General features: G+C 41.8%; 3 protein-coding genes across 3 annotated transcripts in view; 1 reads left to right on the forward strand and 2 right to left on the reverse strand.

The window, feature by feature from the left end:
- Nucleotides 1-4,032: 4,032 nt before the first annotated feature.
- LOC310946284 (ADAMTS-like protein 2) lies at nt 4,033-23,713 on the forward strand (the record flags this gene model as incomplete). The annotated part of the gene is made up of 18 exons (XM_083912723.1): nt 4,033-4,137; nt 7,823-7,965; nt 8,481-8,556; nt 8,862-8,964; nt 9,699-9,844; nt 12,416-12,539; nt 12,701-12,781; nt 13,631-13,806; nt 13,956-14,259; nt 17,632-17,989; nt 19,470-19,573; nt 20,314-20,440; nt 20,555-20,768; nt 21,725-21,880; nt 22,163-22,333; nt 22,925-23,101; nt 23,190-23,334; nt 23,586-23,713. The coding sequence occupies 18 exons, from the start codon at nt 4,033-4,035 to the stop codon at nt 23,711-23,713; spliced, it is 2,838 nt and encodes a 945-aa protein (XP_083768849.1).
- A 5,075-nt stretch (nt 23,714-28,788) lies between these two features.
- Nucleotides 28,789-30,914, reverse strand: fam163b (family with sequence similarity 163 member B; the record flags this gene model as incomplete). The annotated part of the gene is made up of 2 exons (XM_083911787.1): nt 28,789-29,232; nt 30,822-30,914. The coding sequence occupies 2 exons, from the start codon at nt 30,912-30,914 to the stop codon at nt 28,789-28,791; spliced, it is 537 nt and encodes a 178-aa protein (XP_083767913.1).
- Nucleotides 30,915-63,909: 32,995 nt separating this feature from the next.
- The window catches only part of LOC310945891 (uncharacterized protein), a 10,461-nt gene continuing 2,281 nt past the window's right edge, over nt 63,910-72,089 (reverse strand). The window contains 4 exon segments of the mRNA XM_083912149.1: nt 63,910-64,969; nt 65,084-65,088; nt 70,205-70,316; nt 71,665-72,089. The exon segment at nt 71,665-72,089 is cut by the window's right edge and continues 122 nt beyond it. Of these exon segments, the coding sequence (XP_083768275.1) occupies nt 64,001-64,969; nt 65,084-65,088; nt 70,205-70,316; nt 71,665-72,089 (1,511 nt within the window). The 3' untranslated portion in view covers nt 63,910-64,000.

The following is a 72,089-nucleotide window of genomic DNA, read 5'->3' on the forward strand; positions in this document are numbered from 1 at the left end:
CCCATGGCAAAGTGGTCTCCGGCGAGGGGCCGGACTAAGAATGGTTCACAAAGACTAGGATTGGACAAACAACGAAGAGGAAGAGAGACCCTGCCCGGAGGAAGCCCGGTGCCCCCGTCTGGAGCCAGGCCCAGACGGAGGGCTCGTCGGCGAGCGCCTGGTGGCCGGGTTTGCCACGGAGCCCGGCCGGGCACAGCCCGAAAAAGTGACGTGGCACCTCCCTCCTCTCCATCCTGTGGGCCCACCACTCGCAGGAGGCACCACTTGGGTCGGGTGCGCTGCTGCTACCAGTTAGATCTGGTGGGGCTTACCTCCACACACAGTCTCGGTTCTGGAACCGTACTCCTGGATAGGGGTTGGACACTATTCTTCTCTGGAGTTGCCCAGGGTGTGAGGCGCCGGGCGGGTGTGGGGATACACACAAACCCCTGACTGAGCGCGTCGGTGTTGGAGTTCAACCCGGTGGACGAGAGGGTCGCCTCCTTACGCCTGAGGGTGGTAGGGGGGAAAACTCTGACTGTTGTTTGTGCATATGCACCGAACAGCAGTTCAGAGTATTCGGCCTTCTTGGAGACCCTGAATGGAGTCCTGCATGGGGCTCCGGTAGGGTAGTTCCGGTAGTTCTGCTGGGAGACTTCAACGCCCACGTGGGCAATGATGGAGACACCTGGAGAGGCGTGATTGGGAGGAATAGCCTCCCTGATCTAAATCCGAGCGGTCTTCAGTTATTAGACTTCTTTGCTAGTCACGGATTATCTATAACTAACACCATGTTCGAACATAAGGATGCTCATAAGTGTACGTGGTACCAGAGCACCCTAGGCCAAAGGTCGATGATCGATTTTGTGATCGTATCACTGATCTGAGGCCGTATGTTTTGGACACTCGGGTGAAGAGAGGGGCAGAGCTGTCAACTGATCACCATCTGGTGATGAGTTGGATCAGAGGATGGGGGAAGATTCTGGACAGACCAGGTAAACCCAAACGAGTAGTGCGGGTGAACTGGGAACGTCTGGAGGAGGCCCCTGTCCGAGAGATCTTCAACTCACACCTCCGGCGGAGCTTTTCTGGCATCCCTGTGGAGGTTGGGGACATTGAACCAGAGTGGGCAATGTTCAAAGCTTCCATTGCTGAAGCTGCAGCGGTGAGCTGTGGCCTCAAGGTCTTAGGTGCCTCAAGGGGTGGTAAATCTGAGGCCATGGCTCTTAGCAGGAAACCGGTGGATTGCTTACTCCAGATAGGGAATGAGTCCTTACCCCAAGTGAAGGAGTTCAAGTACCTCGGGATCATGTTCACGAGTGAGGGGACGATGGAGCATGAGTTTTGCCGGAGAATCGGAGCAGCGGGGGTGGTGTTGCAGTCGCTCTACCGCACGAAAAGAGAGCTGAGCCGGAAGGCAAAGCTCTCGATCTACCGGTCAATCTTCGTTCCTACCCTCACCTATGGTGATGAAAGCTGGGTCATGACCGAAAGAACGAGGTCGCGGGTACAAGCGGCTGAAATGGGTTTTCTCAGGAGGGTGGCTGGAGTCTCCCTTAGAGATAGGGTGAGAAGTTCAGCCATCCGTGAGGAACTCGGAGTAGAGCCGCTGCTCCTTAGCGTTGAAACGAGCCAGTTGAGGTGGTTCGGGCATCTAGTAAGGATGCCCCCTGGGCACCTCCCTAGGGAGGTGTTCCAGGCACGTCCAGCTGGGAGGAGGCCTCGGGGAAGACCCAGGACTAGGTGGAGAGATTATATCTCCACACTGGCCTGGGAACGCCTCGGGATCCCCCAGTTAGAGCTGGTTAATGTGGCCCGGGAAAGGGAAGTTTGGGGTCCCCTGCTAAAGCTGCTGCCCCCACGATCCGACCCCGGATAAGCAGATGAAGATGAGATGAGATTACTTTGGAAACATCATGCATTTATTGAACTTTTTTTTTAAACAACAACTGTAAAACAATCAAAGCAGAGATAAATGTTTAAAAAATGGGGAAAACGGCAGTGCTGTAAAGAAGCAGTGTGCTGCTTCAGAGCATCATTGTGAAATTAATGCCGCAAAATAAACATTTTATTTTGAATATCTTGTTTTTATAATAGTTGGAAGCCACAATTATAACTGAAAACAAAATTTGTTTGTGAAGCACTGAGCATACAACTTGATGGATGAGACTTGGATTATGTTGCCGGAGTTGTGAGTGTGAGAGAGAGACATTTTGATATAGTTTTACTGTTGTTAAATGTATTTATTCAATTCATAATTTTCTCCATTTAGAGATTCTTCATTCACTGTGGAGGCATGCAACAAACACAATTTTTTCCTCATCAATTCAAGACAATTGATATACCGATAACTGTTTTCAGTGCACATTGTTGATGAGTTTTTTTTTCATTTCATATTGCCTTTCATTAAATCATGTAATGTGTTTTTAAAAATAGGATAGTTTGAATATTTTAGTACAGATTTTTTCACCAGGCCACCGAAATGTACAGTTGTATCGTAAAAATCAGTGAGGTTCTGCAACTTTTGAGCTTGCAGCTTTCTGCACTTCATTAAGTGTTGGCTGTGTCCACGTTCTGCTGTTTTGTCTCCTGTTTCTTGGATCAACAGTGACCGTCTGTCTCTGTGAAGGTAAAAGACAGCAGCACTTCAGGTATCCCCCTCCTAAACAACCACAGATGTTCTAGGAGGCGAGCGATTTCACTGGAGAGTCCGAAAGGAAATATTACGACCACAAATGTGTTCTTGTGGCGTAAAAAAAAATCTCCAGGCCCTTCTGTGGTTTTGGAAGCTGAGAAGCTTCAATTTGAAGAAGGAAAAGACATGAAAAAACACCCACACGTCTGGGCAATATACTTTCATCCACAATTCACATAAGTGCCTGGACGTGGGTTTTTAATGCCACGAGAACTCATTAGTGGTCATGATATTTCCCTTCATACCCTTGAGCCATTGTTAAAGACTTATCACTGGGTGCTTCCTTTTAAAAACACAGACAGGTTTCCCTCCATTAATCACAACATTGGCTACTCTGTTTTTGGTCAAAACTGTCACATGAACAATGTTGGTCTGAGTGTTGAGTGCTTGAGAAGTTTATGATTTCTTGGCAGTCTTTTCTCTTTCATCACAAATGGGACACAAGGAATAGAAGACAGACACACATAAGTCAAGCATTTCTCTCACTGTTGAAGTCATATTGATGGTTTCAAAAGTCCTGGTATTTTACTACTATCATTACAAATCACAGTTACAGTATGTTTTCCTAAGACTGTAGACTTGCTTTGCTATCATGCTGTAAAAGTAAGTAAGAACTAATACCCAACAAGATTACATATATCATGTTTTAATGGACACCCTGCAGCCAATCCATAATACGACCGTAATAGAAAGAACTATATACTTTATCCACAAAAGGTCAGCGGTCAGTTACAGAACAGTGCCAGGAGACAATGTAGTTCTCACAATCTGCCTTTTTGGACATCTCTTTACTTGACCCTGTCTCGGTAGGAGACAAACTGGACTGATGATTTTGTTTCAAGAACACAACTGCAGGGAGATGACGAAAAGTGTCTGCGCCTGTCTGATTTATTTGCATATATACATCCACATTTGCTAATGTCAGCTTCAACGAAAATGCTGCACGCCACGTTACTGCTTCCTCACTTGGGTGAGAGACCAATAGATTTGACTGCAGACAGTGGAGACAGAGCTGCTTTACCTGGCCATAAGCACATGACATGGTACTTAAAGAGTGCTTGTTACCTAACCACAACCCTAGGGCTTGTGCATTTTGATTGTCGCTCAATCACTCAATTTTTCCAACACTGGGTGCTGTTATCAATGCACTCTGGTCTTGGTCATGACTTGGGCTCAGTGGTCTTGACTACAAAGTCTCCTGGAGGAGCTGATCAGGGTTCATTTCCTTCCCTAGGTTGCTGCAGCAATGATCTGGGAACTTTCAGTGCATGGACAGGCTCTTCAACCACCAGCACCAACCACATATTAAACTTGTCTGTCTTTCTCTCTCTTTCTTTCTCTCTCTCTGATTCATTAGGATGAGGGTGTGGTCGTGGGATTGGTGTGCGGAGACGGGCGTTGTCCTGCTGGGCTTCCTGACGCTGGCAGTGTCTGTGGGGAACCTGTCCACCAGGGGCCTGCAGGTACACAACACACAGGTACACACAGGAAAACTAACTGATGACTTACTGTGTGTGTCCTCCACAGCCTGTTGCGATTGGGACTGTGATGTCACCAGAAAGACTGAGCTGATCCTGAAATTTTTGGGAAATATGTCTTGATTGTACGTTTGCTGTCTCTGCAGCTGTTTTGGTGATTTGCAGAAGCTGAAAGTCACTGATTTTCAAGTAGACATACAGACTGTTATTTCACCAAGAGCCGGTTGTCTGCACAATGTCCTGCAAGATTTCCACTTTTACAGGTATCTCTTACCTTTACAGAAATCTTATTTATGGCCGTTTACACATAGACCGTCACACATTGACTGAAAACTGTACTACAGTGACACACAGGACATGAACCGTGGGGTGAAAGTACCATCTACTACCTCAACCTATCTCCATACGCAGAGTTTGGTGCTCTTAAAGTGTAATTCCGGCACAAAATCATCCCATGTACTTTTTCGGCACTTACATACATCAAATAAGCCATCGAGACAGCTTTTTTTCGTATAACAACTAATAACGGAGAAATCCGGGAGAGTCGCTAACAGCTGGACGTGGCTAACACTGATTAGCTTGGGGCAGCATGGTGAAGGCATTAAAATGGCTTTTTTGGCCACTAATACTGCAGAAAATAACAGCAAACCTCTGCAGTAGCATGAGAAGAGTCCAAACACAGAAAACAAAGCACCAACAACGTAGTTAGTTAACCCGTGGTTTATTAAAAGACTGTTTTGAGACTGACCAACTGGCCCCGGTACCAGCCCCTCTCGTAGTAAAGTCCATTCAAGTCAATTACCAAATGCAGTCCAAAAGGAAGGAGCCCATTGGTGCTTTGTTTTCTGTGTAGGGACTCTTATCATGCTACTGCAGAGGTTTGTTTTTGTTTTTAAGCAATATTTGTGGTTAAAAAAGCTGTTGTTTTAATGCCTTCACTGTAATGGCGTTAGCTAATCAGTGTTATCCACGTCAGGCTGTTAGCGTCTGTCACAGATTTCTCTGTTAATATGTTGTTGCACAAATAAAACTGTCTCGGTGGCTTATTTAGTTTATCTAAGTGCCGAAAAAGACCACAGAATGTTTTTTTTGCTGTGGAATTACACTTTAATCCTGTAGCATAAACAACGGTATTTGGTGCTCTGTGAATGAGAACTGGCTGTTGCCCAGGAGGTAGAGCAGTCCTCTACCAGTCGGAAAATCTGTGGTTCGATCCCTGGCCCCTGCAGTCTACATGTCAAAGAGTCTTTGGGCAAGAGACCGAAGGCTGAATTGCTCCTGGCCATCAGTGTGTGAATGTTTATCTGGTGAGCAGGTGGCCCTTTGTATGTGTATGAATATGAGTGTGAGGGGGTGTGTGGCGCTTTGAGTAGTCCCCAACACTAGAAAAGTGATCAGCATTTACCTGACAAACAAAATTTGCCTTATTTACAAAAAATAGATCAGAAAGAATAAAAGGTCAAATAAAACATCAGACGGTAAAAATATCTGTCAGTCGAGATGTCTTTCTTTCTACCCTCACTCTTGCCTGTCTCACTTCCTCTGTACCCATCTATCTCTCACTGTCTCTCTCTCACTTACGCTCTCTGTCTGGTATTTCCAGTGTCTATCGCCCTCTTGCACAGCTGCTCTGTCTCACACCTTTACAAGGAGCTCAGTGCACATTCCAGCAGTCACTCCAATGAAGGGACGCAGCCACCGGCCTGAGTTAATGCTGCTCCTGCTCATCAGGAATGTGTGAAATGCTGACCATCTTCACACGTTGGATCCCCAGAACAAAACACTGTGACGCTCATCTACTGTGATTCTATTTGGTTTTGACATACTCTGTTCTGACTGTCCAGGCGCCTGTACCTCAGTTTCAGAGTTCCGGTCTCAGAGTACTGCAAGTAATGCATCTGCTGTACTGTAACCCTACTTTTACTCAGTTGTTTTATGTACACTCTCTTCTTGATGCGCCATACGAGGTCTTTGCATGGTAGACATGATATGCGTTGATCTGATTGAGCAGCGTGGTTCATTTGGCAGAATGAAGACCCATTTCCATCTCCAGTCTCCTCTCTTGGTCACCTTGCCTTGGCCTTGTGGTTCTGTTATCTCCAGATCTGTTCCCCTTTAAGATCTGGGTGGAGACAGATCCCGGACGAGCCCCCACAATATGGGATGCAACTGCTCCACTGAAAAAATTTACACCTGGGTGCTTCTTATGTTTAAATGAAAGTACTATTCAAATCCTTAATTTAGACAAACACAAAAGGGGTTGTTCAATTTTGGGGTGTACCACATAGAATTAAATAAATTCTTGCCTTTCTGACATTTTGACACTTTTTTTTGTAACCTTAAAATGCCCCTTATGAGAGTATGGCACACTAAAATGTAAAAGAAATCCACCAGGTGTTGAAACTCATCAGTATTCAACTCTCATATATTTCTTATAAAAGTCTTACCAATCATTTTATTCGGTCCAAATAAAATTATTTGCCACGCTTCCTGGCTGTCATCGTTGCTCTGTTTCACTTGTGCTTCTCATGCTGCGTTCATGTGTCATGGGAAGTCTGAATTTTCAGGCCTCCAACTAGTGCACTGGAATGCCTATCACAATGTATCGTCCTACTAGATAATTCGGGGTAGGTTGATCTCCCTCGAATTTGATAGTAGTCTTTCCATCGCACTGTGTTGGAGGTCCAAAACGTCAGACTACCCATGACACTTGAAGGCAGCATTTCTCTCCTAACACACGCATTGTTGGAGGAGGGAGCTTCAGAGGTCAGATGGGGGAAGAGGGTGGGACTTATGAGGGAAGTTTTGAGTAACCTGAGTTTCTCAGTATATTCATCTGGGAACCCTCGTTTGAAGATCTTTTGGGAAGGGGCGAAAATACTGGTTGCTGATTGGATAAACTATCTATCACCAACATACGGGCCAAATCAACCAATCAGTTCAACAAAGCGTATTAACAGCTAAAAGCTCAGAAAGTAAACAACATGTGGGTAAAGGATATTTGCTGTTTGTGTAACGTGAAATTACAGATAAAAGGCCCAATTTCAGGAGCCCGATCCATAATCAACAGAAGGATCCAGAGAAAAAAGAGTAAGTGAGTGACTTGCTCCATAGCTGAGCTCATCTCATCTGTGGAAGCCTCCATGTTGTTTACACTGAACAGTCTCTTCTTGTTTCGTCATACTTCACCTCAAACCCAATGCTGACAGGTTTGGTCATTTGGCAAACTTCTCCAAATTTTCTCTGCCGCACGTTACCAGACTGATCTGAGAGTAAAATACAAGGGAGCTTGCGAGATTAGGAGGGTCTCACAAGGCTAAGCGCTGAGTGCTCAAACTGAGAAATGCAAGAGAGGTAAGAATTGCTTGTAAGTAAAAGTATCAATACTGGAGTGTAAAAATACTTGTAACTAACATTGAAAAATCTATGTAAAGTATAAAGTAGCATACTATGGAAATACTCAAGTAAAGTAGGTCTTCAGGTGCCACAAAACTGATTTCTGTGTTTGTCACATCCTGCACTGCCCACATTGACGACGAACATCGCCTGAGCAGGCAATGGTTTCTGTTTGTGTCTTTATGTATGTGTGTCTGTGTGTGTGCGTGCATGCGTGCATGCGTGCATGCGTGCGTGCGTGCGTGCGTGTGTGCGTGCTTGTGTGTATTTTCAGGAGGAAGGCGTAGCATCCAACAGTCTGGAGGAGGAGCTGGAGGTGACCACGTACTGGTGGGGGGAGTGGGCCAAGTGGACGGCCTGCACCCGTGCCTGTGGAGGGGGGGTGATGTCACAAGAGAGACACTGCCTCAAACAGAGGTCAGTCTACACACACACACACACACAGATTTGTACCTACTTACTTACTTACTTGTACTACAAGGTTTAAGTGTTTTATATCTTTTAAGATGCACAGATGAGGTTTATGTTCGTTCAGACTTCGTAACAATGTTCAAGTCAATAATTTGTCCATCATGTAACACAACATCAAACAATATTCTTTTTACTCATGGAATTCTCTTATATTGAAAATCTTTGGAATGTCTCACAGTTAACATCTTCGATGAGATGTCTTTGACAAACAGTAACATCTTGTTGTCATAGCAATAACATGCTTCTCGGGATGAGACCTTTGTGTAGTCTGGGAGCGTGTGTCACATACTAGCCAAATGTTTCACAACCACCCGTGTTGACAGTCAAATTGTGGGTTGTATTAATTTGAGCTCATCTGACGGATCATAACACGACATGCATCTCACCATGCAACATGTATCTTATTCATTATGGTTTTTAATATGTTGTTATTTTTCCAAATGTTTGTTTTCTGTCAAAAGAAAGAAAGTGGCTGCTGGGAAAGACAACATGACCTGCACAGGAACCGCTAAGAAATATCATCTCTGCAACACTGAAGTGAGTCACAGACTTTGCAATTCATTTCTCATCACTTTATTTCACACTTTATTAAAACTAACATGCAGCCCTCCTGACTGGCTGACAGTAAAGGACGGTGGTTGTGGCGGGGGCGGCCTCCAGGCGTGAATGTAAGAAGCTGTTTGAAAGTGAAGCTGGGCGGGGCTCCGAGCGTTCTCAGAAAACCATCCCTGCACAAATAAACGCTTAAAGAGAATTTATTTGTATAACATACTGAAGAAAGTGAGTCTTAACAAGCATGAAACAGACCTGTTTTAATGTCCTGTGCTGTCTCTGCACTTCAGGAATGTCCTGCCACTGGGAGGAGCTTCAGAGAGGAGCAGTGCTGGTCTTTCAACTCCCAGCTTTACAATGGGAGGAACTACCATTGGAAACCTCTGTATCCTGGTATTAACACATAAAAATGACCTCTCTTTACCCCATTAAACAGGAAAGAAATTACTTAGGTCTCTGCTGTCTGAGCTGCTTCACTTCAACTTGCTCTGCAACCAAAACAGTAGCATCCTTTATATGACTTCTTAAGACTCAGCAAAACTGTTTTAGTTAGTCTTTAAACTGTTTAAACAATCACCAACTCTGGTTTGGTCCTTTATTTGCAGTACCCCCCCCCCCAAAAAAAAACCGGGGATGTACTCATTTTCCCTGATATATATATATATATATATATATGTCCAATAGCCTAACCCTTAGTACACTACCTGCCCAGCATTGAACAGCAGACAGACAGAGACCAGCTGGTGAAGAAAGAGGAACAGCTAAAGAGATGAAAACTTCTTATTGGAGTCGGTAGAGACCAAAAACAAAGCAAAAAGAGAGAAAAAATTGGACAAAAACATGACCACAAATAAGTGTTAGTGTTGCTTCATGTCTGCTAGATGTGGCACGTATACAAGGCTATAAGAAGGATGGTTTACTCAAAAGTGGCTGCAGCTTTAAGCTTTAGCTGGTAATCATAGTAGTAGGGTGCAGAAACATCTGATTTAGAGGTAGCAGTGATTTACATAAAGCAGAATAAACACAGTAGTAGCAACAAATGACAGTTGTAGCAGACGAAATTGCTGCGTTAACAGCAGTGATTTGGAGGTCAGAATAAAGTCAGCCTTATCGGTGTTCCTTTGCAGACGACTACGTGCACATCTCCAGTAACCCCTGTGACCTCCACTGCACCACGACTGATGGCCAGAGGCAGCTGATGGTGACGGCGCGAGACGGCACTTCCTGCAAGTACAGCAGTTACCGCGGCGTCTGCGTGGACGGTAAGTGCGAGGTGAGTCCAGATTCCTATTTACTTTAAACCTCAAACTATTTCATTACACTTTGAGTCACCGAGCAGAGTCTGTGTGGCCAGCCGACCCACAGGAAGGAAGCATCTCAGGTCACTGACAACGAAAGTTAATGAGGTGTAAAGTCACTAATTATTCATAGAAACAAGCTGCGCAGCGAGTCCTAAAGTTCACATTGGGGATTGAGATTTCCGAATTAAAAGCTGCTTTTTCTTTTAGAAATAGAAATACTTTATTGCTCCCAAGCTAGGATGACCTTTCATAAATAGTATGTCCTTAAAATGTCTGCTGTTGTCAAGCTCAAGAGGCGGGTCTTCAGCAGTCACGTGAAGGTTTCTGTAAACAAATCTGGCGAGCCATTTGTGTGTTTCGCCATCTAGTGCCGCCAACATTGCTGGGGTGGTGTCTCCTTCCAGTATGCACATGCTTGAATGGGAGCTGTCATTAGAAGTGTACCTTTTCTACTTTTACCTGTACTTTTTATGCAACATTAAGTTTGACAACAATGTCTAGGAAGTCGAGAAGAACCTGTGCAATCTCTGCTGCTCCAACAGCAGTGGGAAACTTCAACTTTGGAGAAACTGAATGTGAACTACACAAACCTTTACCTCATGAAGAGCGCCCCTGTCTGAGGCCGTACGGTCTACATGGATTCAAACCTTTACCTCATGAAGAGCGCCCCTGTCTGAGGCCGTACGGTCTACATGGATTCAAACCTTTACCTCATGAAGAGTGCCCCTGTCTGAGGCCGTACGGTCTACATAGATTCAAACCTTTACCTCATGAAGAGCGCCCCTGTCTGAGGCCGTACGGTCTACATGGATTCAAACCTTTTCCTCATGAAGAGCGCCCCTGTCTGAGGCCGTACGGTCTACATGGATTCAAACCTTTACCTCATGAAGAGCGCCCCTGTCTGAGGCCGTACGGTCTACATGCATTCAAACCGTTACCTCATGAAGAGCGCCCCTGTCTGAGGCCGTACGGTCTACACCGATTCAAACCTTTACCTCATGAAGAGTGCCCCTGTCTGAGGCCGTACGGTCTACATAGATTCAAACCTTTACCTCATGAAGAGCGCCCCTGTCTGAGGCCGCACGGTCTACATGGATTCAAACCTTTACCTCATGAAGAGCGCCCCTGTCTGAGGCCGTACGGTCTTCGTCATCTCTGGGCGTGCAGATATTCTTCAGAAGTGGATCAAGCATATTAATAGAGGGGACTTTGTTCCAAACAGCAACAGACGCTCAGTTTTTGTTCACACTCATCAATCTCACAATGAACAACATGAGGCTGCCTAGCTTAAATCAGTGAAAAAGTATTATCAGCTAAGCTAACTCTGCTTAGCTAGCTCATGTTAGACGCCTCTGACAAGGCTGCCGTGGTCGCAGAGTAAATTAACCCAATACGGTGTTATTGTGAAATATATCATAAGTTGCTCTAACTAGGGCAACCTAAAGACCACAATGTAAACGTCAAGAGTTAGTCAGTAATGGAGGTAAATAATTACAAGCACTCTTCATGAGGTAAAGGTTTGTGTAGTTCACATTCAGTTCACATCCAAAGTTGAAGTTTCCCACTGCTGTTGGAGCATCAGAGAATTGCACAGGTTCTTCCCGACTTCCTAGACATTGTTGTCAAAAGTAATGCTGCATAAAAAGTACAGGTAAAAGTAGAAAAGGTGCACTTATAATGACAGCTCCCATTCAAGCATGCACATACTGGAGGGAGATGCCACCACAGCAATGGGAGTTTGTTCACTTCCGGTGCTTCAGGTCAGCTGACACAAAGCTCAGGGGGCAGGTCACGTCTGATTTTGTGTCTGGTTCTGGGAAAACCCAACCACTGGGTCGACCTCAGTGCTCTAATTGCAGTGCAAGAAGTTGATACAAGAGTTCTGCTAAATTAAAAATGTAACGCTAAAAAAAACAAGTAACAAAATCTTAAAATAAAGCTATAATAATGGGGAAACAAAATCCCTGGCATCACAACACTTGACTATGTGCATAATTCTCCTTTAATGTATTTTCTGTCAGGACCATCGTTTGACTTGTGCCCTAATCTGATCGGGAACTTCTTAGATTTGGACCAGCAGCTTTTTATTGATTTCCTTAATCATTTTCAAAATCCGTAAACAAATACTGTATTATTCGTTCTTTCAATATTTTATTTCTTGTTGAAGTTATTCATAAATTGCATGTTTCTCTTTTTTTGAATGCATTTTAAAACTGATTCTTTTTTTAAAGCGTGTAAGATTTGTGTTAGATTTGCACCTCCTGAATCACTGGTCAGCACCTGTCAAGCTGCAACACTGGATGAAACCCAGATTTAGACATGTGTTAGTGTTTCCCCATTGTTGCAAACATTTTATCCATTTCCATTTTATCCATTTCCATTTTTTTTGTAAATAACTTTCCTTTCCTTTCCTTTAATATGAATTAGAATCAGAAAGGAGTTATTTATTATTAAGGAATGTGCCTTGGCGTAAACAATAAAGCAAAGCACAGCAGTCAACTGAATATGAAAACATGACGGTAAACATGAAAGATATCTTTCAGCCAATCGGATGTGACGGAGTGCTGTTTTCCTCCAACACCTTGGATAAGTGTGGAGTCTGTCAGGGGGATGGCAGCAGCTGTAGCAGAGTCACCGGAAACTTCCGCCGCGGGGCCACGACTCTGGGTGAGGCTCCAGGTTCAGTGGTCCTCCCACGAATGATTTAAAAACACAAAAATAGTTATTTTAATTTTAACATGTAGGAAGAACCAGACATTAAAATAATTAAAGTCATGAGGATTAGTCAGAACAGTGACGCTGACCACTTTCTGTTTACTGTTGTCAAGGTTACTCTTTTATCACTCAAATCCCTGAAGGATCATGGGACATCCAAATTATTGAGAGGAAGAAGTCGGCCGATGTTCTCGGTGGGTACACACATAACTCTTCATATTTGTTCCTTCATTTAAATGTGCAACAATGAACTATCTTTTAAAGTGTAAATGGAAAATTGAACCCATGGTCTTTTTTTGGCATGAAAATCCATCAAATAAGCCATGGAGACAGTTTTTTTGGTTGATCAACCATGTATAGAGAATTCCCTGAGAGATGCTAACAGCCCCAAAGGGCTAACACTGATTAGCTCGGGGCGATGCACTGAACGCATCCAAAATGGCTTTTTTTAACCCCTAATACTGCTCGAAATAACACCAAACCTCTGCAGTAGCATGAGAAGAGTCCCTACACAGAAAACAAAGCCGCAACCGCGTAGTTAATGAACCTGGAGTTTATTCAAAAAGGCTGTTTTACAAGTCTGTGCTTTGGGCCATGTTGACAGGTGCATACAAGTCGATTGATATTTAGTTCCAGCAAAACACGTAATCCTTGTTATTTGTGGCAGTTTGGTGAAATATAAGTAAATAATAAATAAGGTTTGGAATAGTTTGTAAAAACTTTCTCTGCAGCACTGAAATGTCACGCGAGATCTCAGGGTTTGGGGACGTCTGTTGAAGGGGCTCCAGGTAGCGTTAGGTCACCATAGGTCAGTGGGTCGCATTAATGTCCAAGCATTACTAGACGGAAAGAAAGCATTCTCTATACAGTACATGGTTTATCAACTAAAAAAAACTGTCTCCAGATGGATTTTCATTCCAAAAAAGACTATGGGGTCCTTTATCACCAGACTTACACTTTAATGCACAACTTAAACACTTCTGGCCTGTTTCCAGTGGATTTTTTTGTACCTCTCAGAGTTTTCTGTGTATCTTGTCCTGCAGCTGTGACCGACCAGGCGGGCAACTTCTTCTTTAATGGGGCCTACAAGGTGGACACTCCCCAGAACTTCCACGCAGCAGGCGCCGTCTTCAAGTACCGCCGGCCCATGGACGTGTACGAGACCGGGATCGAGTACATTGTCGTCAAAGGCCCCATCGACCAGGCCATCAATATTCTGGTACACCTTAAACTCTTCCTCCACACTCACCTGATGCTTCCTCATCATGGACTGTTTGTCGTTACGTCATCATATCTGTAAGTACTGGTCTGAAACCTGTACACACTAACCCGCCCTTGACTGGATTCGCTCCTTTACTCGTTACTCAGGTGTGGAACCAGAACGGTCGCACGCCGTACATCACGTACGAATACACAGTCCTCCGAGACTCCCTGCCGCCTGTGCCGCCTCCTCCCGTTTACACTGGGTCAGACACCTCGGCCGGAGAGGTTTCTGTGGAGGTGAGGGGTCGGCTGGCCCCGAACAGCAGTGTTTATGACCAGGCGGCCCCTGAGAGCCAGCTGGAGCCGGGAGGTGCTGACGGGCAGAAGGGCCAAGAGACCAACGAGGTGTATGAGGAGACGACGGACATCGACTGCGACCAGGATGGAGCAACTGCCCCCAAATTTACAGGTTAGGATTGTTTATGTGCCTCAGGTGTGTGTGTGTGTGTGTGTGTGTGTGTGTGTGTGTGTGTGTGTGTGTGTGAGAGAGTGTGTGTGTGTGAAATATTTCAGGTACAATATCACCATGGAAACAAATAACGAGTGGTGGAAGAAGTTTAGTAATAGTAGTGAAAAAAATGTGTTTTTTTTCTTTCATATTTGCTGAAACTGTCACAATGAGACGATCTGTGAAACAATAAATAAAAATAAACAAAAGTCATTAAAAATAAATTCATTCATCCATCCATCTTCAACCGCTTGTCCCTGTCGGGGTCGCGGGGGCCTGTAGCTGATCCCAGCTGACATTGGGCGTGAGGCGGGGTCCACCCTGGACAGGACGGCAGTCTATCATTTTATTTATACTGTACATTAGCATTATTAACGAAAAAAGTCAAAATAGTAAGAAATAAAAATTATTAACAATACATTAAAAATAATAAGAGCCTTAAAGTAATTTCAATAAACGTGAAAATAGAAAGAACAAAAATTAGGAAGGATTACATCAAAATAATTTATAAGGTAAAATAATAGAATAGAAATACAAATTATAAATAATTTATTGAAATGATTAAAAATAAATCTAATTAATTATCAATAAATTAGAAAAGATGAATCATAACAATCAGCATACAATCATAATATTACTTATACATTAACAATATTAACATTATTTATATTAAAAGGGAAACATGAAGAATTACTTCAATAAAACATAATATTTTATAACATTTGTGTATAATATTTGTAATAAAGTAACTAAAGGCTGTCAGATAAATGTAGTGAAGTAGAAATGGAAAGAACAAAGTAAGAATCCTTCATATTTGCACTTAAGTTCAGTAAATTTGAGTAAATAACGCTGCTGGGGTTCAAGGCTCTCAGAATAAATAATTGATGCCCAACATGCTCAAAAAATCTCTGCATGGAAATTTAACAGCAATATATCTGTGAGTATATACTGGAGATCAAAATTAGAGAATAAAGTATTCATTCTTGATTTATTCTGATGTATTCTATTCAGGAATGAACAGAAACAGCCGCAGTGTGAGATGTTAAATGGTTACAGTTTTTTTTCACAAAATAAAGGTTTTTGTTGAAGTGACTCAGTTATTTTAAAAAAAACATGCTAGTACAGCAGTGGTATAGCCACAGCTGATATTCTATCAAATTATGAACAGTACAAAATAACATTATTTCAAAAATAAATCAGGAATTAACAATTTGTTCTCTAACCTTGATCTCCAGTGTATCTGTGGTAGGGTAAGGACTCTAAGAAAGGAAGAAAAACTAAGAAATGAATCAGGTCCTTTAGTTGTCTTTTTGCTGTGTGTGTGTGTGTGTGTGTGTGTGTGTGTGTGTGTGTGTGTGTGTGTGTGTGTGTGTGTGTGTGTGTGTGTGTGTGTGTGTGTGTGTGTGTGTGTGTGTGTGTGTGTGTGTGTGTGTGTGGGCCCTTTGGAGCTCTGCAATATTCATGGTGCAGACACATAAAGAGGATCAGCGGCAGATGAAAAATTCAGAGTTCCGTGGTGTGTTTAAAAAAAAAAAAAAAAAAAGACTGCGTCACAAACATGAGCAGTAATGGCCTTCCTGCGGGCTCTCAGCTTGCTCAGCTGACTGTCGAGGCCATTACACCACCGCTCAGGGCGCCGCTGAGACGGGAATGGAAAGGTGGTTGAAAGGCTCGTCATACACCTTCTACACAGGCTTACGTCACGCTGCACACCCCCCGAGCGCCTTCCTTCTTTCTGACATTTTCTATTCTCTCTGTTTCTGAAATTTCCTGCAAATGTGGCAAAATATCATCGCCAAAGTTAACTGAATAGTGCAGACGATCATGTGTACAATGTAATGGTGTTTAAACATTCTAAAAGTGTTTCTTATGTCACAGAAAACCACTGTCAGTGACTCTTGGGTGTCACTTTTTATGCTGTCTTTTGTCCATCGCTATAACACTAACTTATTTTCAGTTTCATAAAATGTACCCAAAACACAAAGAACACAAATATGTTTGAAAATTACGAGACATTTCCTGTTCTACGAAGCCAGCAAGCTTGAGGAGTGGTAATACAGTGAATAGACCTATAAAATCTTCAGAATAAAAGCCCCCTGTTGTTTGGTTTATTTAAAAGCTTTTATAATGAAGCAGCTAAATTACGAAAATTTAGTTTTTTCATCAGCAGTTTTTTCTATCTCGTCTCCTGAACAGACGTGAGTTGAATCTCACAAAACGAGCTTAACTCCACTTTAGTACTGGCAGAACTATCCACTACTTTTACTAATGGAAAACCAAAAAAGCGCTCTCTATATATATATATATATATATAATTTCACTACACCAGAGGGGTTGTTTTGTAACGCCAGGCAACGTCTTTTTTCGAAGTTTACCAAACGTCCAATGTTGACGCCCGTGGGTCCTCCGTGTAAGGGCTGTTTACTGTATAGTCCAAATGTGGTCGTTTGTGGACGTCTTTTCAACATCAAATTTAGACTCATTTTAGACTACTTCTATAATAATAATAACTTGGCACTTTATGGCTGTCATTCAGCGGCTACGGCCCCTCAGACCACACCTCAAACGTACAACATTTAGATGAGGCAGGGTCGGTGAGGTGTTTCGGTTGAGGATCTGTCTTGACTGTCTCTTGATCTTTGATTTGCTTTCACAGACCTTGAAATGCCGGGTGCTTCAGTGCAATGTGCCGTTTCAGGTTTGCTGTTGATGTGACTGAAGTGTGGATTTTTTTTATTTGAAAGCTGGTGGGCAAAGTTTGCACCTAAATATAAGATTGTTCCCGTCCTCACCGGCCTTTTCATAAAACTCATTTAACCAAGAATACGACGCCTCCTTGCTGCTCTGTCCCCTACACGTTGCTGTCGGTGGATAGGCTACCATGAAATTATTTTACACAAATTGCATTTCCAAATAGAAAAAAATAGATAAATGCAAAAATACCTATGTGTTTCAATAAATAACAACAGGAAAATGTAAAATAACAAGAAAAACACATCATGTTAATTTCCTGCACCATAGACGTCCATATCACGTCCAAAAATGTACCCAGTTCAAAGGTCAAATGATGAACGTCAATATGACGCCCAAGTTGGGTCCTGGTTGGCCGTCCAAAAAGTGGAGCTAGTTTGGATGTCGAATAGACATCCAGAGTGGTTCATGGACTGACGGAGCCAATAGAGACATGATCTGAACGTCTATCTGATGTCCAGTGTTTAGTGGGTATATGGAGAGTCTTCCAATCTGAGCTGAATAAATAACTTTGAGCAACACAACCAAAAGCTCCATCACAGTTTGCACTTGAGTAAGATATTTTTTTTTGTGATCCACCAGAAGGGAACAGTACAGGCAGCACTGCCAACCCTGCTCCCGCTGCTGGGCCCCTGGACATGGGGCCAGACTCCCCAAACCTCATCTGGAGGGTCCTGCTGGACGGCCGGATCGGCCCCGACGAGCTGCTGATCAACATCTCGACCAATCAGCTGCTGACGGAGGGAGACAGTTTGTTCTCGTCAGAGGTGGGACCGGCGGAGGCGGACTTGAGCAGCCTTGAGCAGGACGGGCCATTTGGTGTCAACGACACGCTGGAGTTTACGCTGGGTCAGAAACGCAACGACAGTGGGGACGCTTCCTTCCAGAACAAAACCGCACCGAATGGTGGAAGGACCTCCAGCCGCTCCAACAGAACCAGGTATTCAAACAGAACCAGACGGAGAGTCAGACAGACAGGTAGACAGACAGACAGAGAGTAAAGCAGGTACACTGGTAGATATACACAGGAAGGAAAGCAGGGAAACAGATGGATGTACAGATGGTGATGTTGTTAGGTGAGACATGCAGGGCGATGGAAACAATGTAGACAGACAGTTACCATACAGGTACACAGGTAAATATACAGGCTGTAAGACAGACAAGTAAATACACAGGCTGTGAGACAGACAGACAGGCAGACAGGTAAATATACAGACTGTGAGATAGACAGACAGGTAAATAAACAGGTTGTGGGGAAGATAGACCGATGGACAGGTAGACAGAGAGGCAGGTAAATATACAGTAGGGCAGATAGACAGTAAGACAGACAGGTAGACAGTAGGACAGACAGACAGGTAGACACACAGGTAGACAGACAAACAGACTGACAGACAGGTAGACAGTAGAACAGACAGACATGTAGACAGACAGGTAGATAGACATGTAGACAGTAGAACAGACAGGTAGACAGACAAACAGACTGACAGACAGACATGTAGACAGACAGGTAGACAGTAGAACGGACAGACATGTAGACAGACAGGTAGACAGTAGAACAGCCAGACAGGTAGACAGTAGAACAGACAGACAGGTAGACAGTAGAACAGACAGGTAGACTGACAGACAGGTAGCCTGGCAGGTTTTCCATTCCTCACATTTATAATTCATGTTGGCTCTGCTGCTCTGGGTCCAAACACGGCTTCAGCAGTTGTGCTGCCAGCAGCTATAAAACGGGGGACGACACGCCCTTTCCTCTGAGAGACAGAGAGGAGAGGAAACGAGCGGAGCAGAGGAGCACAGGGGGGAGGAGAGGGGAGGAGGAGGGAGTACAGCCACACTCAGAAACTAATGAGTCGAGTTATTCGTAAGAAAAGTGAAACATGTGATGCAAGGAGGGGAAAGTGTTCCTGTCAGACTGGAGTCACCTCTGGGGAGGCAATAATGTGCAGGAATCAGTCTGGCTCTGACATGGAGGAATAACTCACAGTGATTCTCAAATAAACGTCTGGCGGCTGGCTGAGGCAGAGGGAGCGACCGGTGTTATGACAAGAATGTGCACATGACTTTTGTGCGACGTGATGAAAAAAAAACGAAGTGCGTCTGCCGGGATGCAGGCTGTGAATCAGCTGTCAGTCTGTTTGTGAGTGTCTGTACGACTGGGTATCCTTAAACGTCCTGAAGACACTAGTTCACTGTAGCTTATAACGTATTCTAATTATTTTATTATTAAAAAAGCTTCTGTAGAAACTTAAATATGCTGCTACTTACACAGCTCTTATATTTGTTTGTTTGTTTGTTTGTGTTTGTGTTTGTGTTTGTGTTTGTGTTTGTGTTTGTGTTTGTGTGCGTGTGCGTGTGCGTATGTGCTCATGTGTGTGTGCGTGCGTGCGCATGTGTGTGTGCGTGCGTGCGTGGGACAGGGGGAATCAAAGGATCTACCAGAAGAACCTGAAGCTGAGTGCAGCTGACATGTACCGCTGGAAACTTTCCTCTCAGGAGCCCTGCAGCATGACCTGCTCTATAGGTACGCACGCACGCACGCATGTACGCGCACACACACATGCGCACGTACGCACACGCACACACATACACTCACTGGCTGTGGAGAAACACCTCATATAACCATGGATGGATCACTGAACGGGCCTACCGGGCACAGGCCCAGGGGCCCAAAGTGTCAGGGGACCTGAGTCATAAAATGTTGCTGAAAAAAAACAAACATACAAAACAATCACAGAGCTGCTAAAAGACCACAAGGAAATGCAAAATGACTAAAAATACACGCAAAATGAACACAAAGAGACTGAGAAAAAATTACCGAGGGTTGCAAAACTACTAAAAATAAATGCAAAACCACCACTAAAAGGTGTGAAGCGACTACAAGGAGACACAAAATGACCACAGAGATCTCAAAAGTACTACCAAGAGATACTAAATGACTAGAAACAGATGCCAAACAACCACAAAGGGAAGCAAAATGTCTTAAAATAGATTCAAAGAACCCACAAAAAGAGGCAAAACAACTAAATACAGATGCAAAAGAGCCATAAAAGGGATGCAAAATGGCTGAGAGTATAATTTTTGAATTTGGGTGACTTCTCACATGTCTGTGCCCAGGGGCCCATTGTCTCATTATCCATCCATGCATACAACCACACTTCACACCATATACAAAGTGCTTCATAGGATACAGATTTACAATAAAATGTGCTGTATATAATTTGAAGTTTGCCTTCATCTTATTGTTTGTTTCTCACACTCCAGGAGTTTCAAAGTCCTTCGTCACTTGTATTCGTTATGACGGCATCGAGGTGCACGACATGTACTGTGACGCTCTGACCAGGCCGGAGCCCGTCCACGACTTCTGTATCGGGAGAGAATGTCAGCCCAGGTGCAATAAAAACTTTATAAAGTGACAGATATCATTCAAACTGTGTTGCTGTCATAAAATCTAAAAGTATCAGCGCATATTCCCAGAGACGTAACATTAATGTTGGTGTTTCAGATGGGAGGCGAGCAGCTGGAGCGAGTGCTCCAGGACCTGCGGGGAGGGTTTCCAGTTTCGTCAAGTCCGCTGCTGGAAGATGCTCTCGCCGGGCCTGGACAGCTCAGTGTACAGCGATCTCTGCACCATGGCCGACCTGGAGAGACCTGTGGAGAGACGGCCCTGCAAGAGCCCAGCCTGCGGCCCGCAGTGGGAGGTGGCTGAGTGGACCGAGGTATGAGACGTTCGTAATGATTTACCCTACAGAGATTTTGTTGTTGTCTCTTACCAGACAACAACAAAAGTGATGATTTGGTTTGAGCCAGTGGGGTTTAAAAAAGACAGAAAAGCAAAGGGTGAAATGTTCAACAACAGCCAACAATATTTTTTTTTTTAGTATAATGTTATATTATTTGAACTAAACATCAGGAGTTGCTTGTGTTGTAAAATATAAGAGGTAAACATTTATTATATATTTTTCCCTTAATTTATTAAGCCAGGTAGGTGTCAGTCAGTCGATTTAGTGAGTAAGTTAGTTGGTGAGTTGATGAATTAATATTGAGTCAGTTAGTTAGTAATAAACTGTATTTATTTAGCACCTTTCACAACCAAGTTACAAAGTGCTTTACATCAGGATTAAAACAATTCAAATTTGAATCCCCGCTGGGGCCCTTCTGTGTGGAGTTTGTATGTTCTCCCCATGTCTGCGTGGGTTTTCTCCGGGTTCTCCGGTTTCCTCCCACAGTCCAAAGACGTGCAGGTGTTCGGTTCATTGATGACTCTAAATTGCCCGTAGGTGTGAATGGTTGTCTGTCTCTGTTTGTCTCTATGTGTCCTGCGATAGACTGGCGTCCTGTCCAGGGTGGACCCCGCCTCACGCCCAATGTCAGCTGGGATCGGCTCCAGCCCTCCTGAGACCCCGTTAGGGTCAAGCGGTTGGATGATTTCTGGCCGTATTTTGACACAGAAAGTTTTTCCCCCTTGAGGAGCTCTAAGAGCAACCTTTTGTTTAGTTATAAGCAGACAAATTAATTTAAATGGCTCCACATAATGTCAACTGGAGCAGTTTGAAAGGTCTTCCTCAAAGGCACTTCATTAGCAGCAGCAATGTTAACTCCTTTAGACCTCTGCTGCTTTAAAGCTACACGACTCGAGTATTCATCTTGTTAAATGTGTCTCTGTGTGATCCAGTGTCCGGCTAAATGTGGCCGCAAAGCCCAGGTGACCCGCGATGTACGCTGCTCTGATGAGACCAGACCATGTGACCCGATGACCAAACCAGCAAACATCAAAAACTGCACCGGTCCGCCCTGCGAACGCCAGTGGACCGTGTCCGAGTGGGGACCTGTGAGTGTCTTACTCTGCATGGACACCACATACAGACACAGTACACGTTGTACATTCATTTGTCAGACATTTTCTTGATTAATTGATTCGTTGTTTGGTCTATAAAATGACAGAAGATGGTGAAAAAAATGACGGTCAATTCTGTTTCTACTATTTATTTAATATGATGCACGGCACTCTGATGGGCGCTCACATGACACATGTTGTTTGACTGATGAGAACAGTAATGCACGCTGCCTATCATGAATCATCCAGTCTGACCTGCGACCCTTGTTGTTGAAGTGCTCTGGGTCGTGCGGCCAGGGGAAGACAATGCGTCATGTGTACTGCAAGGCTCCGGAGGGTCGAGTGGTTCCTGAGAACCAGTGCTCTGCGGAGGACAAGCCACTGGCCATCCATCCCTGTGGGGAGAGAGACTGTGCTCCACACTGGCTGAGCCAAGACTGGGAGAGGGTGAGTAACCACAGACACTGGACTGTCCTGCAGTTATTACAGACAGTGAACTCACCACAGACACTGGGCTGTCAGGCAATTATTACAGACTGTGAACTCACCACAGACACTGGACTGTCCTGCAGTTATTACAGGCAGTGAACTCACCACAGACACTGGACTGTCCTGCAGCTATTACAGAAATTTAATTCACCACAAACACTGGACTGTCCTGCAGTTATTACAAACAGTGAACTAACCACAGACACTGGACTGTCCCGCAGTTATTACAGACAGTGAACTAACCACAGGCACTGGACTGTCCTGCAGTTATTACATACATTTGAATTAACCACGGACACTTACCAGGGGAAGAAAAAGTAGGTTTTTAAAACTACATTTTAGTCTTGTCTTTTTTTGTCAACAATATTGCAACTTGATATTGTCCCAGTAAGTTTATTTTGTCACTATTATTGTTAATGAAATGAACGCTGCCACATCAGCAAGGAAACACTTTGTGAAGAAACTCTGACATGATGTCCCGTCAGTTTTCTTGGAGAGAATCAACAAAGTCTGCTGTGATCACTTGTAACGTTGTGTTTTTGTCTGTAGTGTAACACAACCTGCGGTCGTGGCGTGAAGCGAAGGCTCACCCTGTGCGTGGGCATCAGTGGAGGAAAGTTCCAGACCTTTGATGACGAGGCGTGCGGAGGCAGCGAGAAGCCAGAGGAGGAAAACACCTGCTTTGAAAGGCCGTGCTTCAAATGGTACACCACCCCCTGGTCTGAGGTGAGGTCAGCGGCCTGCACACACAAACACCAATCCCCCTGTTAATCAGCAATGTGTGACAACTGTTTCTGGTCCTGTGTGCCCACAGTGCACCAAGACGTGTGGCGTGGGCGTGAGGATGAGGGACGTCAAGTGTTACCAGGGCCGGGAGCTTGTTCGAGGCTGTGACCCCCTCACCAAACCTGTGGCCAAACAGACCTGCACTCTGCAGCCCTGCCCCACTGAGCCGCCAGGTAACTCCTCAGAGACCCTGCTGCTCCATTACACACCCACATTTTAACTAACAGATTTTTTTTTTAAATTACACAAGTTTCCCCAGGTGTACGTCCTTCTGCAGTTTGCTACTCAGGAAGCAAATTCTAGGGGTGTAAATCACAAGTTTTGTGCTGGAATTTGCCTTTTTAGTTTCAGTCATCCCTGGTTTAGAATTTACTGTTTTGAAATAGCTAACATGAACCTCACCACGTGTGAACTCCGTCCCCAGATGAGAGCTGCCAGGATCGGCCCTCCACCAACTGCCTGCTGGCACTGAAGGTCAACCTGTGCAGCCACTGGTACTACAGCAAGGCCTGCTGCCACTCCTGCCGCGCCCTACGACCTCCAACCTCTTAGTCAAGGACACAGCCGCCACTCTCCAGCCCGACTCGAACTCCAGCACGAAGAAAAAAAGTGGGTACGTTTATGTACACAGGGTACTATAGTTACTGTGAACAATGAGAGGAAATTCCAGAGCTTCCTCCAGTTACTTGGATTTACACAAGTTCATCAACAAAAATGAGATCTGGTCATGTTGACATCAGTCACACATAAAACAAACGTTCATTCTATATTTGCTCTTTATTCGTATCTTTTCCTCGCCTGTTTCATTGGAAATAAACAGAGAAAGAAATGGGTCAGAAAATGCTTTTTTTAAATTTCGAATAATAATTCTCTACGATTTTGATTGATTTGATAAGTCTCTGGTCCTCTTGCGTGGACGTAAAATCGCTCTGCAACCGCCTTTTGCATCGAGACCTGTGAAGCAGTTAAAAACTTAAGGAAACATCGAAAATGCTCATCATCCCAATTCTTATCATCGATATCGTGCATCTCAACCTTAAAGCCACTTTTTAAATCAGCTGTTGTTGCTTTATTTATCAGTTCTGGTAGAAAACCTCCCTCTAACAACAGGGAGTGGAGTTGGAGACAAAGTGGAGTCAACGCTCAAACGATCTCGCAGACCTCCGTCACCAGTTAGCAGCTCGCTCTCGTTGTGTTCACCGCTGCAATGAAAAGATCTATTAAATTATTTCCTCAACTGAATATACTGCATGACTAGGATATTTAATACGGATACTGTTTTTGAAATATTATTTAATTGTGTTTCAGTTTGGTGTCTGGCATGTAAAAAGTTTATATTTCCATATTTCCACCCCCTGCCTGCCCGCGCGTGCCGTGCCGGTGCCCCTGCAGGATATGGAAGCATATTTATTAGTCATAGCACATTTTCATTTATCGCGACGCTCCTGACGCCAGCCGATGGTTATTCATCGGGTCGACTGATGCCAGTTCTGGTCTGTTTGTGGGACAGAGGAGAGTTAATACAAACACAGAAGATTCCTGACACTTGAAGTATGGTTGAAATGTATTAAGACGTGTATATGTATGTCTCAACTATTGTGTACTGTGTTTTATATAACTGATACCTCTTTGTACAAAACCTAAGTATGGACATTGTGTACTGTTGATAATAAACTGAAAACCTAATGGTACTGACTTGTATTTCAATTAAATAACAGTTCAAGTGAACAGATTTGCCTTTCTGTTGTTTTTTTTTGTTTTTTTACATGAATTTGAATTATATTTTTCCCAACAACAACAAAAGTATGAGCAAGAAAAGAAGAATAAAAAAGGCTTGCAAAAAAAGAAAAACCCAGAGGAGTAATATTCAGAAAGAGTAAAGCTGTACAGTAAAGAGAATAAATAATCGATATTCTGGGATTATAAAGTCAGAAATCTATAAAAAGAAAATCTTTTTTTGTGAGGAAGCACACAGCATGATGGCCGATGATCTCATGCAATTATCCTTTGCAATGACATTTATCCATCAGGATTTACTGGTGATTTTAGCCCAGAAACACCATATTATACCATATATGCTTTTGTGCTTTAGAACTACAGACAGAAGGACATCGCTGGTTACATCTACGGGTGATTCAAAGGGGATTTGTTTTACAGCGGGACACAAATTACACAGAAAGTGTCTGTGGTGTGATGAGGTTGATCCAAGCCTGCACAACGAAGGGCTGTAGTTCCTTTACAAAAAACACTATTTTTTCTTGCAAATTTGTGACGTTCTAATCTAAATGATTATTGAAAATTTGAGGTTTCTTTTTCCCTTAATTTACAACTTTAATCTCAGAGTACCCCCCCCCCCCCTCGAAAAATATGTGATTTTTTTTGCTTTAAGACTCAGAGAATATTCCATTTTTTCTTGAAAATTAGATTTTTTTCTCATAAATTTACAACTTTAATCTCAGAGAATATTCAAGTCCTTTTCTCATAAATGTATGCGTTTTTTGTGTCGGACTGGATCAACAAGACTTGGAATATTCTGCATGAGTTGTGTGTGAGTTGAGTTTGTAAACGGATAATTGGATATAGTTTTGCTGTTGTATAACCCCTATTTCTTCAATGAATCCAGACGTTTCTCTGTTTTTCGATTCTCTGTTCACCATTGAGACAAAAACAAGTTTTTTCTTCATGAATCCAAGACAACACTGTGAGCAACTGGTATACAAATTGTCATTTTGAGGTTGAAATATTCAGACTCTGAATGAAACTTTTTATACAACTCAGGTACCTCCCAGTTCTCAGGATCATGAGGCGTTTCTGAAGCTGGATTTGAGTGCACCCGTGGTCAGTTCAACATGATTCGTAAAGGCACACCTGTCTGTATAAGGTCACACATGAGAGCAGAGCAAGGAGGGGGAAGGAGCTGCCTGCAGAGCTCAGAGACAGGATTGTGTTGAGGCACAGATCTGGGGAAGGCTACATCACATTTCTCCAGAGCTCAGTGGCCTCTGTGGATCTTAAATGGAAGAAGTTTGGAGCAACCAGGAGCCTTTCTGGAACTGGCTGTCTGGACAAACCTAGACAAGTTTGGGTCAGAATCGACTCCGTCTGCTCTCAATCTTCTCCCAGAAGGCATCACACAGATAGCAGTTTAGGATCATTTTATTTATTGACACTGTAAATGAAGTACCTTACACACACACACACACACACATACACACACAAGAGCAGCTGGTGCAGGTTTAACAACAGCTGACGCCCCCTGCTGGACAGCATCAAACCTCATCTACTGAACTGCAGAATAATAAAAACACATCAACTATTGAAGCAGAGAGGGAATAAACAGGTTCAGTCTTTTCAGAAAAAAGTCAGGAAACACACTGAAGTGGAAGTGTAGAACCTGCAGCTTCGTCCCTTTAAATCACCCTAATTGGATTCAGTCTGGGGCTTTATTGATCAACAGGCTGCAAGGAAACTTTAACCCCCCAAATCTGTCATGTGCAGGCTATGTAGCTTTCTGATATCACAAAATTAAATAAACACGAGCCTAAAGGGGAGTTTGCATGTTCTCCCCATGTCTGCGTGGGTTTTCTCCAGGTTCTCCGGTTTCCTCCCACAGTCCAAAGACGTGCAGGTGTTTGGTTCATTGTTGACTCTAAATTGCCCGTTGGTGTGAATGTGCGTGTGAATGGTTGTCTGTCTCTATTTGTCTCTATGTGCCCTGTGACCGTTTTACAGAGGGTAAAAATCGCGGTAATTTTTACTGACATTCTCCGGAATAATTACTGACATGGCGCAGAAAAGTACAATGCCAGGGTTTTATTCTGGCGACGTGGGGTTGAGGTGTGCAAGTGAAGTCAACATTTGCTTTCTGTGAGAGGAGTTTCAGGGATCTGCAGGTTTTGCAACATTCATGTTCTAATTTTCTAATTGGGCCTACCAGAGTAAATGTTGTTTTTTATAAATAGCAGCGTATACTTGAGCTTACATGTTGTCCTCATGTTACAGTTTGAAAGAGTTTAACTAGATCTGAATTCATTTTGAGATAACTGAAAGAATTGTGTTGAGCTGTTTTCTCTACAGATGTGAAGTGAAGTACAAACACTCCTCTACTGAACTATCAAAAATGTGCTACCAGTTATTTTTTTCTTCTTAAATGCTCGATACTCCACAGTATGCATGGATTTCTTTAACAGGAAATAAAATGTCTGCCAGAAGTCACAGTCATTGGATCATTGAATGCTTCAGAAAAGCCCTTTTTTTTATTTTTTAAAGGAAACAGGAATTAACACACTCGGAAACATCCTGACAGTTACACCAGCTGCCATCCAAAACTACACAACGCCGTGCTGGCAAATCTACACAAGTGAACACAAATACCAACTTTGGATGGCTTAAAAAAGGATTAAAAATGATTAAAAGTTGAAATGACTTTAAATTCTCTGCATCGGTTTTAAACCTTTAAAAGCTCACAGGTGTTTTAGTTTGTCTGACCTCGACTCAGTCTGTAATCAGGCAGAATAAGTGAACACACCTGTGCAGCTGCACCGTGGTGAGCAGGAGCTTCATCCTGAACACATAATGAACAACATAAAAGTATCTTTAATTAGGTGGTTAGTGAAGGGATCTTACTGTGGAAGAAAGAAATGTGACACTGCACAGTTGTCGCTACACAAACACACAAATAAAAGAAAACATTTTGTCCTTGTGAACATCCACATCGATTCCACCACATAAATTAGTCATAGTTAAGTGGTATTAGAAGTACACATATTGTATGCTCTGGCGCAGATAACTGGTCTGTTGTGCACAAATAATGGATTTCTAGAAACTAGAATTTCTCCAAACAGAAACTACCTGTCTAAGGAAACAGACTTCAGCTTGATTTCTTCTCCAAAAATTCCCCAAAAGTGTAAACAATCTTTTTATTGTATATTTGTCTTACTGGTAAATCCTACAAACAGGTCAAAACCAACAATGTATCTCAACACGTTATGGCTTCTTGTCTGCGGCTCTCAGCTCCGTGCCCATTGGTTCCCACTGAAGATGTGCTTAAAAATATGTGAATGGAAATACGGCTACTTGGTGCATTGATGTGTTCCGGCTTTGAACTTGTTAACAGATACATTGGGTGTTGGTTTTGGTCTGCACGTGAGATTTTTTGACAACAAAACCAAACTCACCCAACAGAAGAGATTCCTTCATTTATGTCCTGTTTGCTTAACTCTGGATTTCTACCTCCACTTCTGTCCCTTGTGTTGTGCATTCAAACAAATCTGTGTTTAATTGACTGACAAATTGTAAATTGTCTTGTTTATATTCTGATACACATACTGGTTGCTTAGCTACTACCTAGTTAGCAAACAAGCAAATTTTCCAAACACAAAATCAGACATATTGGTCACAAAATGATCAGTTTCACCTCAAAATGGACAAAAATGAGTCCACTGCAGTATGTCAGAAACAAATAAATTCAGCGGTTAGCAGTTGCTCCGGAGCTGTAGACATCCAACATGGCTGCCAGGAGATGTGTTACACAACCCAAAAAGCACTTCACGTTAATTTAGTGTTTGTGCAGACGAGTTTGTTTCCTCCAGGCCAGCAGGGCGGCGCTGCCTCCACCCTTCCTGCTCCTAGACGTCGGTGCTGACACTGTGGGTGACCACCTGACTCATGGTGACAGAGCGGATGAGGTTGAGCTTCTCGTAGAAGCTGGCCAGGTCCATGGGCAGCTCCAGGTCCTGCTGCTGCACAGTCCTGTAGCTGATCCTGCGCCCGCCGTTGCACAGCCTCTCTGGGTGCTGCAGGTAGAAGGGCAGCGAGCAGCGGGCGCAGGACGGGCAAAAGGCGTGTGAGCGCTGGCACCTGCGTGGCGGCGGTGTGGGGGAGTAGCTGGCGGGCCCGTTGGCCTCGGTGAGGAAGGTAGGGGGATAGTCCTCTGGTTCGTTACCATAGTGCTCCGGTGTCGGAGGCGTAGGGGGAGCGGACAGAGCCAGGGGCCGGGATGGCGACATGGTGGTGAACTCTGGTTCCTCCTCTTCCCCCTTCTCAGACTCCTCCCTCTTACAGCAGTAATACTGCGGTCAAAGACAGGAGGACTACACGTCAGAGGCACACTGATATACATCATGCAGGACAATATGAAGCTATGCTGCTCACTAAAACAATTAAGGCTGTCCCAAATACCACTTTTTAAATGTTGGAGCTTTCGTAGTAATGAACAGTGAAGATTTGGACATTTGTTGTCAGCGGTGGCTGCAGCAGGGGTTTAATGAGCAGCATGAGGGGCCGTCCACACGAACGCAGGTATTTTTGATACCGTGTGTTTCCCTGCACAGTTTGGCCTTTCATCCACACGTAACCACAGCTGTGGGCTCCTGAAACCAGAGTTTATTGTAACCAGAGTCCAGGGTGAACTTTTTGGAAAAGTCAGTTTTCAGCAGTCATGTGTGGACAGGAAAAAAGTGGAAAACGGCAATTTCTTGTCGACTTTGTTTGACGTCACACTGTGCGGTGGTAAACAGTCAGTTGTATCCATGGAGACGCGTGGAGCACTCCAGACATAACCAGCTGACAGTTGCAGTTATGGAAGGCAGAGACAAAATTTTGTGTGTGTCTCATACAACAACTCAACCACATCGAGCAACAGAGGTGTCAGCGTGATCTATTAAGATAATAATAATAATAATTATTATTATAATTTTCAATAATTATTCTTACAGCCTTGTGAAATGTTCCTGTTAGGAAGGCCATTTTAGCCACCTACTGCTTTGGCATGTGCATGACATTGTTTGGGGCGGACTTCGCGGTTTCATGTGGATGGAGATAGTTTTATCACACCGGTGGTGGGGACAGGATTTTTTTTTTTACCGGGGGCCATAAAAGTTTGGTTTCAAAACTACCCACCCGTGTGGACTAGGCCTGAATCAACTGGTGATAGTCAAACTGGTGTATCAAATCGTGGAATTGCTCAATATAAAATGCATTCACTGATTTACAGACATCTCTTTCCCCATGTAAATCTTCCAATGTCATCACATGACTGACATGGGAGTTCAAATCTTCTTTGTGGTGCATTTCATTCAAGTCCCCACCACAGCGACTTCCTGGTTGATCTAGTCAGGAAGTGCCAAAAATGTAAGTGGGGCAGGTTTCATAATAGAGCAGTTTCTCATGTTAAACAGGCCGCTTTAACAGCATTATTAAACTTATTTAAGGCCTGGTACAAAAAAACATTCTAGTCTGTATGTTTAGGTCATATCTCCATGACAACACTGAGGGATGTGAATTTTTTTAAACCAGGCTAGTTTTTTTTTTATTGGAGGTTAAAGTTTATGAATAATTAGGGGCGTGGCCTCTTGAGTGACAGCTAGCTACTGACCCTCACTTCTCCTCGGAGGTATACGTCAGTCAGATGGACGTATCTCCCTCCCCCCCACATCGCATACATGTCCTTTTTTGGTAAGAGGAAATGAGGCAGAGTCAAAGATGGTGACCCCTATAGGCGAGTACGATCAGGTTAAGAGAATGGATCCCGACAGGTATGCTATGTCCATTTTTTAAACAGTCTATGGTTTCATTTTAATTGCGGAGTGAGTTCTCAGTCAGAAATTTCAACTGGAAACGCTCCCTGAACTTCACCAAATGTGTAGTAAAAGAGTCCTACCTGCAACCTACATAAGCACAGTACAGCGACGATGGTCAGTAAGATGACTGTAGCCAGAATTCCTCCTGCGATGACCACTGTCCCGGCTGACATTCGAAATCCTCTCCATCAACAGCCTGCGGGTAAGAGGAGGAGGAAACAAGGGAAGGAGTAGGAGTAGAGATGAAAGGGGAAACGGAGAATAAAGGAGAAAAAAGGAACAGATGGAAAGAAGATAATCTCCAAAACAAACTGGTAAAAACACGAAATAAAGCAGCTTCATGTTAAAAAGTCAGTGTCTCTCTGAGCTGCTGTTTCCCAGGTTGTTTCTCTGATCACTTCAGATCCAGACGTCCGATGGCGAAAATCGGTTCAAATACAGAGTTAAAAACCACTAAGATCTAAACAGTGTTTGGTAGAAATGCCTTGAAACTGAATAAATAGTCATTTTATGAAGCTTCTGGCTGACAAAACTGACACGTGCACAGAAAGGATGTGACCGCACGGACACAACTCAACTAAATAAATGACACATAATTATTTAAATTTTATACCTTTGAACAGAAAAAAGGAGAAATGATTCAGAGAAAAGGCGACATGAGGAGCTTCAGTTCAGCTCCTTTTTTCTTCTCATGAGAGAGGACAAGTCAACAAGTCTGATTATAATTTGCTTAAAATGACAGAGGGAGATGCATTTTATGATTCACTGTCCCCTCATGTTGGACGAAGACTCCAGCAAAAGGGTGGATGGAAATGTGACCAGTCCCCCCTGCAGGCTTCTCTACTATCAAATATCCTCCTGAAGTGGGATCACTCGTCCCTGATGTTAGATCAGTATTCTGCATCCAAATTATGAATCGCTAAATATTCAGCTTTCCCTCGTGGTTATTCAACAAATCAGGAACCAGAGCGGGGTTTAAAAAATATGCAACAGGGAGAAGACCAGCAGGCAGATGCAGAGAGAGAGACCTGACTGAAGTCATCGTTACGTGGTATAAGATCCTTGATGTCCGCGTTTTCGTATAATATCCTACAATATCGATGAGAGCATGTTGTGATGCACGTGGAGTTACGCAACACACACACACACACACACACACACACACACACACACACACACACACACACACACACACACACACACACACACACACACACACACACACACACACACACACACACACACACACACACACACACACACACACACACACACACACACACACACACACACACACACACACACACACACACACACACACACACACACACGTTATGGGGCGAAACATGCAAGCATGTGTTGGTTAAGTAAAATTATTCTGGCTGGAGCAGTTTTTAGTCTCAACCTACTGAAAAATCCCAACACTTTGTTTGGAAGCCAAAATCCTTATTGTGAATATATTTTGATTAATAGAGCAGCCCTAACACTGGTGTTTTCAACTCTTTTCAACTCTGTCTGCATCGCCTTGACTCTGCATCCAGAACACTGCTTTCACAAAACAACATTTCCACAGGGCCACATCTACCAGGCTCTCATATAACACGTCATAATGCAGTCACAATAATCCACCTGAACTCTCAGAGAGTTCACCAGAGAAAATTCATCCTCCAAATTCCAGAGACAGAAGCAAACACCGCCCTGAGCTGTAGACGCTCATCAGCAGCCTGAGGATCAACTTATCACTGGATATTGCTTTGGGTTTCCTTGGCATTGGAGACCTAGACATCATCAGCATCAGCATCCCCCCGAAGGGCCAGAGAGTCGTTTCCACCCACACAGTCAGTCAGGGTTACATATAAATCACCAGACACACAAGGTCTCCATCCATCCATCCATCCATCCATCCACCCATCTATTCCTCTATTCATCCACCCATCCTTCTATCTATCTATCCATCCATCCCTTCATCTATCATTCCTCCACCCATCCATCCATCTATCCATCTATTCCTCTATTCCTCCATCTTCCAACCATCCATGCACCCATCCATCCCTTCATCTATTATTCCTCCATCTATCCATCCATCTATTCCTCCATACATCTGTTCCTCTATTCCTTCATCCATATATCCATTCCTCTATTACTTCATCCATCTATCCATCCAAACCAAATCTCAGAGATGTAAAATCAAATAAATCAGATTCATTCCAGCTCAAAACTCTGCTCTTTGGTCGGAGGAAAATAACGATGATACGACGCACTGATGAACCAGAAACTGTCATTCATATCAAAAAGGTTTTTCCACCCACGTTCTAAACTTTCTTACTGTCAACAAACATGATTGAAAGATTGAAACCAACAATGATGATTGGAACCAATATTGCCTGTGTATTCAAAGACTTTAGCTAAACATGGATTCCTCCGCTGCTAAAAGTAGTCCCCCAACAAATTACCACCAAACTACAGATGTGTGAGTTTGTTTTTTTCTTTTTTAGATGTATGTCTTCAGCTCAACTTGGTCTTTTCATGACATTGGTTAACAATTAAAAAACAGATGAACCCTTAATTCAGAGCTACCATTAAGGTCATAACTGAGGTCATAGAAACGTATTTAATTTGGTTACATTCAGATGCATAAATGATGAAAGCTAATGTCCTTGCTGACAGCGTGAAGAAGACTTTAGAGCTTCATGTTACATTTAAATGAACAGTTAAATGAATTAATTAAACAAGGAAATCCAAAATGAGTCCTTTTTATTTGTTGTCAATATTTTCTAATGGGGGTAGAGTTCCAGGGACTTGGTGGATTCATAATCAGTTTTCCTAAAATCCTTGAAGATTATAAATCCCTATGGGAATATAATTTATGAGGACAGTCACACAAGTTACTACAAGCATTATTATAAAGCATCAATAAGCCATGATTGATTTCCTGTTAGCAGAGACTAAATGTGGACATAACCGTGTCTCTTCACTGGAGTGTATGATGCGACTTTTACGCAAATGGCTGTTCAAAAACGGACCATGTCCACCCTGTCCGTTCAACAAGTCCCAGCAGCCTCCTTCACTGGGGTTTCAGGGGTGTGGATTCATACATCATCATCGGCACCACGCACACGCGCGCGCACACGCACACACACACACACACACACACACACACACACACACACACACACACACACACACACACACACACACACACACACACACACACACACACACACACACACACACACACACACACACACACACACACACACACATTAACTCAAATAATTTCTAATTCAGTTCTTGATTTGCGTGCGTAAAAGAGGTTTCCACTATTGACGCATTTACCCACAAATGAAGGAAACAACAACAGACAGTCTATTAAATTACGGATTTTTCGACAGACTACCAAAATTAACTTTTCACAAATTCCCGTAGCGGTTGAAAAACTCTTTTCTTTGCACTTTACGCGCATTTTACGCGTCTAAAAGCCTTCTGGCGCTGGTTTTAGGTATTTGGCACAAACTGATTTCTCGCATTTTGTACAGTTACATCCACTTTGCTTTTCAGTGCACCACAGGAACCACAGACACGTCCATACAAACAGCTGATAGTCTTACCCATCACATTAGTATTTGGACCGTCCCATGTTGTACCCCGCGGCTCCTCCAGCTCGGGGCGCCCCGGTTTGTGGGCAGAGGTGGCGGTCTGGCGGCTCGAGTTTCAGCTCAGGAGAGGTGTAACCAAACCCAGAACTGTCAACTAGCAGCAGCGTTTTACATCCACACATACATCTGACCTGTGAGAATGGCGAGCAGAGGTTTGTCTCGGTGCGTCTGTGCGGCGTTCCGCAACTGGAGACGTTTGAAACGCGGCGAGAGGAGGATCAGACAAAACTTTCACTGAGCAGGAATTGTTTCTCTCCTTGTTTTCTCTTTTAATCTCTCTTAATTAAGTGCAGCTGTCTGCATCAGAGCCGGTAGCAGATTTTTCTTTCCTTTTTTTTTTAAAAGTTCAATTCAATAAAATCCCAAATTGTGAAACTATCTGTCCGGGTCCCCAACCAAACGTTGAAAAAAAGAAAATAGATGATCCAAACACACGTAGGGTGACCGCAGGAGGAACGCTCTGGTCCGCTTATAATTAATTGGGGGATGTATGTTCTGCACACCGGATCCGGTCTCAACCTGTCTGTGTTGCTGCGCATTCATTTCCGATGCTGACCTGCTGGACGTGACAGTGCGTCACAACCGCTCGCACTGATTAAATATATATATACCTTAATTTGACCCCTTATTGAAGCAAGTGACATCTGCCTGATAGTAGTGGAATAAACTTGTTTTCAGGGGAAAGAAAGAGAAATAATCTCAATTTATGGACAGTTTTCTTTTAAGAGAAACTAACATTTTAGCTCCACATTCATGAAAAGCCTTTCATTCCCATGGCACTGACAAGTCAGAGGCCCCCATTTGTCTATGTAGTAACAAGACACAAAAGTCGACTTTAAGTTTTTTTGTAATAATTTGGGGTCTCTTTGTGCTCATTTTACATGTATTTTTGATCATTTTGCTTGTCTGTCGTCGTTTTTTTTCCTCTATGTGGTCGTTTTTGGTGGTTTTTTTTGGCAACATTTTAGGAGACAGGGCCCCTGACGTCATGGGACTAATTTCATGAGGATGGATGGAATTGCTAGTGTGCATTTTCCCAAAATGGTCCCCCCGATTGGCTTGGCCTTACACCATTAATGTGTTGTGAACAAAGGAAAGACAGTAATAAAAATCAGTCTATTAGTTTATTCAAATGAGCTGTATTGATTCTGATTGGGTCAAAAAAGATATGATGTGAATGCTGCGTGATTGATAAAATTGATTGAATTCTGTTTCTTTTTATGGCAGAACATAATAAATGTGTTGTAAATAATTAAAGTTTAACTTAACAAAAACTACATTTGCTCAGTTTTCTGCTCAGTGACATAAATCTTCTTGGAGACTCTGCAGCCTGTGGATTTAAAAAAGACTGCAGAAGTGAGGAATTTGAATAAATGGTGGAATATTTCTGCGTCTGTGGTTGAGAAAAAGCGTTGTCTATTCACAGTTCACCTCTCTCTCCTCCATCGCCCCACTTTGAGAAGAGTTTGAAGGAGGCTGAGAAAGAAAAGGTTTTACCGAGTGAATTATTTAGAGGTCAAAGCCGGCTGAGATTCCACTGTATTGTACAGACAAGAGCGTGTAATATTAATGAGCAGAGACGTTGGAGGTTATTTCTCCTCTTTTTTCCTGCTGTGCTTCAACTCTTCAAGATGCAGCCGCTCCCGCAGGAAGCTGCAGCGGAAACAGATTTTAAGGGTCAAACCTGCAGAACTTCACTGAAACCATTCAACACTTTTGACTTTCATCAGGTCTTTACAGAGAAAATCAGAGTTTACTGAGGAATTGAAGGTGCTGGTCCGGGCTTTCTGACGCACCCAGAACACGGCACATAGACACTTTTTGGTTGGCTATTGTTGAGAATGAGGTAAGATGACAAAAACTGAACCTGGTTCGTGCCATTTTAATGGTCGCACATTCTTCAAAAATCAATTGATAAATAAATATACAGAAGAATCAGCAGCTCTTTGTTCTCTTCGTCATCCCTCCTCCTCCTCGTCCTCCTCCTCTCACTTGTCCAATGGCATCGCTCAATAAGACAAACGGGGTCTCAGTGTAAGGCACCCACTTAGCAGTGATTCCCACATTGGGCCGATGGATTAGTTTACAGTGGAGGCTGTCTGCACCTGGCAAGGTCAAGTGACAGGTCAGCACTGATGAGTCAGAGTCTGATCCAGGCGATTCGTTCACTGTCAGACGGAGCTGTTACAGTCAAGAGTGACTGATTCAACTCAACAACAGATTTTTATTAAATGAAACGGATTCTCTGAGTTTTCAGCAGCAAACAACATGATTTAGTTCATCCAAAGGTATTATACGTAACATTTGCACATTAAAATGTCTCAGAATGACTTGACATATGTTCTATTTTTAGTTCAGTGTTTACTACAAAGTCAACACAAAGTGTTTATTTTATTTGGTCACCTGTCCATGGTGCCGGTGTTGCCTTATTCAGTTTTAAGACACATTTTTATCAAACACATTTTAGATCGTAGTGGTTGAGCAAATGTTAGCAGAAGCTCCGAGAAACTTAAACGCCAAGCTGCTTTATTCAGTGTATCTAATGGTTTGTTTTGGAGAGGGAGAGAAAGGTTGAAACTGTGAAAATCTGTTGAAATAAAACTTGCATAAACTTTAACTTGAATAAAGTCTGGGTTCAAATTGTGCAGTGGTTTGGTCCTACGGTCTCTAAGCATAAAAAGCACAGTATGTTGTTTCTTTCCTCTTTCTGCTCAAGCAGGCGAGGATCTGAGAGGATCTGTGTCCTGCAGCATTTGTTCCGCTTCGGTTCGTGAGCCTGACTGGCACAGAGGAGCAACAGAATCCTTAATGTGACACGAACTTCATAATACCCACCACATGCTATCGTTCCTCCTTTTTGTATCTCTCACACATCCTGACAAGCCCTCTGCTCAAGACGCCGCCTCGCTCTGACTGACTCTTGTTCTCTCAGTCAGAACATCATCCAGAACATGACGACTAACAGGATGTTTCCACCTCCCTCGGGCTTTCCTCAAGTCTGTTTACAACTGCAGCATCTCCACAACAAGCTGCATGAACAAGTACATTTTTATTTATTTATTTTACTTTCTATAACCAGAATTTATTTTATAATCTCCTCATAGGTTTTAGTTTTCAGTGTTACCGGTGGAGTCTGCCCTTACGGCTCAGAATTCAAATGACCAACATATTCTCATTAATAAGTTTGTAGGATATTGTATGACAAGTTCTATACAAAAATTACGAAAATTACGAAACTTACGAAACGGCGACCGGAAGTGGAGAGTGACGGTTGCTTTTGGTATACCAAAACTACCGTTACATGACCAGTTTTAGCCAACAAAAGGTGACTGTTAGGGTTGGGCACATAGAATGTATAAAAAAATGGAAGTAGCATACCCATCGGGGTCGGTTATCTCAACTTGAGCCAATCGTCCTCGCCTATAAAATGAGGGTCAGAGGCAAGCTGTCACTCAAGTAGCCGTGCCCCTAATTATTCATAAACTTTAACCTGCAATAAAATAAAAACTAGCCTGGTACAAAAAAATTCACCCCACTCAGTGTTGTCATGGAGATATGACCTAAACATACAGACTAGAATGTTTTTTTTGTCCCAGGCCTTAAACAGGTTTAATGATGCTGTGAAAACGGCCTGTTTAACATGGGGGTCAATGAAAACCTTAGTAAGTCGTAAGTCCATGAAGAGTCGAAAACACACTGTCATGGTCTTGGGTTAGTTTGTTTCCTGTTTTATTTTGAAAGTCCTTCTCCTCTCGTGTCTTCCTGTCTTTGTGTGTTCTATTAGTTTAATGGTTACTTACTTCTAACTTCCAGTTTTATTCAGCAGTTATTGCGTGTTTAGTGTTTCAAAGTCCGTCTTCTCACCTGCTCCACATCAGCCTCCCGAGTCTTTCCTCTCCTGCGTTATGATCCCTGGTTTTGTTACGATGTTTCCCATGCAGTTCATTCAAATGACAGACTAAAGCTTACAGATACACACAAGGAGGGTTCTGTCTCCTCTGTGCAGTGAATCTGAGAGTGAAGAACAACACTGACACGTCTCATTACTGTTTGTAACAGAGATGACTCCTCCAGCTTCTGGCACTCAGTCCTGGTGCAGTCAGTCCGGACAAATTGGCCTGCAGGTTCTGAACCACAGTTACATACTGACTTTCTGTCCCAACAAATCCCAGTCACACACATGGAAGCTGCTGTATACCGAGTGCAGTCAGTCAGTGCGTTTACATGCAGTTTAAAAACCTGATTATAATTGGGTTAAGGGCATACCCCGGTTTCTCATTTACCATGTAAACACTGTACCCAGGGTAAAATCAGAGTTCTCATACCTCGGGTAACAGACCAAGAGGGCTCCCTTAGTAACGGGAGTACTCTGGCATGTAAACATCTTAACAGGAATATTATCGGGTTTCTTGTCTGCGCATGCTCCCAACTGTGCGGCAGTGGCTTTTGACCCGGAAATAGAATAAACCAGGAAGCAACGGCTCCGAAAACAACGTGAAAAAAACAAACAATAATCGAGTGTTACCTTTAAATCGAGGGAGGACTTTGCACCGGCAACTCACATCACTACCAAGAAGACCGGTTTGTCATAATTCCGTCCAAAAGTCGGCCGTTTGTGCTTTGACAAAGGTGAACCGGAAAAAAAGCTGTATTCAGTCCAGCTGATGTTGGCTGAGCGCCACCTACTGTACTGGAGGAAGAGTTACTCCGTCATTTTCCCATTCAACCCCCTCTCATGTATACGAGGGGAACTTCAATAATCTGATTATTCTCTTAACCAGGGTAAGGACATTTTTGAGTGATGTGCATGTGAATGCAGTGTTGTTCGTAGGGGTATCTTTTTATCTCCCATGGTCCATGTGTGTCACCTTAGTGTGCTGTCTGGAAAACAGAGAAAGGCCACAAAATGTCACTTTAATGTCATTATGCCATATTACTGAGGAGCTGGCTAAACCTATGTAGGCTAGACTTCATGTTTAAGTGGTCCTATTATGTTTTCCTTAGTTTCTGTCATATAGATACTGTGATAACGTCAAATTTTCATACTAAACATGAACAAATACTCAAATAATGATGTAAATGTCTTCATGAATAACCACTTTTATCCTCCATGAGTAGATGTGCTGTCAAGGGGGTCTGATATCGAGCCTTCAAATAAGGTCATCTGCTCCAGGAAAAGCACGTCATAAAGTACAGCGACACACAGCTCTGGTAGAACCATAGACTGTATAAAAAATGGACGTAGCCTCTACATCGAGGTCCGTTCTCTCAACTTGATCCAATCGTCCTCGACTACAGGAGTCGCCATCTTTTCAGACTTTGACTTCACCTCATTTCCTCTGACCAAAAGAGGGCAGTTGGGGGGAGGGAGGTACGTCCATCTGGCTGACGTGTACCTCCGAGGAGAAGTGAGGGCCAGAGGCAAGCTGCCCCTAATTATTCATAAACTTTAACCTCCAATAAAATAAAAACTAGCCTGTTACAAAAATATTCACCCCCATCAGTGTTGTCATGGAGATATGACCTAAACATACAGACTAGAATGTTTTTTTTGTCCCAGGCCTTAAACAGGTTTAATTATGCTGTGAAAACAGCCTGTTTAACATGGAGGTCAATGAGAAACTGCTCTATTGAACTGCATTTTCAGAAAAGAGACCGATGCTCAGGAAAAGTGGGGAACATATGACCCCACCTTTTCTTATCTCAACTAAGTCGTTTTGATGCCTAAACTCAACCGTTAATACACTCCCAGTTACTATTTCACAGAGTTAAAGATATCATACGAGCCTGTTGACGATGCTTACATTCTGCACTTACAGTATACGTATGTAGCATACGAAGCCAATGCATGACATAATTCTGGGTTTGTTCCCTCTTGGTTGAATGCACTTATTGGAAGATGCTTTGGCACAGGTTTATCCAAACTGGCGGCGTGCTAACCGTTCTCTGCTGTAGGTAACACACTGACTATGGAGAAGTAGCTCATGTACAACCACACTTCAAAAAAGATGAACGGTCCCTCTCCTGGTCTTTGAAACAGTTTAGAGTTAATATCAGGACACTATTCAAAGTGCAGATTTGACATAAACTGATGCAGGCAGCCCTCCACATCTGAACTTTGCTAAGTGTTTGCTGGATGCCACGGCCAGCTGTGTGGACGTCAGAGCAGACTTCCTCTTTTGATCTGGCCCTTCAGCTTACAGGTGTCTACTGTTTCACCTCTTATTTAGTCTAGGGATTCCAGTGTGAGAGGTGCCTCCGACCCGTCTTGGGGAAGGCAGGGAGTGAGCAGCTTTGTTATCGTTTCATCAGCCTGCAGATTGTCTGTGAAAGGTCACACTCCTGGATGGCGACCTGCTGTGGTGTGAAGGCCCTTAGTGTTGTGGCGAACTACACGGCTTAGCTGGATCTCCTGAAAAACGCTGCGGGTGAGGGAAATGTGATGTTAGCACGATCAGACGAATTAGCCCTCCCCGGCTTTCCCACCAAACCTCAATGTTTATAAAATATATAGAGTTATGCTCAGGTTACAGCCCAGGATGTCTATCCCTGCGTCATCGGCCGGGCCGGGCAGTAGAGGTTGAAGTCTGGATCCATTCAAACAGCCGTGTGATCCTGACCGCTGCACAAACAGGCCGCTGTCTTCAGACAAAACACAGGAAAGGACCTGTATTCCTCCAGCTTCTGTTCTTACTTTGTTTGATTTGTTTCCAGTGGTTAAAGGTGTGCAATGTCATTTAAAAAGATACATAAACCCCCCTCAGGCTGTTAGCTTTGCAGGCGTTTAGCTGACATGTCAGGCTTTAGAGCCAGTGTGTGTATATGCATGTGTGCATAGTTAGTCATTTTCTTTTGTGCTCATTTTATGTCCATTTTTAGTTGTCTTGTATGTATTTGTAATTGTTTTGCATCTCCATGATTGTATCTATTTTTAATCATTTTTAATCATTTTGTTGGGATTTTGCATCTATTTTAGTCATTTTGCATCTTTTTGTGGTGATTTTGATGTTTCATTTCTATTTCGTTTGAGTGTCTTTGTTGTCCAATTCATTAATATTTCTAAAAAGAACAGACTATTGTTAGCAGTTAGCTAATTCAAGCTTTAATTTAAAATGTAACTACATTTGTAGTAAATATAATTTGGTAACAAATGTCATTTAAAGCGTATACAGTGATTTTCAAATAGAGTAGTATCATAGAAACATGTGCTGTAGTTTTTAGAGTTTCTAAGCCAACACAACATCACAACTGGTTACCAAGACCCTCCCCTCCGCAGTGCCAACAGCATTATTAATAATGAAACACAAAGGTTTCTATTTGATGGTTTGGTCCTCTTTCTGACGCTCTGACCCCACTTTTAGAAAGAGAAAAAGGCTTTTTCAAAGAATATTCCAGCTCGTCTCCACTGAAGCGCGTGGAGAGCATCTCTGTTTGTGAAAGGCTTTTATTGAGAGCACCTGAATGTCCCAGTCTCCCGATGCTATCTCTTCTTCTTCTGTTGGCCTAACGCTGCTGGAGACGGTTCAAATATTCAAATATCAGAGCAAAACATCCTCTACTCAAATTAAATCTCTACACTTTAGTGAAAATGAGGATGAAGCAGCACACTCTTGTTGATGCAATTATCTATTTATTTTTCAGGATTTAAAAAAAAATAACAACAAGCTTTTCCTCGTCAGGTGACTGGTGGCCTGTGCACCTGCAGGAGTAACAAGGACAGGTGAGGACACTCAAGTCATCAAGGACAAGGAATCAGCAAGAACACCGGCCGGTGTAATTAAATCTAAAATACTTAAAAATAGTAATTTAAAAATCAAGTATTTTCAATTAAATTAAATTTAATTCAATTCAATTTTATTTACAGTGCCAATTCCTAACAAAAATTACCTCAGGACACATATGGAGTAGGTAAAGACCACACTATGACTTACTTATGATTTACAGAGACCCAATACCCCCATGAGCAGCAATCTTGTGCACACAGTGGCGTTGGAAATCTTCCCTTTAACAGGCAGGAACGGACAGACCCAGCTCTATGGAGGACGGACATCTGTCTGCACCGGTTGGAGAGGAAGAAAAGGAGAGAGAAAGAGAGAAAAGACGGACAGATGGACAGAGAGAAACAAAGACAGACAGACAGACACACTTCCAGAGATGCAAGCAAATTCTAAATTTATAGTAATGTGAATATGACTTATATCTTATGGCAGTTAATATAGCAGTATAGTAAGAAACAAGCACAGCTAAGATGATAGAATATGACTGATAATAATCCATTCATTCATCTTCAACTGCTTGTCCCTGTCGGGGTCGCGGGGGGCTGGAGCCAATCCCAGCTGACATCTGGCGTGAGACAGGGTAAAACTGGAATCTTCTCACTGTGAGGCGACAGTGCTAACCACTAAACCACCATGATAATAATTTTGCTGGTAAATATGATCAATCATGAGTAGTGGTAAAAACAGCTGTGATACAGTAAGACATACAGCTGATGTGTTTTTATGGCTGCAAATTTTACAATTCATTAGACTAATAGTCTTATAAATTCTAAAATAATAGTTGATATGAGTAATAGTGATAATAGCAGCAGGAAGCATCATGCAGGACCACGGCAGCAGGCACCACCACAATCAGCAGAGACCTGCCAGATGACAAAGAACAAACAACTCCAGGGAAGAAGTGAATTAGTAACATGCATTGATGAGACATGAATGATACAGACAGAGAGGAGAGAAGCTCAGAGTATCAGCAACAGGATTATCCCCCCGGCAGACTAGGCCTATAGCAGCATCATTAAGGCAAGGCAAGGCAGCTTTATTTGCATAGCACTTTTCATACACAAGGCAGACTCAAAGTGCTTCACAGCACAACATGTCATGAATTAAAATGCATTACAGAAAGACAAAGAGAATAAAAACATAGACAATAATAAAAACAGCGCGGACTTTAAAAGTGCAAAGGTTTAGCCCAGGTAAAGCTAAGGTGAACATAAAAGTTTTCAGTCTAGTTTTAAAAAGTGGTCAGAGTGGGTGAAAGTCTTACATCTTCAGGAAGTTTATTCCAGCTGTTTGTTGCATAATGACTGAAAGATGCTTTCCCTTGATTTGAGTTTACTCTGCGAATCACTAACAGATTGGTCTCAGAGGATCTTAGTGATCTAGAATGCTTATGTAGTGGGAGCATATCAGTGATATACCTTGGCCCTAGACCATGTAGTGATTTATATGTGAGCAGGAGGATTTTGAAATCAATTATCTGACCTACAGGAAGCCAGTGTAATGATTTAAGAATTGGTGTAATGTGCTCACATTTTCTGGTCTTTGTTAGAACTCTAGCAGCAGCGTTCTGAACAAGCTGTAGCTGCCTGACAGTTTTTTTGGGAAGACCTGCAAGGAGACCGTTACAGTAGTCTAGCCTCCTGGTTATAAAGGCATGGACAAGTTTTTCTAAGTCTTGAGCTGACATGAGCCCTCTAAGTCTTGTTACATTTTTAAGGTGATAGTAGGCCGATTTTGTTACTGATTTGATGTGACTGTCGAAATGTAAATCAGAATCCATAATAACCCCAAGATTTCTGGCTTTATTTGAGGTTTTCAGGGACAGTGATTGAAGGTGTTGGATGACTTTAAACCTTTCTTTCTTAGCACCAAAAACAATTATCTCAGTTTTATCCTCATTTAGTTGAAGGAAATTTTGGCACATCCAGTGTTTGACTTGCTCAATGCACTGGCACAGTAGATCTATGGGGCGATAGTCATTTGGTGATAGCGCTACATAGATTTGGGTGTCATCGGCATAGCAATGGTGGTCAATGTTATTATTTTGCATGATTTGTCCTAGTGGGAGCATATGGATGTTAAAAAAGTCGGCCCCAAGATTGAACCTTGGGGGACTCCACACGTTACGTTGGTTTGTTCTGATACAAAGTCGCCAATGGAAACAAAATAGTTCCTATCTTGTAGATTTGACTTGAACCAGTTTAAGACTGTGCCTGAGAGCCCCACCCAGTTTTCCAACCTGTCCAAAAGTATTGAGTGGTCGACAGTGTCAAATGCAGCACTGAGGTCCAATAGCATTAATACTGAAGTTTTGCCAGAGTCTGTGTTAAGACGGATGTCATTTATAACTTTAATAAGGGCCGTCTCGGTGCTATGAAAAGGTCTAAATCCTGACTGGAGGTTGTTGTGGCAGCCAGTAGAAGCCAAGAAGTGATTTAGTTGTTGGAGTACAACTTTCTCAATTATTTTACTTATGAATGGTAGATTTGAAATTGGTCTGTAGTTGTTGATAATAGAGGCATCTAGGCTCCGCTCTTTTAGAAGAGGTTTAATGACTGCAGTTTTGAAGGCCTTTGGGAAATTGCCCGATTGAATAGAGTTATTAACTATTTGCAATACATCTGTTGATAGGCAGTCAAAAACATTCTTAAAGAAGTTGGTAGGTAAAGCATCAAGACAGCAGGTGGTTGGCTTTAGATTGGTCCCTGTTTCCACTAGAGTTTTAGAGTCTATGGCATTAAAGCTTGCCGTCATTGCTGTGTTATTTTGGCCTAAACGGGGTGGTGATCTAACCTTTTTGTTTGAGATATTGATGGCATGCCTGATGCCTTCAATTTTATCGGTATAAAAGAATGCAAACTCATTGCATTTCTGTGTGGAATGGAGTTCGGCTGGTATGTGTGTCGGGGGGTTGGTCAGTCTGTCGACAGTTGCAAATAGGGTTTTGGCCTTATTAGTGTTGCTGTTTATGATATTGGAGAAGAATGTTTCTCTAGCGCTTTTTAAGACTAAATTGTAGGCCTGGAGCCTCTCTTTATAGATGTCATGGTGAATATGAAGTTTTGTATTTCGCCAGATTCGTTCAGCCTTCCTGCACTCTCTTCTCTGGGCTGTTACAACAGCAGCTTTTCTCCAGGGTGCCTTTTGCTTACCAGAAATCGTTTTAACTGTAACAGGTGCAATGACATCTATGATATTCACAATTTTGGAATTAAAGTTGTTTACAAGATCATCAGCATGGCATGGGTTTAGAGGTGGTAGCGAGGAGATGGCATTTTTAAAGAGAACATTAGCATGTTCATTGATGTAGCGCTTTTTGACATTCTTTGATTCTGTTTGTGTCTCCGGAATTAAAGAAATATTAAAGAAAACACAGAAGTGATCAGACAATGAAAGATCAGTCACAAGAACATCATAAACATTTTTCAGACCTTTTGTGATAATCAGGTCTAGGGTTTGTCCTTTACAATGAGTAGCCTCTTTCACATGTTGAGACAGTTCAAATGTATCTAAAATAGTAAAAAGTTCCTTTGCACCCTTGTCATTCAAATCGTCAATATGAAAATTAAAGTCACCCGTTATAACTAGGCAGTCAAAGTCAGTGGAGATACTAAACAATAATTCGGTAAAATCATCGAAAAAAGTATTTAGGTGGCCTGTAAATAATTAACAGGAGAATTTTGGGAGAGCATTTCAACACAGCACACAGGTATTCGAATGATGTAAAATCACCAAGTGACATCTGTTTCCCCTGACATATGTTTTTAAATATAGCAGCACCCCCCCCCCCCCTTTACCTAGATCTACATACATCAATAAAGTTATAGTTGGGGGGTGCTGTCTCGATCAGAATGCTTGCACTGTTATATTGCTCCAGCCATGTTTCAGTTAAAAACATAAAATCAAGTTTGGAAGTCGTAATAAAATCGTTGACTAAAAATGATTTGTTATTCAGAGACCTAACATTGAGCAGACCCATCCTGATGGTGTTATTGACAGGCTTCGATGTTGACTTTGATTTGGAGAGGATAGGAATGAGATTGTTTAGGTTAGCAGGGTGTCTACGTTTCCCAATGTTCACTCTCTCGGTAGTCACAACAGGAATGTAGAAGGTGCCAAGCTTTGACGTAGGCAGCCTTGGGCCCAGCTGATAATGTGGTCTACTGCTGAACCCTTTTCTGTATCAGTAATATTCAGGGCTGCTGTCAGGGCAGGGCGGGGGTGGCCATGAGGGGGAGGGGGAGTGAGCAGCGTCAAAGCTGGAACGAACTACTGAAGGTGGACGTTGAGGGCGTAGTTGGGGTTGACATGAGAGGGGCGAAGTAGGGCTGAAGGTTTGTGGGGGTAGCTCCCGGAACTCCAAGGGGGAGAAGGGGGGAGAAAGGCTTACATGAGGAAGGGAGAAGGATGGAGGCTTGGGGGGTGTACGCATTCGAAATGAAGGGGGCGGTAGAGGGGGATGGACACGTCTCCTCTTTGCTCCGGTGTCTCTCATGGTCAGCGCTCTCCTTTTGCAATGGCGGTCCTCCTTCGACGTTCATGATAAGCTGTGTTGTGTCTGTCTTTTTCGTTGGTTCATCTTGTCTCTTGTCCTTGGCAGTGATGATAGATGGATGACGCAGGACGTAAGACATGTTGGTCATGAAAAGCTTTACTCCCAGCTTATTCAGACAAAGTCCGTCTGCCTTAAAAAGATGCCTGCGGTCCCAGAAAAAGCTAAAATTGTCAATAAAATGCATTGAACGAGCAAGAAAAGCGCTGGTGAGCCACTCATTCAGCGAGTAAAGTCGACTGAATCTCTCAGCTCCTCTCCCGATCGGGGGGTAGAGGACCACTGATAAACACCTCAGCATTCACACCACTGACTGTTTCAAAGAGTTTATTGAAGTGCTCTCTCAGCTCCCTTGATTGTTGTTTTTCAATGTCATTAAAACCAATGTGCAGAATGATATTTTTCACACTTGGGTGTGCAGCCACAATTTCCAGGATTCTTTTTTCCAAGTCAGACACCAGATCCTTCGGAAAGCAGAGTACTTTGGTGCTATTATTGCTTTTCATATCTTTCACAGAAAAGTCACCCACAATCAGATTTTCAGGCCCACTTGTTAGCTTTCCCTGTGGTTTTAAGTAAGCAGGTCTTACCCTTCTGCGTGGTGATGGTGGGTTATTCAGGCAATCAGAGGGGGATCCATTGTCGGGCAACAGTGGAGCAAACCTGTTCTTTAGTTGAACACTTGCTTGCTGGGGAGGTTTCTTGGTACGTTTCCTCTTCTCAGCTGTCCGCTGCTGTGTCCTACGTGGGAGGGGAGTTGATGAAGCGCTATGCCTGGATAGAGATGGTAGCGCAGGCCAACCGGTCAGATCAGAGATATCAGGGCGCTGGGTCCTCCCGGTTATCCGTTCTCCCTGTTGCAGGGAGGTGGTCTTCTCTTTGGCTTTGCACCAAGTGTGTTCCAGGGAGGATTATCGCTGGTAGATTTATTACCCTGTACAGGGACCTCCCGTTTCCTCGTAGCTTCATCATTGCTAGTTAGCTGGGTTCTGGCATGCCCCAGTCCACTGTTTTCAGTCAGTGCTAGAGTGGTATTGTTGTCACAATATCCATTCACTTCTATAAATACTTCTAACCAATTAATTTTTGTTTCCAACAGCAAAATCTTCTGTAGTAGTTTGTGGTAATCTTCCGTAGAGAAGGGAGGCATCTTCTGCTGATTACCTTTAGCACTGTAGCACAGGCTCAGGCTTATCTTGAATGGTAGGCCCTTGCCTAGCGTTGAGGAAGTCGTAAAAATATTGAAAAATGCCTCTGTTATCTAAAAGAAATATAATCCCACTGGTTTTGTAAGTATCCAGGAGCTGTTGCTCTTTGTTTCTTATTGAGGAGAAGCAAATAGTAGCAGATAGTAGCAAAAAATGCAAGCAAAGGCGAGAGCAAGCAGAAAAGCGTCCGCACTGTAGCAAAGCAGGAAGCAGAACAAAGCACAACAAAAATTAATTTTTTACATTCATGTTCTTAAAAATGCTTTCAAGTAGACACATAAAAATGACCACGAAAGGCAAAAAGCAGAATCAGGTGTGACTGTTTAGCAGTGTGGTTATCTGTGGGCAGAACCAACAGCAAACATGCCTTGGGAGACTTAATCTAAAGTTCAAACTTTTTTTATTATCGAGGAAAATGAGACATTTCAAAATCAAGGTAAAGATATTCCAATGATGCAGTGCAGCTCCACACCGTATAGAGTATGAAGTCTTCCATGAATAACTGAAGGATAAAAAGTTTGTCACAGCCGAGGTCAGGCTGTTAAGATATGCAGATGAGTTCCAGGGGGAAAAAAAACAAACTGTGCAAAGTCAAAGAGGCAAACTGCCACTTTCTGAGCCCAGATGCTCTTCATCAGCAACGCTCTGTTTCACATTGAACACTGAGTACAACAGTTTTGTTTTTTTTAAATGTAAAAGAGTGTATTTTTTTTTCAATAAAAGCAGGAAAAACTACACACTGTATTTTTTTTTAAAGAAAATAAATTGTTTATACAATGAAAAAAATTCACATCTATGTGAAGATGTTCATTCTAATGTTGATTAAAGCTGCAGTTGTCAAGCTTTGTTCGTTTCATATTCACTATAACTGACACTATGCTCTGATAGAACAACATCAATCAGGCTGTTTTAGAAAAAAAATCAAGCATCTATATCCACCTAGAGCCTGTTGTTTGCTTTGCAACTATCCACCACGCCTTGTTCGTGTGGTCCACTCAACGTAGGGCTGTGTGAGAGCTGTCTATCACAGTTCGTACACACGCCCCCCTCGTGCACGCAGTAGCTTCTAGTGCTAATGCTTAAATGAGAACCGTATCCATAGGGTAGCTAGTGTTGAACCTAGCTGCTTATAATCTATACGTTAAATCACATCATAAGCCAGCCTACCTCCATGTACTCCATCCCACTGATTGATGCTCAAGAGACGGCTGCATTCACAGGAATCTGTGCACATACACTGATGAGCACAAGCTCGATGGGAGGGATTTTGGTGATAGTAATTGAGGGCATGAGAGTTGTAATCATTCGAAATTTGGGTAAGTCACGTCGATCTGCCAGACTTGCCAATTCGCAGCTTTAAAATAAACAATATTCTATTACCTTAATTTTTATTAATACCACCAAATAATCAATGTATTGTCATCAACAGGTTCGTATGATATCATATAAACAAGAGTGGACCAGTTTTAGCCTTCAAAAGGTGATGGTTAGGGTGAGGCATGAAGACGGTTGTGGTGTGGTTTAGTACGTCCAGGACATAAACTGCCACGGGAGATGAACCCTGCTCACCAAAGTCCTGTGTTTTGTGGATTCACTGTCTTAACTACATCTCGTGGTTTAAAAAAGTGGAATACACACAAAATAAATCAAGGAATACCTAGAATGACGGCGCATTGCTTTCTTCGGTCATAAAAACGTGGAATCCACACAAAATAAATATGTACAAAACATGCAATTGTGGCGCACTACTTTATGTTGTTATACGAATACACTACAATACACTGTATGAGTCAGGTTGAGAACCTAAAGGTATATGCATATCTCTCCATGTTGCATTTAGGGCAATAACGTGGTCCAAATGACAACACCGGGTGCAGCTGGCCCAAACATGCGCCCCCGGTGAAGGTGTAGGGCTAATCAGAGCGTTTCCATGACCACAGTAGTAAACAAACACAGCATCAGTGGAGGAAAGTGTACTGCTGCACAAATATGTCAATGCATACAGACATGCTCAGCCGGAGCTTTGCCAAACTGGTCAGCTGTGGTTATTTGGTTCTGCCTTTCCTTGTTCTTACTCAAGGAAAGGCAGAGTACTTCTTAAAGTTTAAAAAGTTTATTTTAAGAACAACAGTAAAGAATTTTCTGCTTGGCCAAGGGTCCTTTGCATTCAGAATTCACAGTTAGCGGAAATTGCTAGGTCTCTGCAAACACCTTCCAACAAAAGAACCCAGGACCTTGCATGTACTATGTAGCTATACAGTTTTTGGCTTTGCCCAACAGTGATTGGTTCCACAATTTTAATTTTACAACCATTCATTCCACATAAACACTCACACGAATTCACACGCACATTCTCTCACACACTCTTAAACACACTTCTCATTTGCTCACTGATGGTGCAGAGGCAAGCCCCCGCCTCTTCGAATTTCTCCAATCAGCCGTGCATTTCTGTGAAGAGTAAATCCTCCCTCCTCTGGATACGCTATCTGACTCCTCGTTCTGACTTTCACATTCCTGGTGTATCAGATTTCTTGATCCCACACTGACAGAAATAAACACTTAATGATAAAAAAAAATCCCCACAAACACAAACAGAAGTAGTCGACTTTCTCTTTTTGTTTCATGTTATAGCGGCCCTCTAGTGGCAACGCTTGTGCTAGCGATTTTCATGTGACACATTTTAGAACAGAACGGTGGCTGAAATCGATCTTGCGTGGCTCAAAGCGCCTGTGTTTCAGCCTGTGTTTCAGCCCTTAATGTTGCTTGAAATATGGCCAAATGAGTTTGGACTGTAGATTAATATATAGCTGAGAAAAGCACATGAGAAAATGTATAATTTTGGGGAAAAATGTGAATCCCTAATCCCTAAATCATTAAGTTTGTTAAGTTGTTTAAGTGCTCGTAGCTCATATAAATATGAAACTTCTAATAGGTTTTTAAAGCGTCACAAACCAAAAAGACTCTTTCTGCTAACTCACTAGCCTCTCTTGAAATCAACCTGGTTATCTGCCTGCGGTCACCTGGTGAGTCATTCTGACTGGACGTTTAGACGGAGCAGGCACCAAGTTTTTAGTCGTTCCTTTCCTCCAATGACATCGAGTCTTGGCTCCCGAGCTGTCATCCTGAATGTTTTTCCAATAAGGGAATGAATATTCATTGGCCCTCGTTAGCATATTGTTCAGGATATTAGCATAGCCAGTGACATAAACATCAGCATGAGGGGAGCAGATGAATCAGAGGGCCACGCAGAGAAAGAGTGGGCAGATCGAGCCCGGAGGGGACAGCAGGTCAGCATTCATTACTTTCATGAGCTGGAAGACACAGGAAGACCTGGGAGGGAGAGGTAGCAGCAAAGGAGACAATTCACAACCCCAAAATTCAAGTAAAGTCCAGGCAGAGCAAATTTTAAGGCAGACGTAATCTGATGGAATGAAGAAACCATATTTTTTCTGTTGGTTAGCAGAACACCAGGTTTCAGTATTGGTTTCAGCCAAATAATTGTCATCCCAACTCATCACATCAAACGGTTTTTCAAAAAACTACCTGGTTAGGTTTCAGGAACCAAAGCACTTGGTTACAGTTAGGAAAAGATCGTTGATGGAGTTAAAATAAGTGTGTTTTTAACATTAAAGGTTGAAAATGTAGAATCTTTATTAAAAGATATATTTTTTTTTAAAATAATAAACCCACGGGGCAATTTGAGGGGTACATAATGAAAGTATTGCTTTTCCATGAAAAAATCTGTTTAGGCTGAATTAATATTTTTAAAAAGATTTGACAGGTTTACCAATGTCTTCCTGTCACACTCTGTTTACACTGTAGCAGCCAATAGTGTTGTGTATTTGTGTGTTGCAAGGGTTTCTGTTGTTGGGTGCAGCTACTGTAGGCTGGCACTGGGTGAAATGGAGTTTGCCAATCCTGCAGCTGCTTCGGAGCCTCAGTGAAGGGGGCGTTCTTTGTCCCAGCAGCTGAGTGAGTGGAGACGGGCAAAAACCAGAGTCAATATAGGCCGAGCATTCACTCCATGGACTGAGAGAAAGGAGAGAAATACCATTAAAACACACGCCCAAATGGCTACGGTTCTCCTTGATCAGTAAACTAACTTTCATGTTTACTTAGCTGTAACGGCTAACGCTAACAGCTAACGGTAACTGTCAGTCAAACTCCTCTAATACTTGTTTTTATGGTGTGATTTGCCGAAGGGGGGCGGGTTCAAACAGCCTCAAACAGACCCTGGTCTCCTGTAGGCTACTGGGCCGGGTCTGACCAACCTGTGGTGGAACTATTTTTTGTTGTTGCGACTACGATCTTGAGACACTAGAAGTCGGTTTTCAGCTCATTCTCCATATTCAACCTTTAACAACAGTGAAGCATATGGAAATATGTGGCAGGAGCGAGATACGAAGTCTGATATACCCCCATCCACCAATCAGATTCTGTAACTCTGCAGACTGATAACATGAATGACAGATGCAATATAACACATATTAAATTAAATGAATTTCTGTCATGGCAGTGTGGGCAGTAAGCGATGTGTGGCTCCCCGCGGGTCAGAGCATTTACACGAAAGTTGTCCAAAAAACCATGAGGGGACCTGACAGGTGGCACCTGTGCACTGCTAACGACATGACAGCGAGGTGGACAGGGAACAAAAACAAACAGATGAACTGAAAGCTAAAGGTGAAAAGGTGCATCTTTATGTCTCTTTGACAGTACTAATGGCACTAATGGGTTGCTATATGGAACACTTACAGTTACCGTGTGTGCACACAGACACACAGGAGGCGAATGCTGCCGTGAGATGCCAGGTAAGATGAGGCTCTGAAATGCAAATGCGCTCAAGAGATAAAGCCCATGCATTTTTCATGCTGAACACGGCAGCTTTGCTCCTCTGATATGACAATGAGCGCTTATCCTGTCCTGTGTGCTCAGCTGGGCGTGCGACCACGGGCACAAATGCAACCCGCACCTTGCTCACTGGAACTGATTCAGCTCTCACTGCAGGACACATAATGTACCTGCTATGAACTAGATTCATTGTATTTTATCAGTCAAAAATAAAGGTATAGACATGCATTTTGTTATGATGCATGATTGCTACAGTATACATGTGGTCAGGTCAAATTATCTGATTGTCTTTCCTGGCCCTAATTTGAGTTTGCACCGCAGGCACAGCCTCACTCTGATGGGCAGACTACAGCGGTCACAAAGGTTCTGCTGCAGATGCTTATAAAGCTAATGCACTTTTGAACTTGTTTTTGAATATTTGTACTTTTTGTAACTCAGACATTTACGGAGCCCCCCTGGTGATATAGTTATTGCGTGGCCATGAGTTAATTTATTGCAGTCATTTCCATGCAGATACTGTTGATTGTTAACATGGAAAAGTCTGGATTAATTTTCATTTTATTTGAATATAGGAATGAATTACAATGACATACTTAAGTCACTTGTGGTTAGGCATGGAGTAATTCTTAGCAAGAGACACTTAATTCGGCTGCTCAAAATGCATGGACTTAAACCCAAGGAATATGCAGATGTCGGGGAAGTCATTTCATCATTCAGCAGCTGGAAAGGCGATTTTAGCCACCCCAGATCTGAAAGGTTGTTGGTGAAGTTCATCAGCACACGGCAGAGTCAAACGTTGCTCAATCAATGATGACAGCTAATCTGCTGATACAGGACCAGTTTGTAATTTCCAACTTCTACAGTAATGATATGACCTTGGCTGTAAGAACTGGTCAGCAGATGTCTCGAAAACGGCATACATGTTCACGCCACCGCCGGTGCATCCTCAAACCTGTCGCTGACATCCTCAGGCAGAATAAAATTACCTGTGTTTGTGAATAATAAACAGGTTCACTGACAGTTCCATATGGATAACCATCCAGGCCACGCATTAACTATCTCATGGCCACGCATTAACTATCTTGTGGCCACGCATTAACTATCTCGTGGCCACACATTAACTATCTCATGGCCACGCATTAACTATCTTGTGGTCACGCATTAACTATCTTGTGGCCACATGAATTATCTTGTGGACACGCATTCTTTTTTTTTTTTATCCAATATCACCTGGGGGGCTCCGTAGACATTGAAACTATGCAACGTATTTTTGTACATATTATTGTAGTGTACAGTAGATTAACTCAAAGATTTTGGGATGCTTTTCAGTATTGGATGACTTATAATGATCAACTAAACTATTCCAGTGTTGACATATGAAAATATAAAGTTTGACCTGTTGGACCAAAAAAGAAAAGCAGATTTGGGAACAATAATCTCATAATTTTGGGTTCATAGATGAACACAAATAAACACAAATGTCGTTTCTTAAAAGCAGAAGATCCTACACACAAAAAAGTGACATTTAAAAAGCCCTACATCTGTATGAATATTTAAGATTCTGACCTTTTGTATTTTTCCTGATTTTTTGTTTTGTTTTGCAAGTTATTTTTATTTATTATAATTTATTTCTGTCTAGCATTTTTTTTCTTTACCTGTTATTGATGTCACTCGTTAGGTTGTTTGTATTGTATTTAACTTGTATTATCTTGAATATTATGTATGCCTTTTTTTGAACTGCATTCTCAATAAAGTTTTAAGGAAAACGTTGATGGTGATCCTCGGTAACTGACTAAACAAACTCATGTGCGTTTGTGAGACAGCATGCACACGATTCAGCCACCACAGTGCCCCAGGAGATAAAGCTCTACATGACTAACATCCCAAGGAAGCAATCAATGCACAGAAACCCGGAACGGTGACGTGCCAACACATGTACAACAATGAGCATGGGAGCTCTTGGAGAAGCCCATGCTTTACTGACACATGGTTCGTTGGGAGTTTATAACCCTGAATTTAGCCTCTCAGGCTGTGGACAGCCCCCGACAACCTCTACCGATCATGCACCACTGGACCAACCATGAAATCACATGCAAGGTTATATAATTATGAGAATAACAATAAAATGCTGCTAAAAAAAGGTGACCATAATTAAGTGTAATATGACATGAACAGCATTTATAAATAAATTAATTACTTTATTTATTATATATTGTAATAATAATTCAATCAAATAAAAACTAATTGAAATATATTTAAAAAAATAACCAAACAATAAAATAATGCAAACCAAAATTACATTTTATTTAAAAAAATTAACTAACTTAACAACAATACCAATCGCTGATGACGACAACATTAAATACATTTTTAGAAATACTAACAACATTTGACAACTTAAATTAAACCAAAAATTTAATAATAATATAAAAAATATAAGAGAAAATTAACAAAACTAATTTAAAAAAATACTGAAACATAAAACATTATTAATGTGTAACTACAATACAAATACTTGATAATATCACAGACTTAAGGAGGAATATAATATTATTAATACAATAGAATTATTTAATACTATACATATAGAATTAAACAATATTTCAGATGTTTTACAAACTAGATATTTTTTTAAATAATATTGAAAATATATCTGGTATTTATGTTGCTCATATATTGATGTGTTTTAAGCACTTCTGGGGACATGTTTTGAACATATTGGACCATGTTTGCAAATATACAAACCATAGTGCTGTGTGTGTCTGTGTGTGTGACAGATAAGAACAGTGTCTTCAGGCACAAAGCTAGTCGTTACTGTCAGTATCTCATTAAAACAGGCACGGCCTGCTAGTTCAGCTGCCTTCAATGAGCCGTTTGCCTGATCGCTGTCACCCTGAGCACAGGCAGCGTTCTATCCAGCCACCCTGCAACGGAACAGCTCACTCAGTCAAAATGAAGCCTGACAGGACCTTCAAGGTCACAGCAAAGTGCAGGCTTGCCTAAACCTCACGCCACTCACTCCCTCTGACCTTCTGTGGGACAGAGTCTGCAAAATCTGCTGCTGCTGTGACGCCGCCTCGCTCCACACACAGTTCATGAAACTTTGACCTTGTTGTGGAAATGGATTTCTTCAATAAAGATCAACAAACAGGATCAGCTTTTTCTCCGTGGTTCATTTTGACAAAGTATTTTCCTCTGCAGACAAAAATACTTTCACCCCTGCTTCCTCAAAAAGCTCAGAGTTTAGCAGGAATGACCCCGAGCCCACTGGGGCTCAGCCTTTTTAGAGCAATAGATAGAACGAGCTAAGCCTTGGTTGGGACAAGAGGAGACACTGAACTGCGTCTGACCTGACAAAACTATAATTATGACTTACAAATATCCAAAATTGCCGCAACAACCTTTTTCACCCCAGTTATCCTGAATTTATCTGCTAACTATTGCATCTCAGATATGTGAATGAAGCTTTTTTAAATTGATTAGTACAGTCTGAGATACTGTGGTGAAGTTTAATAGACAGCAATGCATCAAATTCAATAACATCATTATATGTTTGTAGCATGGCTGTCCTGTTTTCTCATGCTCTCAGCTTTGTGACAATGCATTTTCCAGTTTGGAGGCTTTTTAAAGACTTTATTTCTCTTCAGAAAGAGGAGATTTTCTCAACACATAAAGGAACACTACTTTTGGTCTCAAAAAACTACGACTTTTGGTCTCCAAATACCACTACTTCAGGTCTCCAAATACTACGACTTTTAGTCTGCAAATACTACGACTTTAGGTCTCCAAATACTACGACTTTTGGTCTCCAAATACTTTGACTTTTAGTCTGCAAATACTACGGCTTTAGGTCTCCAAATACTACAACTTTTGGTCTCCAAATACTACGACTTAAAGTCTTCAAATACTACGACTTTTGGTCTCCAAATACTACGACTTTTGGTCTCAAAATACTATGACTTTTAGTCTCCAAATACTACGACTTTTAGTCTCCAAATACTACGACTTTAAGTCTCCAAATACTACGACTTTTGGTCTCCAAATACTACGACTTTTAGTCTCCAAATACTACGACTTTCGGTCTCAAAATACTATGATTTTTAGTCCCAAAATACTACAACATTTGGTCTCAAAATACTACGACTTTTAGTCTCCAAATACTACGACTTTTGGTCTCAAAATACTACGACTTTTAGTCTCCAAATACTACGACTTTAAGTCTCCAAATACTACGACAATTTTTATTCTCAAAATACTACGACTTTAAGTCTCCAAATACTACGACTTTAAGTCTCCAGATACTACGACTTTAAGTCTCCAAATACTACGACAATTTTTATTCTCAAAATACTACGACTTTAAGTCTCCAAATACTACGACTTTTAGTCTCCAAATACTACGACTTTCGGTCTCAAAATACTATGATTTTTAGTCCCAAAATACTACAACATTTGGTCTCAAAATACTACGACTTTTAGTCTCCAAATACTACGACTTTTGGTCTCAAAATACTACGACTTTTAGTCTCCAAATACTACGACTTTAAGTCTCCAAATACTACGACAATTTTTATTCTCAAAATACTACGACTTTAAGTCTCCAAATACTACGACTTTAAGTCTCCAGATACTACGACTTTAAGTCTCCAAATACTACGACAATTTTTATTCTCAAAATACTACGACTTTAAGTCTCCAAATACTACGACTTTAAGTCTCCAGATACTGCGACTTTTGGTCTCAAGAGTGTCCGAAAAAACAGCCCTGTTTTCAGCTTTGTGACAATGCATTTTCCAGCTGATCCAAGGGGCTGTTTAAAAATCTTTATTTAGCTTAAAATTAAAGGAACACTTCATCCAGTTTATCATAAACATTCAACAGCAACACATCTGGAGATACGTGGTTTTCACTGGACAGGAAGGGGATTAAAAAAAACTATCACCTGAAAAGTAACTAAAGCTTTCAGACAAATGCAGTGGAGTAAAGGATTTACTTCTGTAATAGTAAAGCACAAGTATAAAGGTGCATAAAATGCAAATACTCTTTTCCTTCATGCTGATGAAGAAATCGTGTTTTGCAAAATTAAGTGAACACAGTGCAGCTGAAAGCAGAAGGAGAGTGTTGGAGTCAAAGAGAACGGTCATGTTATCTGGTGTATAGAAACATAAGTGTAAACAGTATGTGTGTGTGTATGTGTGTGAGAGAGAGACAAAGAGACAAGGAGATATAGATAGATAGATAGATAGATAGATAGATAGATAGATAGATAGATAGATAGATAGATAGATAGATAGATAAATAGATAGATAGATAGATAGATAGATAGATGCACAGAGAGAAAGATAGGAGTCAATGTTTTATTTATCTCTGGTTAAGTGCCAGTGAGAGATGCAGTAACCCTCTGTCTGTTACACACGCACACGCACACGCACACACAAACACAGAGATGGTTTCATCTGTTCAATAAAATCGGATAACTCCTCAACCAAGCATTTGAACAACATGTTTTTTTTTATTTATTCAATCACATTCCAAACTGGTAAATAAATAATTAGTTTCAAATCAAGTTGCATTTCATATATGTAAAGTATAAAGATAAAATAACCTTACACTGGGTAAAAGTAACCACCCTTGTTTGGCTTTATGCATGACCCAACAGAAATGTTACTGTGTCAGAATAAACACATAGGCTATTGGTATGGCTGAATAATGCTAGTAATATTAATTCTAAAAATAACTAGGGTTAAAATTGATTCTATAGAAACACCTTGAGTTGTTTATTGATATATTTGGTCGTTAAAAAATAAAAGATTAATTATAAAATCTAAAAACAGAAGTTGACCTTATTCAGTCAGTACAATAGGCTACAATAAAATATGAATACAGACATACTGTGTACGAACATGTTTGTATATACTGTATGAATATACTTTAAATGTCAGTGAATAGAAGCTTGTCGTGGACCTTGATTTCTTTGTCAGTCTGCTGCTGCCCTCTGCTGCCTGTGAATGTGTCCTGAAAATATAATTTCAATAGAAATAAACAAGCTCCTTTCATGTCACTAAGGTTCACAAAAAGGTGTCTTTACAGGTTAAATCTTCCATTGCTGAATTTGGGGATTAAATTGATTTAAACAACAGAAAAAGTCCTGCCTGGATTTAGGGAAATATCAGAAAAAAACCCACAGATACGATTCATACCAATATGTCTGTGATAGGCTGATAATGTCTGCGTCTAACTACATTTACTCTTATGTCTACATATTTTTAAATATGTGTCTGGAGGGAATTATGAAGATACCTAATCAGGGAAACAGACACGATTTTAGAAAGATAGTTTTGTTGTTGTTGTTTTTTACCAAAACAAGTTTTAAAGCCTGAAAAGGTACCACCTGTTCTCCATCAGGTGAGTGGTGTATGTACAGGCAGGGGTCATCCCTATGTTCCCCAGTCACATAAGCCTCTGCCTTTGCTGATTTAATTCAGCATTTTGTTAGGGGTTAGGGTCTACATAGACCTATTTGCCCAGGATTTTGCCACTGATTGTGGAAAAAAACAACAGACCGGGGAACATAGAACCTTTTCTGTTAAAAGAAGGGAACAGCTGACCTTTTTTCAAAAAAAGGGTCTGATGTTCCCCGGTCACATACAAAGCGGGGGAACATAGGACCTGGGAAGCATAGGTACGCTCCCTACAGGTAGAGGAATCATGCAGCAGTCAAGTCCAAACAGGCAGAATACAAAAAAGAAACAGAAAATATGTTACAGTTCAGACTGTTGTGTCTGTTTGATGTTACACGCTGGATCCTCTGCACGGTCATCTGACTTTTGCCCCCTGAGAACTGACCGTTGTTTTTGGACCAAAGTAAAATCCGTATTTTTCGGATTATAAATCGCAGTTTTTTTCATAGTTTGGCCGGGGGTGCGCCTTATACTCTGGAGCGACGTATGTGTGAAATTATTAACACATTACCGTAAAATATCAAACAATAGCCCAGGCTATTATTTATGTCAGTCACGTAAGAGACTAGGCGTATATCAGCAATCACACACACACACACGTCAACCAATCAGATTCGGCGGGGCGGGTCATGGCAGAAGTGCGTTGTGAAAAAAAAGATGCTAGCTGCTACTTCCGTACCGTTGAGTTGGCGGAGTTGTTCAGAAGTGACAGCGAGGAAGAAGAGTTCATTGGATTTAGTGATTAGGAGTGACAGATTGTTTGGTAAACGTATAGCTATATGTTACGTTAACATACCAGGCAAGTTCTCAGTTCGTTGTTTATGTGTCATATAACGTACACTTATTCAGCCTGTTGTTCTCTATTCTATTTTTATTTTAAATTGCCCTTCAAGATGAAATGTCTATTCTTGGTGTTGGATTTTATCAAATAAATTTCCCCAAAAAATGCGACTTATACTCGAGTGCGACTTATATATGTTTTTTTCCTTCTTTATTCTGCATGTTCCGCCGGTGAGACTTATACTTGGGAGCGACTTTTAATCAGAAAAATACGGTAAACATGAACTTTTACTTGTCCTGTCTGTCTCTGATTCGAACATCTGGGTTCACTGCAGGGCCATTACACAATCCATCCATGCTCTAACTGTAACTTTAGAAACCGGCTTAATGCTTAAAGCTTACACTTACATTCGGCATTTTTTATTTTTCTCATGAGCCTTATGTATTATTGTATCTATTACCTTATGTATCATGTGTGTCCATCATGTTATTGGAATGTAAGTTGTTGTGGAACTGAATACAAGTAAGATTCAGTGTAAAAGAGTTTAGCCTGGATGAGTGTGAAATCTTTCTTGTACAAGTATGTCCTCATAAAGGGGATGATATCTAAATAGAGAAATTGTTTTTTATGTAACCATGGGATGTAGAGGCATTGTATTGGCACTGCTTAGGGCCCTAGGCCAGTAGGGGCTGACAAGTTTTAAACTACACCAGTGAAAATGCACACACATATTAATATGAATTGATTTTTTTTTATGTTTATATTTATATATTGTAAATAACTAAAATGTGCACTTTTGAATTAAAAAATATTTACATTTCCCAATTGTTTTTTGTTGGTGTAGGATTATCTATACCATAATAGTGATGAACGGTGGTTCAAGGGGCCCCCTGTGAGTTTTTGCCTAGAGCCCCAACAGACTCTAGATAACCTTTGATGGCATGTAGTATGTCGGGACAGAAGTCTAAAAGTGCATTCACACTGGCCATTTCTCAAGTCGATCAAAAGAAGCAAAAATATGCAAATCTGCGGTAGGCGACGCAAATAATGCAAATTCCTCATTTTTGAAATTCTAATTGATGCTGTGTCGTCTAAGACTATCAGCATTTGGATTCTCCTGAGTCCTGATGTTGTTGAATCAGAAATCCAGGAACTTCTAGCTGTCTGTGGGCAACCATAAATCTAGAGTACTTCATATTTGAAAAGTAAGCAAGGAAGTTGAGGAACTACCTGCAGAGCTGGCCCTGTACATCCGGGGGCCCTAAGCAAGATACATTCCCTGCCGCGCAGCAGTTGATAAGTATTCATAGAACCAGCTACCGTATGCAATTATAACCCTTAAGAACGTTTTTTGTACCTACAGTATGTCAACATGATGGGCTGTAGCAGGGGCACCGTAATGGGGGGGGGGGGGGGGGGGGGGGGTTAAAACGATTCTAGGGCCTGTGACTGACAGGGGCCCTAAAATATTGGAAGGAAAGTTGGAAGGAAGTGCGGACAGGGCTTGTTATCATCATGACAAAATTTGGATTTCAGATGGGGGGGCACAAGTATTTTTAATAAAACTCTAACTCTTTCAGTTCACTATGTTTTCTAGTATTTCCTATAGTTTCCGACTGCTACTTTATGTCGTTTTTTCTATCAACCTCACCTGTGAGCCTCCAGCCTGTTCTCCTCCATCTCCTCCAGCATCTCCTTCTGTATCTCTACTATCTATCACCTGACAAGATATATTGATGCATGACATGAACAGTGGGACAATTTGGGGTGCAACAATCATCAATTTTGATGATACGTTGTAGAGGAAAAAATTTAGTTTCACAATTATCATGAGTTTGCTTTTTTAAAAAGTGCAGGGGATGTCCCCTGGACGTAGCCTCTCCGCCAAGGCCCATTCTCCCAACTTGATCAAATCATATTTCCTCTTACCAAAAGAAGGGCATTGATGTGACATAGTGGGGAGCGAGATACGGCGTCTGAGTGATGTTCACAGAATTAGCCACATTAGCTCACATTAGCTCCACCGCCCTGGAGCCAGGCTAACAGCACACGTTACTAGATTAATGGGAGTGGGAGTCTCGTGTGTCTAGTAGAGATTATACCGGCTATGATATGAAATAAAGTTTTGGTAAAAAAGAAAAAAACGGCTCAGCGTTCACGGTTCCCTCTGCAGGTATGAGGAAGTGTACCCAAGACATCGACCGCCACCCTGTCCAGTGGTGCACCAACACGATGCTGCTGTAACACTGCGCGGGACTAGCATTGGGGTCCTTTACGAGCGGTGCAGGAATCACAGCGGGGGTGTCCAATACTGCTCCTGGAGGGGCACTGTCTTTCATGTTTTAGGTTTCTCCCTGCTCTAACACACCTGAGTCTAATGATTATGAAACCCCTGACAAGCTTCAGCTACTTGATAACGAGCAGAACATTAGAATCAGGTGTGTTAGAGCAGAGTGAAACCTAAACCATGCAGGACAGTGGCCTTCAAGGAGCATGGTTCCTCACCCCTGATTTAGATGGAAGCTTTATTGCATATTCTATTTAGAAATGTATATAAATATTGAAAATCCATGTGTTTTTTTTTTTACAATGACTTCTAGTCCATGTAACTGTGACCAAATTATTCTAGAAAAGCCAAAAAAGGATGTCGGTTGGTCACCTGCTCCCATGCCACCATGCCCCCATGCCACCATGCCTAACAAGGTAGTATGACTTTATCCTGAATCACACAATATTGACTTTTTACGGTTCTAAACTTATTTTCTTATTACAATAATTATGCATTAGAGCTGCTGATTTTCTAACATCCTTTCAATGTCCTGTCCATAGCATTGTATCATTTTTTTGATATCTCAAAAATAAAGCTTTATTGTGCAACAGAAAAGGTCTAATGTTGCTAACAGTTTCTGTCTGCTACCTGTAGTAAAGGTTTACTTGGTTCACTCACCTTTTCTTTGGGCAATATTTTAACTTTTGAACCCTTGAGTAATTTAGCAAACACAGTGGGACGCAAATGCAAATGAATGAATCACAAAAGAATATAGTGATGTTGCACTATGAGTCAAGTTATTAAAGGCTTAAATGGGTCGGTTGGGTTCTGGATGGCCCGTTACAGAAATGGCACTTGGTTGGTACTTTAACTGCTTATCAAACACTTACTGCACTTTTTTTTCCATTTTTACTTCCACTTTGTTTTTGCTTTTATTATGAGTATTTTTGGAACATTTTTAGCTACTTGTGTAAGCATTATCTATTCTTACAACAAAGATAAAGACATTGCAGCAACAGACAGGAAACCTTACAGGAAAACTAAATTGAATTGAATTGAATTACCAACTGTATCAGTGGAACCAGTGACAGGAGACAAAGATGGGTCAGTGTGGTATGATGATGGTCTGGTCTGAAATACCAATATTAACACTATTGTGAGTAGCTTTTTTCTTCATTATGAAGGTGATTAGTTTAAAGCAATATCTTAATCACAGCTTAATCCTAGGGCAGAAGGTCAGCTTGATTTGAATTGTTTCAGTAAATGATTGATTAGCAGTCAAAAACCTGCAGCCCATCACCTTGCCATAGGTACAAATAACATGTTTAAGGGTTATAATTGCATATTGCATATCTTTGAATACGTATCCTGATTACAAATATCTTATACATCACTGTGTACAGTATAAAAGGGTTACTACATTCATTTTTACATATAAAGCAAAAGCTGCCTATGTATATCACTCTTAAATTTAACACAACTGTAAATTACACCAGATCCAGGACTGTTAATTTAGTTTCATTTTGTTGCTTCGGAAACAATTAATTGAAAAACTGAAGTAAAAGTTTAAGTGCCAGTTGCTTTTATAGTTTCTTAAAACATTTGAAGAAACATGAAACATAAAAGCAGGTTACATTTTTATTTTTTTCATCCCAATATTCAGGTATTGCACATGCAATATGTTAGGTATTGTATCCCTTTAATTATTCAGGGACAGGGCGTGGGATCAGGTACAGGTTCACAGCGATCCACCACAGCGCGGACTTCTCCCAATTGGATGCTACTGTAGGTACCAGTGATGAATGTCGATGTGGTCACCCCGTTGTTGTAGGTGCGGGTGATGCGTGCAGTGTAAGGGATGTCTGCACTGTACTTATATCCCACCATACTAATATCACAAGAGTGGTTTGATGGGACTGTGAGCTGAACAGAAACAGTATGCGTGGTCGACTCGATATAAGTGGTCCCCTTCGTGAACTCGAGGGTTGTTTCCACGCTGAACTCAATAGTTACGGAGAAGATTAAGGGGAGTTCGGCAGTGATGCTAGTCTTGACGCCCAGAGTGATGGAAAAACTTGTGTCCCACCTTTGCTCCACTTGGTTTGTCTTTGAGAGGGTAGCTGTTGCTATGACTGGCTGGCACTCATAGTTGGTGATGGTGGAATTGCGCATGGTCTCTGGAGGATACGCAATGACTTTAACACCATCAGTCTTATACTTGACATCAGACAAGTGCTCACTGTATATATCTTTGTCAAATGTCAGGACCTGGTAGGTGTTGTACCAATACTCAGAACCTTCCCAGGGAAGGTAGAATACCTTTTTTTTAACATCCACCTTCCCGAGACCATACTCATTCTTCCCAACATATATATCATAGCCGGGGCAGGTCTTGACTGATGTTAGAGGCACTGAACCGTAAGAGCCGTCCTTCCATTCCAAAAACTCATAGTTGTCTTTGTTAACCAGGATCTCAAATGAGAAAAACAAGTTAAAATACTCTTTCCCTCCATAGGTGTAGTAGCAGTAAGGACCCTTGTCAGGGTTGTAGAAGCCAGATTGACACCAGAATTGGCAAACATAGTCTGTTCTTTTAACATATCTGTTGTAGATTGAAATTGCACCGTCTGGGAGAGAGCCGTTAAAGATCTGCCATTCCAGGTTACTCTGAGCAAACTTGAATGAGGATTATTTGTCCAGTTTGTTCTCAATCTCAGGAATTCGACGAGTTTGGTTTGATCCTTTTGCAGTGTCTTTAGGAACCCTGTTCTCCAGGATTGGGTCCAATACCAGGACTGTACCAAACAAAGGAAAAGAACACACATAGGAACAATGTTTGAGTATAAACCAAATGAAATCAATTCATAAATAAACCCGTGAATGTTCTCACTTGTCCAGGTCATCGTTAAAGCAATTTCAGTCGTAAGCAACTGGACTTGGTTATTTGTCTAGGAAGACGTTTCACCTCTCATCCAAGAGGCTTCATCAGTTCATGTACGCATCTGACCAGGCTGGGACTGGTCCAATATAACTGGTGTGGAGATCAAGGTATTTAACGTCTCACAATGCCGACGATGTCACTCGAACCCTGGCACTGGAAGTGCCAATGACCGTCGTTTACAATGCAACCCTTTCATCGCTTCCCAGGAGATTCAACAATCTAACCTCAAAGAACAACTGTTCACAAATGGCCTCCTGTGACTCAAACGACTGTTGTTAAGACTCAATAGAGCACTAACGAAGTCCAAACCAACTTCCCACCAACGACCAATTCATAATTATCAATTATTCTACTCTACGTGGTGTCAGTGCTGGAGTATGATCTGTAGTTAACATTCTCGGATCAGGGGGAAAAATGGCTTGTTTGCATCCACAATTGTCTTCAACTGGTCTAGTGTATCTTATTTAATTCTGTAGATGATGTAGATAGTGTTTTTTATTCCAACACTGCACACATGGTGAGTCAGACTCAATTGAATCATTCCAAATGCTTTTTAGGACAAGTTTGGAATAAATTAAGCTGCTAAACGGACTCATTTACTAACTAACTACTTTACTTTACTTTTTTTTCTAAAATAATGTGATTTAAAATAATGTGATTTCTATTATGCTGCGAGTGTCATGGGTCTCTGGGTAGCTTCAGCATTGTCTTTGACATCTTTGATGGCATGGGTATTTTCCTAATCCAAAACACACTTTTTCCTACAGGCACATGTCTGGGTGATTTTCACCGAGCAATAGTGATGCCCAGGGAAAGTATTATTTATCTGCCAAGGACACTTAGCCTTCACCGGGAATGGGTGAACCAAAAAACATCTTTTTTTTTTTTTTGTTCCCAAATTCCTAATTTTCCAGTAATTTTGGAGCATTTTCATATGGTCCCCTCATGATGCTTTTTTTCATTTTGTTAGATATGACACAGTTTAAAATAAAAGAACGCTTCTCAAATTAGTCATGTATTGTCATATTTTGATATATTTTATGACAAGTACTTTTTATTGGGTGTATTATCTAGGGTAAAACTCACCCGGCGTTAGTGATGGTGTTTTGAATTTGAACGATAGTGTTAGAGGGTTAAATGTTTGGAAAGTGGTCTATTTTTTCCAGCCTTTTATGAAACCAAAAGCACACCAGCAATCATGTACTGTGTGTTTAACTGCTCTGACATGAGCTGCAACGGTTAGCATGTCAAGCTAACTAGTGTTACTTAGGAACATGTCATTTGCTAACTATTTGTTTGTGAAGATACAAGTAACCTTAAAGTATTTCCTACTGTATGTGTGGAAGTTATGGCTTTCAGAGTTTAGGCTTACGTTAGCTGCTCTGCCCTGCTCTTTCTTGGATTTGGGAAAGTTTACATTCCAGCGACCCCATCCAACATTACCTAAAACAACTTTGTTTGCCAGACATTTCAGTTAGTCCACATCTTTCTCTCCTTTTATTTCTATAATTTTATCAGATTAGTTGAGGAATATACAGATCTATATTTTTGATTATGTCCCCTCCTATTTAAGTTTAGTGATTGTTCATTAATCAACAGTTACAGTCTTTAGAAGTTAACATCTTGAGCTGCAGTAGTTATATGCCACTTTTCCACATCATGGTACTTGACTCTTTTCGATGTGTACTTTTTTTGGTTTTCCATTGGTAAAAGTTGTGGATTACCAGGTACCGGTACTTTTATTGGTACCACCTTGGTTCCAAGTTCCAAGAAAGCTGAATCGTCACCAGCATGACACAGAACATCAACAACATGGAAAATTCAAACTGTAATGGTAGTTCCAGTTTACCTGGTTCAGTGTACAACGCTGGCAGGGCCAACAGCAGCAACACTGACACCTTCATCTGCAGATTAAAAAAGACTCACTGCACTTGCCACCAGTTAGTAGCATTAGACCAACTCTCAATACAGACAGGTGAACAATATCAGAACATCAAATGTTGAGCTATTGTTGAGCTAAAAGGCAGAAATGTTTATGAACATGCACTTTCCCTGTCAAACAACATAATAATAAAGATAAAGAACTACTAAAAGCACAACTATGAATACACATTTTCAAGTTAGTTAACATAATTGGTTGAAATTCATTAGAAATACTTACCATCAGATTTAAAAAACAGTCTAACAAGTCCATTCTGTGGTGGAAATTAAACTGGTGGGAAAAAATAAACTGTAAACAAAGATCTGTAATTAAGGGTTATTGTATAAAATGTTTCGAGAGCAAATACAGTCACACTGGAGTATTGATCAGATCAGTGTGCAAACTGACTGACCAAGAGTAGTTGGAAACAGGATGTATTCATAAGACCTTTGATACATCATCATACATCTCACATGATATGTCCAGATACAGGAAATAACACTTAGAGAAATGAGAACTGTGACAGGGTTAAAGCTCAACAGAAAACTGGTTTAAGCAGGTTGATAGTTTCATTTGTGGTGTCAGGTTTAGTCTGCACAATGAATCACATGGTCAATGGAAATTACCTAAAATGATCAACACATAAATCTATGCATAAATGCTTATAAATTATCCTGTACAGTAGCTTTGCATAATTTTCCCTTCACATTCATCCCTTTTTATCACTTATGATAATTCACAAGCATATACTGTACATCCAAGTGAAAACTGCATCAAACACATTGGCCCTCATTTATCAAACGAAGGTACGGCAGAAAAATGTGCGTATCAATTTGCACGTCAGCGGGAGCTACGATCAGATCTCACGTCAGGTCTGACATCGTGTACGCAAATTTAAGCCTGTGGATTTGCGGTGCAGCACAGCATAATCTGGCTAAAAATAATGAACAAACCTCAGCTGTAATTAAGCATAAGCAGTCACATATTAAGAACAGATCCAAACGGATTTTTAAAACGAATAAAAAAAATAAAAATTGTGGTTGGAGCAATTGATTGTACTCATGTGTGTCTGAAGGCACCATCCATGAATGATTACGCATTCATCAATCGCAAAAACTACCACTCGATAAATGTACAGGTGATTTGTGATGCCAAGCTGTCGCTTTTAAACGTGGTGGCCAGGTGGCCAGGGGGGACACACACGGTTCTTTTATATTTCAAAACAGCTCGGCTCCAGCCCCCCGCGACCCCGACATGGACAAGTAGTTGAAGATGAATGACTGAATGAATGTGGCTGCAGGAAGGCGCACTGCAGAGCCAAAGTCATCTCCTCGATAAGTGTCTACCCTCGATAAATTGCATTAAATCAAACAAGGTATCAGATGATTAACATCTTGGTATGGTTCTTCTAGGTGTCAAAGGTTATCCTCTAACTGAATACCTAATAACCCCGCTGGCAAACCTCGCTACGGAGCAGGAGCGCAGGTTCAGCACGGGTCACAGTGGAGCTGCTTCGGGTTGACTGCCTCCGTTATTCTTTTCCATACAGCATTTTTATGGGCCCCTTTTATTCCACTCTTTAGACTGCCAAAAAGCACATCTTTATTTTACTCCATCTCGGATGTCAGGATGCCGATCTCTGTGTCGGAAAAGTTTCTTTTCGTACCAGCGTTTCTCCTCTACATGTTTGACCTCAGTGGGCGAGGCCTCCGAACCAGGAATATTTAAGGGCGTAACATGTTAGTGACGATCGAATTCAGCCGCCGCATTTATCAAGGCCCGCTCATTCGTACGCTGAGATTGGTCAGATAGGAATGTTTCATAAATCACAGGTGTGTCTTGTCCTACGACCAATTCTGCGCTCAGATCTGCGCCTGTTTTCACGCAAGATTGATATATGAGGGCCATTAATTCCAGAAGGATTTTTAATGCTGGTTTGGGTTCGAGGTTTGAAGTTGTAAATGGTAAATGGACTTGTACTTATATAGCGCCTTTCTAGTCATCCGACTACTCAAGGCGCTTCACAGTGTTTGTCACATTCACCCATTCACACAGACATTCACGCTGATGGCAGTGGACATCTACATACCATCTAATCTGATCTGATCTAACCATTCACACCACATTCACACACCCATGCGCAGCACGGGGAGCAATTTGGGGTTCAGTGTCTTGCTCAAGGACACTTCGACATGTGGAACGGGGGGAGATGGGGATCGAACCACCAATCTCTCGATCAGAGGACGACCGACTCTGCCACCAAGCCACAGCCGCCCAAGTTGTGTTCTGGTGTGTCAGCTGGTGTGGGCAAAATGGCGTTCATCTGTGAAAGGGGAGCTGAAAGGGAAGCTTTGAGGGTGACATAGTCGTCATCATACATTTTAGAGAAATAGTCTATACTCAAACTAACTCAGAATATATATATATATATATATATATATATATATATATATATATATATATATAAACACACACACACACATATATATGTATATGTAACCTTTATTTGACCAGGTTAAATCACAGTGAGATTAAGAATCTTTTTTTCAAGTGAGACCTGGCCAAAATAGGCAGCAACAACAGTTACAACTTCCAAACAGCACTGAAAAAAATAACAAAATACATTAGAGCAATCACAACAAACACAAACAAACAATGCAGTCTGTATAAAATCATATATCTAGAAAGCAGTGACAAGTCAACATTTCTGATTCCAGTTCTTTTAAAATGGATTTAGAACTTTATTGATCCCCACAGGGGAAACCAGGTCATGAATTTCTTTTTTTAGGGTATTCTGTAAACTGTTCCAGTCTGAGGGGTCAGAGGTCATAATCTTTTAACATTTAAGGTCAAAAACAAGATATTTAGACATTTATTATATGTATTCCTTGCTATATTAAAGCAGGAACATTGTCACTGCTAGGTTTAGTGGAATTCCAAACTGTGGAATGATGGATCTCACGATTGCTTTGACCACTGCACCTACATCCCGGTTGAAAGTTGAAAAACTCAGAGGCAAAAGTTAAAAAACCTCTGGTATACCAGTTACCATTAATGGCTGCAGCCATCCCCCGCTGGCCCACATGGGAACCATGTGGTAACTCAGCTGAGTAGAGTGCCTTCTGTGCTGGTGGGGAGATCAGATATGGGTTAATGTCAGGCTGTGAGGAGGAACAGAGGATGTGAAACACAACCCCGTCAGCATTTCATCGAGAGACAGGGTTAGAGTTGTTAGTGTGTGCATCACATTTCATTACATTCATTACATCACAGTATTTATCCAGCAATCTTGTGCACACAGGGTCAATGAAAACAATCCATTTAACAGGCAGGAACATCAAACAGACCCAGCTCTATGGAGGACGGACATCTGTCTTGACCGGTTGGGAAAGAAGAAAAGGAGAGAGAATGAGAGAAAAGACAGACAGATGGACAGAGAGAGACAAAGACAGACACAAAGACAGACAGACAGAGACACTTCCAGAGATGCAAGCAACCACAAAAGTAACAGTAACTATGATAATATCTAGAGTAATGTGAATATGACTTATATGTTATGGCAGTTAATACAGTAGAATAGTAGAAACAAGCACAGCTAAGGTGATAGAATAAGACAATGATAATAATTATGGTGGTAAATATGATCAATCATGAGTAGGGATAATAACAGCTGTGATACAATGAGATATATTACTGATGATGTTTTTATGGCTACAAATTTTATAGTTTATAAAAACAATGATAGTATACTGTTTATGAGTAATAGTAAGAATAGCGTGCAGGAAGCGTCATGCAGGACCACGGCAGCAGGCACCACCAAGATCAGCAGAGACCTGCGAGACGACAAAGCACAAACAACTCCGGAATCACTGCAGCTTCCTCGCCCTCCATTTTCACCCTTTTGAAAATAGTTTGGTGGTCCTGTATCTTAATTCTGTTATGAGGCAATGGTGGTAAACATGGAGGTCGGGTAGTGTCAAGCGTTCAGCACTTCACATGTTTTCTATTGAGGAAAGGAAATTCATTGTTAAATCGATTATCATGAATCATGTTTGTGTTTAAGTATGTCAATATACTGTACTAACATGTTGCTCACTATACCTTAAACAACTTGATGATTATCATTGTGATTTGTGTTGTAATTTCAACTGTGTACAATTTGAAAAAGCAGCAACAAGAAGAGAACTACATTCATCTTTTTTTTTATGAAGGGTTTCAAGAAAGGTTCCTCAAAATATTACAGTTACACCAGATCCAGGAGTGTTGATTTAGCAATGTAACTTTCTATTCGTTGCTCTGGAACAATGAATTGAAAAACTAAAGAAAAACAGTAAATTGCCAATTACTTAAATTGTTTTATAAATATTTGAGAACATATAAAACATAAAAGCAGGTTTCATTTTTAGCTTTTCATTATAATATTCAGGTATCCATCATGCAATATGTAATGTATTGTATCCTATTGTGCTTTTCATTATTATTTCAGGGACAGGGCGTGGGATCAGGTACAGGTTCACAGCGATCCACCACAGCGCGGACTTCTCCCAATTGGATGCTACTGTAGGTACCAGTGATGAACGTCGATGTGGTCACCCCATTGTTGTAGGTGCGGGTGATGCGTGCAGTGTAAGGGATGTCTGCACTGTACTTATATCCCACCATACTAATATCACAAGAGTAATTTGGTGGGACTGTGAGCTGAACAGAAACAGTATGAGTGGTCGACTCGATATAAGTGGTCCCCTCCGTGAACTGGAGGGTTGTTTCCACGCTGTATTCAATAGTTCCAGAGAGGATTATGGGGAGTTCGGCAGTGATGCTAGTCTTGACGCCCAGAGTGATGGAAAAACTGGTGTCCCACCTTTGCTCCACTTGGTTTGTCTTTGAGAGGGTAGCTGTTGCTATGACTGGCTGGCACTCATAGTTGGTGATAG

The sequence above is a fragment of the Echiichthys vipera genome, assembly GCF_963691815.1.
Source record: "Echiichthys vipera genome assembly, chromosome: 4".
In the NCBI taxonomy this organism is placed as follows: domain Eukaryota; kingdom Metazoa; phylum Chordata; class Actinopteri; order Perciformes; family Trachinidae; genus Echiichthys; species Echiichthys vipera.